Genomic DNA, 72089 nt, shown 5'->3' on the forward strand with positions numbered 1-72089 from the left:
GTTATGTGGATCAGTAGAACAACAATGTACCAGTGGCTACAATTCTAGAGCACCTGTAAAATCAGTGACCCAAGTGAGGTCTACCTGAATGGCGAAGAGAAAGTTAGCCAATTATTGAAAAATTTGGGGCCTCATCCTGGTTTATAGGGATGAAAAAGTTTGCTAATACTGACGGGATTTCACGTCTTCAAGAGTTCCCATATATAGGCAGATATGTCTATAACTTGGAAAAAGGTGCTACAGATGGTTTGCCCGTTACCAGTAATCCACTATAAGTCTTATCCAAGTGGTCACCATCCCTCTTCCTCGAGAGCTACAGTACCTTCCTACAGGTTTCATCTCCAAACAAAATCTAACACACCTGTTTTAGTTGATCAAGAAATTCTTAAGGCAATGATTAGATGGTCAGGTGGGCATGATTATGGTTGGGGCTACAGTCTTCAGGAAGGTAGATCTCCAGGAACAGGGTTGGTGACCTCTGTCTTAGACCATCAAACATGGTTTAAATCTACTGTGTGTACCTATGCGGTAAGTGTTATTTGTTAGTAGTTTCTCAATTCTGACATTGGAAGGAGTCTCCAGTGTCAGTGCTTTGTAACAGTAAGAGGTAAAACTAACTTAAGATTCCTGGCGTGAGAAAATCTTCAGGACGGAGAGCTTTGTGCTTTGAGGTTTCTCAGCAACATGACAAGTTGAAGACAAACAGCGCCATGTGTGTTGAATGTTCAGTATGAGTATATTGTGAATAATAGTATTAGGATAAGTACAGGACAGTCCTTATAATTACAGCAGCTGTTCTTTGGTACAAATTCACTGTATCCAGTGTGAAAATACTCAGTGTGATGCTCCTGTGTCACACTTGGAATGGAATTTTCTCCTTTTCTCACTTTTGGGGGTAAACTGAGATTTAAAATTCTTTACTTTGTGGTTGAGATACATGTAAAAGAGAAATGTATTTCAATTCAGGAAAGTCTGTAGTTTCCACAACTTTATAAATAATAATGTCAAAAACATTCAGCACATGAAATATTTCCCTAGACCACCATTTTGTGATGACTATGTTTGTCCAATCCATGGTCAGGCGAGAAGGGTTACCAAATTCTACTTGCCAATGGAAATAATGACAAAATGCGAGATCACTGATTTACTACATTACCATGGATCACACATCATATTCATCTTCCCTGTTTGTTTCTCCATCTCGGAAGGATGTTTTGTTTTTTTTGTCTGCCTCACCTCTCTGTGTCTGTAGAGTCAGTATTCTGAGGTGATTCATCTCACTGTTGAGTCATTCTGTGTCTGTTGGTCTGGAGCAACCCAGTTATGTACCATTTACTACCCGATGGCATAAAGACATAATGCACTGTGGCTAAAAGCTTCATGTTTTGCTCTTAAATTCGACCGATCTTGATAATATTAGTAGGGATAGTTGCTCAGTGAAAGGAATCATCTTGAGCAAGAGAGAGAGCGTGAGAGAAAGAAAACAGGTTGATTAATCAAACATGGCAGCTCAGACATGTTCCAAGACAGATTTGACACCTCTGGCAAGGCATGCATAAAATACAGGTGAACAAGATGGAAAAAAAAAAAAAAAAGCTACAGTCTGGACAATATCAATAGCACATAGCTATAACACGTAATTAAAGGTGATAGTCTTTAGGTTAACACTGTGCCTGACTAAATCACACTCACGTCAAAGCATGTCATTGTAATCTCAAGTAGAAATGAATGTCTCTTCTGATGCTGCTATCCAGAGAAAGCATTCCATACAGTAAACATGTGCCAGGCATACAGCAGCCCATTAATCAGAGGCCTTTGACCCTTACTTTACTGCCACTAACTTGACTTTAAATTAAAATCCTTTCTGCATCACTGGCATCTGATCTGTCATCATTCTTCATGAAAGGCACCAGTGAAGGATCAGGCTGAAAAGAGTCAAAGGTCAATGTGCATCAACATTCCTAGACAAATGGGATGTCACACAGGTGGGGGATTGCTGTATTCCAACAGCAGTAATACACTCATACACACACACTGGATATAAAAAGTAAACCCACGCCTCTTAAAATGGCAGGTTTTTGTGCATTCTATAAGAATCCAGCAGCTGTTTACCTCCTTTTTGTATATTACATGATGCCAATGGAGATACTTAATGCTCAACAGTGAATGGCTGGTTAGAGCAATCTTTTCCAATTCAATATGAATTTTTTTTTTTAATGGTTTGAAGAAGAGAGAAAGGATGAGAGGTTTGCTCTGGTGGTCTAGTAAAGAAAAATGAACTGGGCCTTCACGAGACAGACTGTAAGGGTCTCGCCGAATTACACTGGAAATGGAGAGTTGTACAGGAGGAAATAGAAATGAGAGAGACCGAGTCATTTGGGGGGAGAGAGAGTGAGAGAAAGAGAGAAGGCAAATAGTGCAGAAAGAAATTCCTCATCCACAAGCAGCAGCTACTGACAGACAAGTTAGTCTGAGTCAAACTCCACTGCATACAATAATATCTAGCAATTACTCATGATGTATTGCATCCATAAAAGTAAACAGCCCAGGGCTTACAGCTGACTGAATTCAAAACTGAATGCCTCCGTGAGTTTGAACCCAGGAACCATTTTATATAAAAATAATAATGGAAATAATAATATTAGCAGATGATATCACACACTGTAACGATCTCACCATAATGATCATTGGACAGTGATTATCACTGGACCACCACTGACCAAATATCACTTATAGTGCATTAACACACAGTTAACATCACATAACCAGAGCCACAGTGGTCGCATGTTGATGGCACCATTTCCTTTGCAATGAGTTCACAGTAAACACAAACACTAACCCTTAATCCCTTAGAAGAACCATGCTGCACTTTATTTTCTTTCACAGCACCATCTGGCTGAATGCAGAGAAAGTGCAGAGAAAATACTTGGTATACTGTACCTTCTTTCTTTGTCTACTGGACTGTTTATCTTGCAAGATCTGCTCCTCTGACCACATACTGATGAGATCCACATCCACTGGACAAACAGAACTTTCTGGAATTTCCATTGGATTTAATTGGGATGTTAGTAGACTATTGTTGAATATTGCTGCTGTGCAATCTTCAGTAGTAGAGAGTGTTTTTTGGTCACAAAATGATAGTTGTCTGATTTTAAATGACGACTTGTCACGACTCTGTACTACTTCTAGCACCACATAGGTCCCTGATTGGTACTCTTAGGATGTTTATAGGAAAGTTGTTTAATTGGCAGTGAAAATAATTAACAAAAAGTGTGATCATGGGTGACTGTATTGTGACGTATTGTACTGCCCAGTGGAAACAATTTATTTATTTATTTATTTTTAATTTTTACAAGTATTTGCACTGCTAAACAAAATATACTTCCTGCCCATGTTATTAAACACATCCATGTTGCTGGTCAATTTGTAGGTGTACAGTTTGGACTTTTTCCCATGCACAATGTGTTAATTATACTGTTGCTCGGGTTCCAATCGGCCCATTTCCATGCAGAGTTTCAAATGTTCCCTGCTCTCAAACACACCTGATCCAACTTAAGTGCTTGATAATTAGCTCAGGAGCTAAAAATGGTGTGTTGCCAGCAGGTAAAACTAGGCAGTCAGCCCAGATTAGGATTTTTCCTTAAACTCGGTAGTACTGGGGTGTACCACATAAACTCAAAAAGGTTACTGTACATAGCTTGTCTTCCATCTTCATTCACATGTTAGTCTAGCAAAAGTTGTACCTAGGAATACGTACAATTATCTACTTGCAACTAATTACAAAAATCTTCCAAAATTCCCCAGTCAGTGATAATCTGCTTTACTTTAGTGGTCACATCACATATACACATATTGACAGACGCACAAGGCATAGACAAGGAGGGTTTTTTTTTTAATACACTTTACGTTTACAAATTTTCCAAAAAGTACAAATCGTTAGCTTAAATACCAAGTGTTACTTCATTACGTACAAGAATATCCAGCAATTACCCATGATGCATTGCATCCATACAAATAAACAGCTTTTTACAAGTCTTACAAAATGTTAACATACAGCTTTGCTATGGTAATAGATATTATTATACAGTACAGTATATATTCTGCCAAGAGTTACAACTAATTTAGAAACAGGAAGGCATTTAGACACAATCTGAACACAATTCTCAAACTGGCTGATTTTATATTCAAATTCAAACGAATGGCCGTTTTTTTTTTTGTTTGTTTGTTTTTTTTTCATCATTGCAGCACTCATCTTAACAAGGCCTTGTCATATCATCAAGCCCTTCTACTTCATTTCAAATCAGAGAACTTCTGCCAATAAAAATGTTCAAATGCTACCAGATTTTCTAGGTTTTGTTAAAGTTGTGCACTCGTTCTCTGCCGATTTGTATTGAGGTCGATTCTTGTACAACACCAGTATGGATTCTGAGACAGTCCTGAGTTGCTAAAGAATGTCCTAGTTAATGTCTAGTCCTTTTGACAAACAGGAAACTCTTGGAAATTGCAGCAAGTCTACAGGGAAATGGTAGGGAAAAAGTCAGAATAAACATTCAAAGAAAACAAAATGAAAAGTCCAATTCTTATGTCAGTTCAATTTGTCTCAAGTGGCATATCATCATGGAAAATGCGAAGCGATATTAAACAACCACGCTTTACCGTCCAGGTTTATTGTCGCTTCCATTCTAGAGCAGTGGTTCTCAAAATGGGGTCACAGTAATATAGCATAATTTTATTAAAGTTGTCGAAGTTGTATTTATTGAGTTCCTATACTGAGTTTTCAGCCTATTTGACTGGTCAATTGAATTCATTGAAATAAATAATGTCGACTTGTTCCTACGGTGAAAAGTTCAGGAATCAAATGCTCAAATAAACAATAAATAGCTATAATATTATTGTATCCATTTAAATAATGAGCCTAATATTTTAATAATTCATAAAACATATGACGGCTTGGATTTTATTGACTTATTTTAAGTGATTCCTGGCTGCAAAAAAAAAACGTTTGAGAACCCATGTTCTTAGAATATTCCTGCAAATAAACATGTTGATTTTAGAGGGAAAAAAAAATCTTTTGCAACAATGCATCATACATAACAAAGCCTTGAATAAGTTTTACATCTAGGAATATCAGAAAGCGTACGGAGGAACACACGGCATCGTTTTCATCATGTTCATGTCACCGTTGCTGTTTCAGAGAAGGAATATCTCGATTTGAAATTTTGTTCCTTCTACCTTCCTTACCTTAGTAACAATAAAGCTTACGAATTACCAAAAAATATATAAATAAAAAAACAGAAATTGTTCGTGTCTTTTTGTGCAGACATTATAGAGCTCACCATTTAGCACAGTATACGAAGAATTTCTGGAAAATACCAGTGTACAGCGCAGTAACTACAAAAGCGCTCAGTCAATTAGACGTCGTTCTCTTTATGACCTTTTAAAGTCTGGTGGAAGTTTGGATCGATACGTAAAAATGGTTTGAAAAGCAACAGCGCAGGTTACACCGGTGACTGAGCGCACAGAGGAAACTCTTCATTTCTCACAACCAAAACACAAGCGAACGATTTCACGTAACATAAAATTCGATTTTGTTTAGGCCCTAGTAAAAATACAGACTAAGCAAAAATAAATCAACTTTGTCACTCTGTAATCAACAAAATTAAACACCTTACATTTCAATATAAGTCTCTTATTCATTATATTTATTTTTATTTTGAAATCTGTGTATATTTTACATATTTGACGTATGGATACATGCAGAGAGGTTCTAGTGGACCCAGTCTGACCCAGAATAAAGAGCCAAGGTCATGGCTCAGATTCAAAATGGAAATGGTTCGAACTGCTTGGACATCTGAACGGCAGACGATTCAAAACTTGCACGATGCGAGACGTTATATTCTACTCAAAAAATAAAGATTGATCGATTTACTCCCTGTTGTTCCTTTGTTCCAGATATAGACCTTGTGGTTTTTATTAGTTTTGCATCTCAGCAGAATTTCACAAAATGTTCGAACAGAATAGGATCTCACGTGGCAGCGAAAGTAAGTGGATATAATCACGTGAAACAGAGCATGGTGAGCTTGGAAGGAAAAAAAAGTGGTCCAGTATACAGTAAGGAGATGAGTGTATCACAGAAAATGGTGTATGGAGACAAATCAAATGGGACGCATGAGGTACGACAACAATTTCTTTAATGCCTTTCTTTTTTTCCTATATATAGGTTCAGTGGTGCAATACCAATGTTAGAAATATTACAACAGACCCCCATGTCATGGGCAAAGATTATTTCCTCTGTCTAAATATACGTGGCAGCCTGGGACAACCTTTCACATGATGACGTTGTCATATTTTCTACTATATATAGTTCTGAAATTGAAATATGTTTCTCTTTTGCATTAGGGATGTTACGGACTTATTCTACGGTATTATAATCTAGTCCAAATCACCATATCATGGTTTCACAGTATTAATAAACACAAAAAGTGATACAAATTAATTGGAATATATATATTATCTATATATTTTTAAGAATGACTTTCCATAAAGTCTCACTGTCAGTATTTATCAGCTGAAAGAGAGAGTGGCTGGGAGGAAAGGTAGCATGCAGCATGGAGCATCTTGTATGATATAAAGTTAGATCGGGGATTTTTGGTTTAAAAAAAAATAATAATTAAATGGCGCAATCATACAATGTGACTAACTGTGAATGTGAAAGTGTGACATTGTAACAACTAGGGGCATTAGCTGGACTGTTAATCATCCAGGGCTGAGCCCAGATTCTTCTCCATCAACATTTTTTACAGTTTCCATGCTTTTTTTCTTGCATGTAAAGGCTAACTGCTTTAAAAAATGTGAAAATTGGACAAAAGATTTATCAATTTCTCATAAAACTTGCCTCTGGTGGACTTTATGCACTGCTTGTCGGACTTCCAGACGGGTAAAATATAAAACCTTCTGGCTATCTAACGCGAGACCAGGCTAGTTTGGTGTCGCTAGCCAAGGAGAGAGACAACTAAGCTGACACTGTATGGGTTTAGCTTCTACAGTGCCATGTAAAGTACATCATCTGTTCCTACGCTCTGCTCATATCATGTTCACGTAAACTGGAACTCGTATAGACATTTACACACCTTGATTTCCTGCTCAGCGTCAGAGGATGTTAGTGCTTCAGTTTCAATCCTTCTACTGGTAAAAAAAATATATATATATATATATATATATATATATATATATATATATATATATATATATATATATATATATATATATATATCCATTTTCCCCCTCACACTAACTGACTGTGTGAGCTAGCACTAGCATTTGGCAGAGATGTCAGCCAATAAGACACGAGTATTCCACGTATTTTCCTGTAAACCCTGTCTGATTGGTCTCGCCTCCGTTCACTGAAGATAAAATACAAGACTCCGTTCAGTGGAGATATAAAATTACAACAATGCTGTCTTCTTTTATCGACGTTATGTTCAGTGAGTAAAGATATAGCAGAGTCTGGTTACCATAAAAAATGTAAAAAGAGAAAATTACGTTTTAAGATCGCATGCTGACTGTGGTGCAGGAGCATCAGACATTTTAACAGCTGATTACAAACCAAACGGATTAGGATTATGACGTGAATTATCCAACAACTTGATCAAAGCGTGACCTTCACTGTGGGAGGAAATGGCACTTATCTGTAGGTAAACTGAATGTTTTATATTGATATTATATTTCTATTATATTTATGGCATTTTTGGCAGACGCCCTTATCCAGAGTGATTTACATTTATCTCATTTATACAACTGAGCAGTTGAGGGTTAAGGACCTTGCCCAAGGGACCAACAGTGGTAGCTTCTCAGTGCTGGGGCTTGAACGCCTGACCTTCTCATCAATAACCCAGAGCCTTTAACCACTGAGCCACCACTGTTTTTTGTTCTCACTTTTTACCCAACACGATCTTTGCAGGATGATAACTTGGTGAAATTCATTTTTAGTTTCGGCCACAGCGACAGGTTTTCCCAGGCCACCACACTAATATATTATATTTATCTGTTAAACGATGAATCCTCTACCATTTACTTAAAACCCCAAATCCTTAACACACCATCATCCCCTGAGTAAAACCTTCAGTAAAAGAAACAGTTTTATATAAAAACGTTTACATGAATGGTTTAGACATTAGATGTATAAAAGCGTGCCCCACACACACAAACACACACACACACACACAGGGAACAGCTGCAGTGTTTGCCTAAATAGTACGGTATATACGTTTAAAGCATCCTGCACCCGGACAGATCAGAACAATGAATAGATGACAATGAAGCATTATTAACCCAAACAACTGCAACCACGAAGGCACTGAAGACTGTGTCTGATGTGTGGAAAAAGAAATCTTCTATGAAACAATGACGCAGACTTGGTGTGTTGCAGCGCAATAATATATGACGTTATTGATTACAGTAAAATATGGACAAAATGTATACAAGTAACAATGATTTGTACAGAATAATAATCAGACAGTGTGTGTGTGTGTGTGTGTGTGTGTGTGTGTGTGTGTGTGTGCAGTACCAGAATAACGTTTCCATGTGTGTTCATTACCTAGTGGGAATTTTAGCTTCACCTTTGGTTCATAAAACCACAAAAAAAATTTTTTATATATATTTGTGGAGGTCAAATGTCCCCAAAAGGACAGAAATGTCTGACCATTTTGATTTTGTGGGGACATCTGGCTGGTTTTTAAAGAAAAAGAACTAAAAGCATGTAAAGGTTACCTTTTAGTTACTGACGCTGAGGTTCAGGTTAGATTTCGGTGCAGCACAGCATTAATTAGCTGCATTAATAATTACGTCAATGGACGTTAAGCACAATGATTAGGAGAAAGTGTTTGTGTGTGTGTGTGTGTATGTGTGTGTATATACGTATGTGCTGATTGCACATGAAACTGTGTTTAGTGTGCAGGCTGAAAAGATCTGAGGCAAAATATATTTGGACCCATTTTACAACTAAAAACACACCTAAAGCCATTTTTTCCAAGACAGAAAGATGAATGTAGTTTTGTAAAACAGAAGATAAAACACTGTCCAATCTCAGTCCATTACCCATAATGCAGCTGCGGCATGCGGCTCTCTTTCTCTCTCTCTCCTTCCTTTGGCAGAGCTCACCTCTCTGTAAACAGAATCCCTTTGTTGGCATAGCGACCCCCTTTCCCACCTGGATTTCTTTACACTGCGGCGCCACCTAGTGGCCAAGCGCTGGAGTTACTCAGTATTCCTGGCCAGACTGGGGGTGTGCCAGGACTCCAGTAGAAACACGGGACAGTCAAGTCATTGGTTGCAGCAGGATGATTGACGGGCTCAGACCCGACTGGTCGGGTGGACGCGGAAGGCGCAGTTCGGGATGCCGTCGTGCCCCGCCCCCTCGCAAGCGTCTTCGGAGCAGCCGTTATTGCCCGTCTGAGAGGCTACAAGGATGTAGACAGAGAAAGTACACCCCATAACTACTTTGACATTTTCACTTTGGTTAACGGTTTGCTTTACACACATTACCCACAATGCAGTGCGACTACCTCCTGACAGTGGTGCAACCCTTGCTTCATCTGTACCTAAAGACAGCGATGCAGCAGCACTTTAGTACTTTTTAGTCTTTAATCTGTCCAGCTCTCAGGAAACAGATCAGCTTCCAAGGCTCCCAATTATATGCAGCTTCGTATAGCTTCATTGCATTCTGGAACTTTGAGGCCAGCGTTTGCACCAATGTCTTCACTTCTACTACTATGTTGGATTTCTCAGTAATGTGACTGCTGGAAAATGGTGAGTGAGAAAAGAAGCTCTTGCTCTTTAGTGTTTAGCACTAACAGCAAAACCTGACCATTCAAACCTCATCTAGTTCTTCAGTAGTGTCATGCAGACTTGCCAACATCATTTAGAAAGAAGTATGCTATTATACACTGCATAGCAAAACAAAAAAGTGTGAAGGTGGAATGATTTTCATATTCAATTTTAAAATATGAGCCACCCATACATACTATTTTTCAGAGATTCCCATGTGTCGTACCATGTTTCTCTACAAAAGTATAGAAATATTTGGGAATAGAGTTTGAGCATGATTACTTGTTAGCTACATTAACTAACAACTAACTAACTAGTTAATCACGCCAGTGTAAAACTAAAGAAGCACATAGACATCATCTTGGCAGATTGACTATATTTCGGTAAGTCAATGTGATTTTTTTTTCAGCGAACGGAATTTGAAGGTGAATTTTTTGGGAACTGACCGCTTTGCTCGTCCTCTTCCTCTTCAGTTCCCTCGGGCAGAAGGAGATGCTCGCTGCAGGGGCTGTGGGGTGACACCTGGCTCTGTCCCTCTTGACTGGTGCCCAGCTGAAGGCGACGCATGTGCCGGACCACCGCTGTGGCATTAAACGCTTGCTGAGAGAGACAGACGAGAGTGAGAGAGAGAGCTTGAAAATATAAGCCTGTGCGCATAGGGGGAAATCTTCAACTCGGCCGTGCTTGTCTTCTTAATCTGACAGGATTACATTAAAACATGCTTCATATGATCCTTCGGTTACGTTAAAAATCTAGCTCTGTTTTGGACAGATCGTGTCATTTAGCTTTCCCACGTACGGTATGTAAGAAAAAAAAAGCACTATACTGGATGATCAGCGGCACTGACCTTCCACTTGCTCTTGGCGAAGTTCTTCTTGATCTGAGCGCTCACAGACTCGTGGATGTTCTTGTCCAGTGCCGTATCACCGGCAATCCTGGAAAAACAAAACAAAAATGACATAATCCTTTCAGTTCTCTCCAGTGGAATCCAAGTTAGTCATCTGGCTGTATTTCTGCCAAGGAAAGCAAAGGCTTTAAAGCCACTTGGACGGAGAGAAAACAAGAACTGGATCGAGCCGGATTAGCGATGCGTTCTGTTGTGAGAAAACATTCAACTCATATTCAGCAGAAGAATTATTTTGTCAAGAGATGCAAGTGTAATGTATAGCGTGTTGCTCTGAAAGTCAATGAAACTAAAAAAAAAAGGGAACGTTTCTTGTTAAAAGGAGGGTTAGGGTCAAAATGCCAAAATTATTCTTTTTGCTGAAAGAGGCAGGTTGTTATTTTTAAAGGTGCATCTAGGATCTAGATCACTCAATTTCACAGACACAGATTTTTCAGTACTGCCCTGCAATTGATCTAGATATTATTTGTCCATTTAAGGCTTTTGTTGAAATTTCTTCTGACCTGGAAATTAGCTCCGCCCCTAGCCAGAACGGAGCTTCTCAGCTCTGCCTATTTGAACACGTACATCTAAACAACGGTTACGGTTTGCACAAGCAGCAGAGGGCACTAAAAATGAAAAACTGCTTCTTTAATATTGTAATATTTAATGCCGACTCTTTATTTGTTACATTTTCTGCTCTTTAGTCGCATTTAGTGCTGGGTTTAAACGTGAACTATGAACACGGTTGGGTTCAAATAGTATTGATGAAATAAATACATGAATAATGGTTAAGCTCCAATATGAACTATCAACAGTTCTACTTAAATACATGCATTTCATACCACGGATGCTGCAGTGCTTGTTCACACGTGTAGCGCAGGTTCGGGTCTCTCTCCATCAGATGTATGATGAAGTCCTTAGCTGAGAATAAAAATCACAATTACAGCTCAGTCCTTGAAGTTTGAAGTTAGCATCTGACACTTTTCCGTAAGGTCATCGAGTAACACAGAACAGGCTCAGGATGAAAAAAAAAACAACAAAAAAAAGCTGGCCTGGTTTCAACATCCGACCAAATTTGATTAGATGTTCTCCCAAAGCCTGATGTTGTAATAAAATCGAAAGTTCAAGAGTGTGTCATTGTTGTTATTGTTATTATTATTATTATTATTATTATTATTATTAACGAGCAGTTTGGCAGGTGTTCAGAGGGACAGAGAAAAGTCTGTCCAGAAGTAATACAGGCCTGATGTAAAGCAGAGGAATTGTGAGAAGATGGAAAACCTGCTACCTGAATCGGAGATGTCGTCCCAGTACGGCGAGTCAAACTCGTAGTCGGCCTTCAGGATCTGCTCAAACAGCTTGGCATCGTTCTCGTCGTAAAATGGTGGATAGCCACACAAACTGAGAGCGAGACAGAGCGAGAAAGACGTGAGGATTTAAGATGCTGGATCTTACCGAATTGCACCAGGGACTGAGAGACAGCATGTAATGCATTTTTCAAAAATGAAAAGGCATGATGTATATTTTGATGTTCCTGTATCATTTACATTATGACTGATTTTGGACGTTCCACAACATTAAATTGAATTATAAACAGTATGACGTCATTTTTTTCAACGTTAGTGTTGGCGAACTGCTGGATGTACTACACTTCAGGATGTACTATTGTTCAAAATATAATCAACTTCAGGATGGTAACAGTAACTCCGCTTTGCGTCAAGCCACATGTACACTATAGTATACACCGATCAGCCATAACATTAAAACCACCTGCTTAATATTGTGTAAGTCCCACTTATGACACCAAAACAGCTCGGAGCCTTCGAGGCATGGACTCCACAAGACCTCTGAAGGTGTGCTGTGGTATCTGGCACCAAGACGTTAGCGGGTACATCCCACAGATGCTTGATCGGATTGAGATCTGGGGAATTTATAGGCCAAGTCAACACCATGAACTCTTTGTCATGTTCCTCATACCATTCCTGAACATTTTTTGCAGTGTAGCAGGGCGCACTATCCTGCTGCAAGAGGCCACTGCCATTGGGGAGTACCGTTGCCATGAAGGGGTGTTGCAATGCCAATGTTTATGTAGGTGGTTCATGTCAAAGTAACATCCACATGAATGCCAGGATCTCAGGTTTCCCAGCAGAACATCGCCCAGAGTATCACACCGCCCATTTTTCCAACACATAAACTCCGAGAACTGACTGTTCATTTGCTGCCTAATATATATATATATATATATATATATATATATATATATATATATATATATATATATATATATATATATATATATAATCCCACTCCTTGACAGGTGCTATTGTAATAAGATAATCAAAGTTATTCACTTCACCTGTCAGAGGTTTTCATGTTATCTCTGATCAGTGTAATGTACAGCTATTATACTTTACAGTACTATCCAGACCCAGCTAATCGGTTGTATACCTATAATACTTACAGTATGTACGCGATGACACCGATGGACCAGCAGTCCACTGCTTTACTGTACGGCTTCTGGGCCAAAACCTCCGGAGCTGCCAAACAACAGAACAACTTATTAACACTTCACACATGTACGAGCTCATCTTGCCGTTTCTGTTTCTATAGTAACAACTCACACAGGGACTTGTATGGTGGATACTCCTCATAATCGAACAGTAATAATACAGACTATAAAAAAAGGCTTTAAAAACTTTCATATGTGCTAGTGCGCATCTTACCTACGTATCCAGGAGTGCCACAGGCCGTGCTCATCACGCTACCCGAGCCCTCGATCTTTGACAAGCCAAAATCACTGATCATGATCTTCGAATCCTCGTCCATGCTGTAATATAGCAGGTTCTCTGGCTGAACAACAACAACAAAAAAAAAATCCACACACACACACACCATAATGAGGCATGCAAATACACAGTCACCCTCTCTCTCTCTTTCTCTCTCTCTTTCTCTTTCTCTCTCTCATTGATCTGGATCATGTTCAGGGAGAGGCTTAATTAGTTCAGCCATGCACAAGAATTAATCTGTACGTCCTTCACGTCACCGCATGTAAACAAATGAGCTTGTTAAGCCCATAGACTAACAAGACTAATAACTGTGACCTCAGAAACCAGAGAGGAAAATAAATGCCATGTTAATTAGTTACGGTACACAGATTCCTCTCAGATTACAGCAGCAAAGGAAAGGGATGGCAAAATAAAATAGGAAAGTTAGAACAGCAGGGAGAAAAACACTTCATTTCATTTTATGCTTTGAGAACTGTTTGCTTATTTTGATTCTCTCTCTCTATCTCTCTCTCTCTCTCTCTCACACACTTCTTTCCGGTCCCACCTTCAGGTCTCGGTGCACTATGCCCATGTCGTGCAGATACTTCACGGCATCCAGGATCTGCTGGATGAGCTTGCTGGCGTCTTTCTCGGTGTAAAAACCCTTTTCTACAATCCTGTCAAATAGCTCGCCGCCAGACACCCTGCAAAGAGAGAAATATGCTGTGGAAGCTGCGCACACACACACACTTACACTTCAGACAGACTGCATCACAGCATGGACCCTTGTGACCAGCTGGTGGTGTTCCAGCCCTCCTTCACCAGCAGGAGACGCTCTTAAGCTCGTTTTTTTTTTTCTTCTTCTCCCACCTCCTACTCTCCACTCACGCAGGTTAAAGTCAACTCAAGTGTGAATCAGAGAAAGATTTTACTTCGCTGTAAATCGAGCGTCATTATGTGTGCAATCTGTTTCCCCCATTTCAATCTGCTCTAGTGAAGTTACTGCGAAATAGAAACACAACCGACTGACAGCGAGAGACGTAAGGACACACACACACACACACACACACACACACACACACACACACACACACGGTTGATCTCTAGCTGAGATGAAAGACCTGGCAGACTCAGCACTTTCCAGCTCGTATGTTAATCCCTCCTCTACTGTGCCACTGAACTCCATCCATCTCTCCGCACCCCTCTCCGTTCCTCTCCATCATGACCACCTTCGCCAATCCTTCCACTGATCACTTTCTTTCTCCATCCATCCCTCTATCTTATCTCCACCCCTGTCTCCATCTCAACTGCTCTCTCTCTCCATCCCTCCCTCTATCCATTCTCAATCCATCTCTTCATCCCCCCCTCCAGCCCCCTAGCCAAATCTCGACTGCTCTGTCCACCCTTCCAATGATCACTTTCTCCATCTCTTGACCATTCTCTCCATTTTCCTACTGATCGCTTTTTCCATCCCTGCATCGCTCTCTCTATCTCTCCATCCATTGCTTTCTCCAAAACTTACAAAAGTAATCACCTCCCGTTCTCGAACTCTTTCTCTTTTTTCTCCATCCATCCATTCCTCCTATTTATTTTCCCCTTCCTTTCCCTATTCATCTTTTTTACTATCCATCTCTTTATCTCTCTCTTTCTCCACCCATCTCCATATATCACATTCTACCTCAATCATCTTCTCAAACCCTCTGTTCATTGCTTTCTCCACCCATCTTCCCCACCAACTCCTTTTCACAATCTCATCCTCCGTCATTTCTTCATCAGTTCGTCTATCCACCTTTCCCTTTATCATCTCTTACTTTCATCATCCCTTTCGTTATCCATCACTATCTCCCCCATATCAGTTTTCCTTCCTTTGCTGCGTCGACCCCTCCCTCCAAGTCTCCTCGCTCCTTTAATCCATGCCACCCTCCCTCTATTCTCTATCCCTCTTTTTAGCTATCCATCTTTGCCTTCTTTCCTCCAGCCACCCTCCCTTTTCACTGACCTCCTTTTCCCAGTTGTTCTAATTATCATCATCCCTGCTCTCTACTGTCATCAAAACCTTTACACACACTGTCCATGTGCAGGTTAGTTCTCTCTTTCTCTTCACTCATTTCTCTCCCCGTTCCTCTTTCGTGACATTTCAGCTGACGGGTGGGAGGACACAGGTGTGGGCACATGCTCCCAGGGCTGCTCAGTGGGCGGGTAGTGTGTGTGTGTGAGTGTGTGTGTGTGTGTGTGTGTGTGTGTGTGTGTGTGTGTGTGTGTGTGTGTGTGTTTTCTCTTGCGTGTGTACTTCAGTGTGTTTGTCAGCCTTTACCTTGATTTCTCAGTGGACGAGACAATAGAGAGTCCACAAGGCACGTCTGTAATTAAAGGGCCTTGACATCACACGTAGGAGAGAGAGCATGGCAAGAAGTGATAGATGCGCATACACCATCATCATCATCTATTAAACAATATTATGTTGCACATAGCAACCACCAATTAGGACGTAATAGCTGTCTTTGTACTCAATGTACAGCAAATTAGAAAAAAAAAAATCTCCCTACAAGACATTCATTCATATTTTTCAGCTTTTTCCTGCTCACAGTGGATCCGGAGCCTATCCTGGGAATACTGGGCAATCTGAATAAACAACACACCGTCTACACTATATTACACTAGGTATGCAATTAATATACAAAATCAATACAATTCTGTAATAAAAATACTTTATAATAAATGTTGTTATTGATTTGTTGGTCTGTGTTATGTAGCATACTCTGGTCTATTCCAAAAAGAGTCAACTCCCTGAGTCAACCCTAAAGCTTTGGAGTCGATTACACGTACGGAAAATGATTCATCTCGCACAATCATGGCAAACAAAAAAGTATTTAGCATCCGAATGTTTCAGTTAGTGAGACAGCTAGTGGATAATCACCAGTGATCCACTTATTTATTATTAATCCATAAATATTTCTGAAATTTCAATAAAATTATTCTGCTAAACTTAAATGGGTTAATCAATAAAACAATAAAGGGGGGGGGGGGGGGTGTAGTATTAATCGTTAGTATCAAAAATAAACATTTGCAGGAACATTCACACAATTTACAGGACAGATCGAACCCCAAACCCTGGAGCTGGGACGCAGCAATGCCTTCGTATAAAATCCATATATAATCGATATTATTCTTTGCAGCAGATTATCTTTATCTTTAGCACACGTTTGGATTTTGTTTCTCTTGGTCGACTTCTCTCTTGGCCGCAGCTTTGACTTTTATCTGGATGAAAAAGATGCAGGAAATAAAACACAGTGCTGGATCAAAAGAGGGCTGGAAAACTGAAAAAGCTCAAGCTCGAAAGGAAGATTCATATCCAGCGAGCCTACTTGCTAGAGAGATCCCAGCTGGAACGAGGCGAACGATGACACATGGCCTTGCGATGTGTTTTCTTTCGAGATGAAAGTGCTGACTTGGAGTCGTTCTCGCTAATGTATAGCTATGAACTAGCAAGCTGCTTAGACACAGACACAATCCAGAATCAGACAGCCATCGCCTTCCTTAATGGTGCTGAGCTATGTGAAGCATATTACAAGGAAGTTTGGATTGTAGACAGGAAGAGTGTGGCTTACAATCGAGCCATGATCAAGAGTATTAGGTCACGGGTTCCTGATCCGGTAATGGTGTTCTGCAAGTGTCAGCTGCCGGCTAAATATCAAAGCTATTCATGCTCATCTGTTCATTACCCCTCTTTCATTAGTGCTGCCTAAGCAATATATTAGGCAATGTAGTAAGGCTGTACAAATTATTGTTTGATAAATTGAACATCGGCCTTGTCTATATTAAAACCCAACCAACAAAGATTAAAAATAAATAAATAATAGTCAGCTTCCATCATGCTCTCTATTAAAGATGCTGTTTACATGCCGTAAAGATGTTTTATCAGGTTAATTGTATTATGTATGACATGTTACTTAGTGTGACAGCGTACACTAGGCTTAGGTCACACAGTATCATGTTGTACCAGAGAATTTTTACTCACAGAGTCTGAGTAAGTAAGTAAGTTATCCTAGGGATACCCGATGCTAGTATTTGTATGGTAATAACATATAAGCTTTTACTATTTTAATGATTAGTGTTGCTTATTATCTCCAGAAGAAAAAAAATGAATTGGATCGTTCAGATGAAAGATTTCTGTTGTTACTAATTTACTTTGCTTAACTGAAGCTAAACTGTTTATAATGTCTATTGAAGCTTGACAAATAAAGCTTCATAAAGGCCAAAAAACAAACACAAACAGCACCCAACTGAAACAAACCAACCAACCAACGATAACAAATCAAACAAACGAACAAATAGACACAACAAATCGACCAAGCATATAAAAAAAAAACAACCAAAAAAAAAAGCCAAAACACAAACCACCAGAAAACACGAGCCAACCAAACAAACACAAAACAAACCCCTAAAAAAAAGTGAAACAATACAACCAAACCAAATAAACCAAACAAACCAAACAAAAATCCCCCAGACATTTGCTGTTGATTTTTTTCATAAAAAAAAAAAAAAAAAAAACGAGAACCAGAATTTGCACTTTAAACAGACTGTTATACATTTTATAACCAAAAAGCATGTATCTAAAGCTTGGGTATTGTATTGTTGATCATGCACTAGTCCATTTGACTGTGGAAACCCTCTACCACACACACACACACACACACACACACACACACACACACACGCACACACACACGCACACACACACACACACGTGCGCACACACACCATTCTGTCTTCTGTGAAAAATGTAGTCAAGATTCAAAACATAAAAGTCATCTGAAATAGTGGGCTAAAAGAGGCAACTGAACTAGATCATGAGTGTCTTCCTTTATAAGTCAGGCATGCGCTCACTCTCTGTTCAGCCTAAACAGAGATTTCACTTACAGCTGCATGATGAGGTAGAGGTGCGATTTGTTCTCATAGATGTCCTCCAGAGAAACAATGTTGGCGTGTTTAATCCTGTAGGAAGAAATGAGAAAGAAGGACAGAGATAAATAACCTTAATATACACACCATACGTTGAAATATTCAAGAAGTCGGTATGCAGAAACAATGGTTTTGAACGGTTAGTTGATGTAGTAAGCTCGGAGCTGACCTAGAAACTGTATTCCTGCATGGTTGTCTTTTATGACTATAAGTAGACGTCCTTATAGTGTGTCAAATTTGAGAGATGCAGACTACAGTTCAGTGTAATATAAACCTGATCCACTTAATTATTAGCTTGACTGTTAGCTGATGAGACCCATAAGTATTACAGAAGCAGGGTAAAACACCAAGTGAGTAATGTAATGCCTGTTCGCAGTGTAAAAACTCTTCATAACACTATGTAAATAATGTTCCGCAAATAAACCAGTTCCTGTTCCTGTTTATTCATGTTTTTGAAGATGAACTAATCCAGGACAAGCACATAAGCTAGCTAAGTTAGTTCGAATGTGACTTTTTTTTGTCATTTACGTGCTTCACTACAACGGACTGAGGTTAAAGTGTAAATTGGCATTTTTACCTTGTAAATACAGGGTATTTACATTAGTACTGGTGGATCCGTATGAAAATCACACACAGCCCACAACATTTTAAGAGACCAAAGGGTATTTAGTCATAGCTCCGTTGGGGTTTTTTTTTTTATTTGGTCACCTGTGAATCAATGATTCATTTGTTTAGAGTCAACAGATGATTCATCCAATGTAGATGCAAATACTCCCAAGCTGAAGATGACGTAACGCTGAAACAGTAGCACGGTCGAAATGAGACAATACCCGTGAGTTTCGAGAACTCGCATGAGTCTTGTCCTAGTTCTGACTGAAAAGAGTGATTGACTGTATACAGCTAAGACAGCTCCAGAGATTTTAGCACTGGATATCTAATCCAACACAAGAAATAAACGTGAAAAATTAGGGCAAAAACTCTTAACAATGGGTGTGTTGAACCAAAATGTCTAAAGGTCAAATCAGCTCTGTCACTAAGAGCGAATTATGAAGAATTGTAGGCTCCAGTGGATAGTGCAATAGTTTTCCATTCTTCATTTTCCATACCACTTATCCAACACAGGCTCACGGTGGAGCCTATCCCAAGGAACAACGCAGGGGACACCCTTAACAGGGTGCCAACCCATCTCAAGGCACAATCGCACACATATTCACACATTACGGACAATTTGGAAATGCCTAACAGCCTACAATGTATGCCTTTGGACCGGGGAGGAAGCCGGAGTACCCGGAGGAAACCCCTGAAGCATGGGAAGTGGTGTTATAGTTATATATCTGAAATATTTAATGATTCTTTAACAGGTTTTGCCTGTTGACATTCATATTCAGTCATCTGTAAAAATAAATAAATAAATAAATAAATAAATAAAGGCAACCTGACCTTTAATCTTTGATTAGGAACTTCTCAGTAAAAGTTCCTCACACTTTTATGAATAGGTCTTAAGGACTTTAAAACTTTCCAGAGATCTCTTAGTGGTAAGATAAGACTCTTTGTGAATATGGCTCCAGATACAGTATGCGATTATCATGCAAGTAGAAAAACAACGAGAGAAGAATATAATTAATAACGAATAATAACTAAAAAACTAATATCTGGTTACTGTGATGGATTGGCGCCCCATCCAATGCATAATAATTTCATTTTCACTCCTATTATTCAGTCTAGGCATTTGGATTATTTAGCATCCTTTGTAAGGTGCTATCTTGCTTGAAGCATTGCTATTTACAAGTGTTTTTATTAATGACCTAGTGTGACATCACTGTCCACCTCTTCATTCCTTTCTCCCCCTCTACAGCTCCAGTCCATAATCATTCTCTTTTTTACTCTCTCTTTATCTGCTGGGTTAAAAGTGTGAGACAGACAGAGAGCTATGTGTGGGTTCTCACTGGGTTGCCTTGTGGATTCCCACACACGCCTGAGGCACATAACATGACCGACACATGCAGGTGACTCACCAGCCCACTTAGCCTTTCATTCCTTTCTCTCTCTCTCTCTCACAATACACACACACACATACACTCTCTAACTTTTCCTCCCCCCTAGGCACCGGTCACGTCCTGTACATGCTGTCAATTCCCTCTGTCTTTCTCTCTCGCTTGCTCGTTGACTCTCCACCCCCTCTGTGCGTGGGGTCCGGGTCGACTCCACAGGTGGTGGGTGGTTTCAGGCATGGCACTAAGGAACTAAAACAATATTCCCTTATAACACATGCAGAGGCTTCTCATCTGAGGTGACAAAAAAGAAAGAAAGACAGACTTGACAGATAAAAAAAAGAGGGACAGGTTGAAAGGCAGGTAGACTGTATGAGGGGGAAAAAAAGAAAGAAAGGCAGACAGACAAAGAAAAAAAAAAGAAAAGTAGACAAACAGAAGCAAGACAAAAAGATAAATAGTAACACTGACAGAGAAAAAAGAAAGGCAGAGGAAAAAAAGAAAAAAAGACGGACACAGATGGAGGCATATAAGAAAGAAAGAAAGCTGGATAATGGATAATGAGTTCTTAACTAAATAAAATGCTTATCATACTTATTCAAATTCTGTGTTCATTTACTTTTCTCTCCCAAACCTTCAAATAAAATGTACGGTGTTAGCGTTAAAGTACATTTAGGACTACAGATAATGTTCTCTGGAAATGCTGCATGCCAGAACAACACAAACCTGTTCTCCTCTCACAAAAGAAACCGACAAATACGCAGTTAATGTTCAGTTTGTTTGGCCAGAAAATAAAACCACACATTATCAAGCCGAATCAGAATTCTGTGGTAATGATGATTCATGTCATCACGGGGCACAGTTCCTCGGAAAGCGCAAGGTGTACACCGACGATCTGAACACGTGATGTAAATGCAAGTAAAGAGAAAATAATGTATATAATACATGACACAAAAGCTCAAATGAAATGCTAAACTAAAATAAGACGACAAGTTGGAGCGATGCATGGTGTAGCACTAATCTCGTCTTTGCTTCACTGATTTATTTGACAGATTAATGTTATTAGAAATGTCAAAGATTTTTTGGGACTAAGTGCGCTAATATTTAGAAATATTACAAAGAGTCGCATTCAGACAAGCCACGTGAATGAATAGGATACGTGTTGCTTTAGTCTTTTCGCTATCCTAACACTCTGCATTAGTGTAGTTCCCTGTCTGCGTACCTACACCGAACAAAGGAGCGTTGCGTCTCAAATCGCATACTTATGTATTATTCTAAACTGTTACTTTTAAGTACTAACACAACTGGGTTTCTGAGTACAGTTTACAAGTAAAAAAAAACAACAACATAAAAACTCTCATGTCGGCTTCAAACCTGCCGAAAAAGGTCTGTTTTGCGTACCAGTCTTAGCTTAGTGAATATTTTTGAACATGAGGTCAGAGTTTTCGATTTGAGACGCAGCCCATGACAATAATGAAGACGGTGACGGAAAGTTTTAAGACAGACAGAGGTCGTCAGCGTGTTTTACGGAAGACTTACAGACGTGCTTTGAAGTCTCTATTAATAAATACCTTCTGAAACTGGATTACTAGGTCACGGACTGAGTACACCATCAATCTTAAAAAAAAAAAAAACCCTCTTTTTAAGGGGAGGTAATATAGTAAGAAAAGCACACAGACAACACTTTTTTAAAATGAAAGTGCTAATTTAAGCCTTCAGACGTCGTTTGAAGTCAGCGAGTGACTCAGCTGTTGGGACATCTAGGGGCAGTTCATTCCACCGCCTTCGTGTCACACCTACAGTACGTGTGTTAATAACATACTAAAGGGTTCAAATATTACAGTAGTCCTGGATTATAAATGTAGGGTGGTGAAGGCTTGGGGTCACAGAGAACTCATAATGACAAGTTGGGGTTGTTTGGGTTTTGGGGAAATAAAATAGAAGCGTACAACAGCATTATTCTGATTTTAGACCAACAAAACCTACTTATAAACTAAATTGCAATCAGTGCTGTGGAATGATTTATTCTTAAGGATGTCCTTACATCCTTTCTTTTTAACGATACATGAGTGCAGTCAAGTGCTCGAAAAATGTATTCCCCCCTCATTTTCCTCTGCAATTAGGTCACCTGGCAATTTCCAGCCAACACCCAGCTCTTCCCTATCATACAACAGCTTCCTCTGAGACACATGGTGCCAGCCTACTGTATCTTTTCGCAATGCTGCTCATGCTGTGTCACATGGCAGCTCAGAGGAAAGCTCTTTCCACCCTCTTCCTCATACAAGAGCTCACAGATGCCCACTGGATAGCGTTGCTATGATTGATAGGGGAGCGAGAGTATGCTATCCCTCCCATGGCCAATTTAGCTCGCAGTCATGGACGGCTGTGGCATTGTCGGGATTCGAACTCTCTCGACGATATGGTTAAGCACGTTGTGCTGGAAACTAGCAAGAGATTGAGATTTCTAACGCCTGTTTTCTAAACTGAACTGACTGTCCTTGAGTGTCTCAATGGTAATATTCTTAAATTCATAAAAAAAATAAAATAAATAAAATTCTGAATTATGTTCTCCAAAAGAATACTGGATCTCTTTATTTCGCCCCCACAAGCGCACGCACATAAGTGTGTATATCAGATGTGCCTGTGAATCACTCCGAGGTTCCAACGGAAGCATCACCTCAAGAGATGCTGCAATCTGGAGAGTCGATGCTATAAACACGAGAGACTAAGGAAATAAAAAATCAAAATAAAGCAATAAAGACTGTGAATTAAGCGAATGCTCCACTAAGCATGTCCTTGTATATTTGTGCAGAAGGAAGGGGGGTGTTCCTCTATCACACATTTGTTCACATCCCTCTCTGATCTCCGGGTCAATGTGGCAGCCGTAACCCAGGCAACGCGTGCATACACGTCCTAAAAATAGCTTTAGCGCCTTCAGAGCCGGTAGTTTTCCGGAGCGCCTGGTGAATCCGATGGTGCAAATGGGAAATCCTTTAACTATGGTGACATCAGTGAGCGTGGGCGTGTGCATGTGCATATGAGAGAAATCTTTTCTCAAATTTACCTACCATTGGCACTTTGTCAACATATATTTTATATGTGCTGAATCATAATATATATATATATATATATATATATATATATATATATATATATATATATATACACGTGTTCATGTGTTATCATTGTTCTCAGCTGTTCTGAGTTTTCCCGTTGATTATGTTTGGTATTTAAACCCCTCGTGTGTCATTGTTCAGACGCTGTTCTCACCGTACCAAGACTTTGTCCTGTGCTCTCGGTTCCGGGTTTTGACCTTGTTTCTAGCTTCTCTTGTTGTGCTTTGCCTGACCTTTGCCTGTCTTTGTTTATGTCTTTTGCCTTGCCCTTTGGATTACCTGCTCTTAATAAAACACTAAACTGCTCTTGCATCCTCCCCACGACTCAATTCGTGACAGTAGTTAACTGGTGCATAATTGTAGCTACTAAACGATTAAAAAATATAACTAGTTTTTTTTTATTAATGAATTTTGTCATGTATCTTTTTTTTTTGGCATTTTCAAATTTCATATAAAGTCGTTATCAATGTTTGTTTTGGCTTATGGTGGTGTTCTGCAGAGGATCCGGTAACTGAGCCAAATGTTCCAGGGTTCAGCTGGTTGGACCGAAAGCAAATTTGGTCATGCATTACAATATTGGCAGACATGATCTCTTTTTGACAGCGGCTTTCCTCCCTGACCTCCCACGGTGCAATGCAACTAACTGAACTGTAACTGTACTGTAAATAATGGAGCAGTCATTTCAGTGGTTGAATATTGGCATCTGTAACAGCATAAATAGGTTTTTTTTGTTTAATCTAAATCCATCCATCCATTCATTTTCTGTACCGCTTATCCTTACTGGGTCACGGGGAACCTGGAGCCTATCCCAGTGGGCATGGGGCACAAGGCAGCGGACATCCTGGACAGGCTGCTAATTCATTGCAGGGCACAATCACACACACACACATTCACACTACCATTCATACACTACGGATACGTTTGGACATGACAAATCAGTCTACAGTACACTTCTTTGGACTGGGGGAGGTAACCGGAGTGCCCGAAGGAAGCACTCGAAGCATGGGGAGAACATGCACACACAGGGCCGCGGTGGGACTCGAACCCTCAACCCTGGAGGTGTGAGCCACCGTGCCTCCTGTTTAATCTACATAATAATTTTAAATAATCAAATACACAGCAAGCTCAGAGACATAACATGTGAGGACATGAGAAAGGGTGCGAGTGTGAGACTGCAGGCAAATGCAAGTGTGAGTGCGAGTGTGAGTTTGTATGCGTAAATGTGTATGGGGTCCATGTGTGTGTGGGATGGAATAAATCTGTGTGTGTGTATGTGTAAGAGCAGTATGATTTAAAATAGTTACTCACTTGTGAAGAACGGCAATTTCATTCTCAATGCTGTTCTCTTTCCCTTCCAGTGCTTTCTTCGGAATACACTTTATCGCCACCAGCCTCCTCGTCCGCTTTTCCTCGGCTAGGACGACCTCAGAGAACGCACCCCTGCAACACACATACACAAAGAGAGAGACAAAGAGAGAGAGAGAGAGAGAGAGAGAGAGAGAGAGAGAGAGAGAGAGAGAGAGAGAGAGAGAGAGAGAGAGAGAGAGAGAGAGACACATACACAGACACACACCAAGTTAATATATATGTCCTCAAACTAAGAATAAACAAGACACATTTGAAATACTGCAGGTTTATTGAAACTCTTTTATGCTGAATGTTAATCATTAGGCTGAACTGCAGTAGCTCCTGGTTCTATTAGCAATTCAACCATATTAACGCAGATTCAGCAGCGACTACGGGAGGATACAACCCCTGACCTGAAAGCTCAAACCACTTCCAAGAATTTGCTGCTTTTGTTTACACACGTCTGAGGAGTTCCAGAGAAATATCGGCTCTTAGATAATGTTTTTCCTCTCTCTCTATGTGTTCCCCCAAGGGTTTGTCTCAACATAATGGCTCACTTAAAGACAGGCGTGTGGGTGAGACTCGTACACTAATGCAGATGTGCGAACAGACGAGCAGGCTGAAGAAAACAGGAAGTGCAACTTTTAATTAGAATTCCAGTGGCATTTTTGAATGGAGTGGTGGATTACAACACAACATAAAATATAGACGAAGTGACTTATTTAAGTCCTTTTCATATCATAACACCTATGCAAAAACAGAAAATAAGATAAGACTGATGGATTATTGAAATATTTTTTATTTACAGATATTAAATTCAACTACATACAATAAGGAAAACGTCATCAAGAAAAGATCTGGATGAAGTGGCAGACTATTTTTACGCATATAGTTTTTATTAAAAAAAAATTTTCACGATTTCTTCTGTTTAATATATATTTTTTAACCTCTGTTTTATTATTTCTTCTTTTAGTCACGTTTCTTCTTCTTCTTCTTCTTCTTCTAGAATACGCCTTCTATCCATCCTAAACAGTATCTGAGTGTCACGTCACGGCAAACTAGCGACTCCATTTCCCAGAATGCACTACAAGCTACAAACATGGCAGACGAATACAACTCCCAAACTAACACACAGACACGACACCCTCTCCTGAAGACTAATCAGACACGCCTGCTCCCAATCACACCACACTATATAATAGACTGCTGATTGGTGAAGTAATACGCTCAGTTGCCATAGTCGCTGATGGTTACCAAGGCTTTCTTATCGTGTTGTTATTCTGGTTATGATTCTGTTTTTGCCTTGACCTTGATGTCTACCTTACCTGCTCAAGCCTGTGTATATGCTCTCCAATAAAGCTCTTAACTGCGACTGCATGCATCCTGAACCCTCGATACATGACACCGAGATTACTATTAACGTGTCCCAAATCGTAGTATGTTGAACTCAGCATCCAAAGATACCTGGATGGTCTACTATTTCTGGTAGATTTTTGAAGTGTGGATCTGTGGACACTTTTTCAGTTAATATTCCCCATGACTCCTTGCGCTCCTCCTTGGGAGGAGGACCTTCGTGATGGTTTGCTTCGCTGACTTTTAGACAGGTCTAAATGAAATGTGGAAAAATAAATCAAGGGAACGGTCGATTAAATTCTATAAGGAATAATGAATGAAGAAAAGGTGAAATGCAATGAGGTGTTTGTTTTACGGTGACAATGTGTGTAACTAGGCAACAACCTTGTCTTCCGTTACATGACGTGTTAGTATGTTCCGTTACTTGCATACTCTATTTTTAAACCCTCAAAAGTATGTACTTTTTCTTTACAAAAAGAGTACGGACTTTTAGTGCATAGTATATGTAGGTGAATTGAGAATATATTACACCATAATGATCATAATGAAACCATGGTACTTTTACCAAAATACATTGAATAGAACTTCCTATATATGACCAGATTTTTTCCCTGGAGTATAACACTCCTGCTAAATTCAGTTTTTCTAAGAGAAATGTGCCAGGAATCTTTATTTCCCCATTTCCCTTAGCTTAAGTCTTTGCTACAGTCTGCATTCCTGATCCTGATCCCTTTTTTTTTCATACCTGGAAAATCTCTTTTTTTTGTTGTTATTTTTGTTCTGTTTTGAAAGATAAAGGAACGTCGTAGCTCAATTTTGTGCCTAAACCTTATAATTCCTTCTAATTTCCATTTCTGCTAGCAGCCCTACAGAAAGCGGATGTTAGTGCAGCTTCTTAAAATGTTTTTTTGATATACAAGTTAGTTCTAGATTAAGGTAAAGTCTTGGGATATAATACAAGAAACGTCACATTATTCGTAGCTTAAAATGTGACAGTCAGTTTCTAACGAGTGTTGTTTTTTTTTCTAATTGAAGTTCAAGGAAGGCAGCTTATCACACATCTGAACACCAAACATTCCGCAATACTTAATTTGAACACTGATACCATGAGCAAACGATCCATCCTGCTCTCTATTTGAACAGGGAACAGACAAAGATCAGGCTGTGTGTGTGTGTGTGTGTGTGTGTGTGTGTGAGAGAGAGAGAGAGAGAGAGAGAGAGAGAGAGAGAGAGAGAGAGAGAGAGAGAGAGAACTATCCTAATTGCTTAACAGGATGTGATTATGGCACTCAGACCCACATCCGGCTGGACACACTGCACTTTGCACGCACACACGCACACACACACACACACAAAAGCAGTGTCATACTGATCAGACTAAACATTAGATTAAGCTGTGTGTGTGAGCTAGTTAAACAAACCGGTTCAGTCACGAGGATCGGAGTGTATGTGAGGTAAACAAAACAGGAGAGGAAGACCTTCAACCGTGTGAAAGGTTCATTTCAGGTGAAATCCTATTAGCTTGAAGAGCAGAGCACCATAAAGGGGTTTGAATCTCTACGCACCTCAGTTCGATTCGAATTTGATTCAGTGTACATCTGATTCAGGGGCTTAGCGGTTTGCCTCGCACCTCCAGGATTGGGGGTTGGATTCCCGTCTCAACATTGTGTGCACAGAGCTTGCATGTTCTCCACATGCTTCGGTTTCCTCTGGGTACTCCAGTTTCCTCCCCCAGTCCAAAGGTTGATTTGGCATCTCTAAATTGTCCATAGTGTGAATGTGTGTGCGATTGTGCCCTGCAATGTGTTGGCACCCTGTCCAGGGTGTCCCCCATTTTTCATTTCTAAATAAAGTTTGTTGTTAAGCATACTTGTTTTTGTGTGTAATATATGTTTTTAGGTTTAGTAATAATGGTTCATTTGGTTAATATGGTAATACACTAGTTGAGTTCTGGGAACAGGTTGAAGGTTGTGGAGTTATTTTTGGTGTCTGCTCTTTGGAGAGAGGAATGCATGAACACACAGTTACTGTGTACAGTCCTTGAAAAGGCCACATACTCTCTTCCTGCCAGTCACTAGTTTCAGCAAATACTTTATTCACGTAAATTTTGCATTGGGAAAATAAATCTACATTTAATTCTATTCAAGAAGATTTTTTTAGTTTGCGTTTTGTCCTAGTCGTTCGTCCGTTCGTGTATCAACATGCTACTGGGGTTTCACATGACTTGCCAGCAGAAAAGAATTTCACAAGCTGTTTCAAATGTCAGTTTCGGCTCATTATTGGATATCGGCCAGTTCACAGCTCTCCGTTACTGATAAATGGAGAAAGTGGGGTCAGTTTTAATTTTCTATTTTGTTACCTATATAAACACACCAACTAGTTATAAACAGTTACAGAGTAAGTGTGAAAGCACGCTGTGTATGTATGAGTGAATAATACATGCCGTATACATGTATTCAGTGAAACATAATGAAAGTGTGTGGTCTCTCGAGTGTCATGGTGGAATCTCTAGAAAAGCCCATTTTAGCCAAACATAGCCAGATGTGTTGGATGGAGAGCGTCCTGAAGCACAAACAGGGAAGGAAAATGTGTATAGAGGAGCTGAAGAAAAAAAAAAACACTTTCATTTTAAAAAGGTTAATGCCTATTTTTGTGCAGAGTTGGTGTCCAGACCCTGTTGCTAACGGCAACCTCCGGCAAACACGATGCACTCTTATTGCCTCTTAAATGAGCTGCACTCCATCACGAAGCATGTCATAGACACACATACACACACACACATGCATGTTGAAGGGATGTTGAATGGCACTCGTACACGATAAATCCTGCAGATAATAATTACTTTCATTTCTATGACTAGTTGATACTGTACTGCTCCTCCGTCAGCAGGAATGCCTGGAGCCTCTCAAGCCATGTGAACACCTGGGATTAGTCATCTCGTATACCACTTAACACGTACAACCAATCTGCGATTGGTCAGATCTTTCCAACCCTGCCATTCCTGAGAATGTGTCAAGGGGATCATCTGCTTCTTAGCATTATTCATTATATTCCAGAAGTTACACTTAAGCGTCAGCCACACTAACACGTAGTAACACGTAGTACTGAAACGGTATTTCTAATCTATGAAAAAAATCTCTGTTCCGTCGTTGAGACTGATGGATGCAGCTCCTGGGACTGAAAAGAGTCAAGCTAGGAATTCCACAGAGGTTACAAGCGGAAAGAAAGATTCATTTAGCAGAAGCAGAGCAGCTGGACATACAGTAAGACCGTCCTACAGGGCTGTCGGAGGTGACGACATTTCCTACATTTACCAGATGTAGCTCTCATTGCTCACACAGAAGCATCCTCCCTTCAGCAAAAGCTGTTATTTTCCCTACCACAGTGCTGTTGAATTTGATTGGTCAGAAGATTAATTGATTAATTCTCTCACAGTAGTGCAAGACAGGTTTATATGAATGCTCTTGTTCTAATATATTATTATTGTTTCTATAGCAACGTCTTACATAGGGACACCAGATAATCTTTGTCTAGTAATAAACATTTTTACATATGTGTTGTTTGTATTAAAAACTTTCTGTAAGGAGATGTTTATTCAGCATTTTTGGAAGGAGTCTCCAGTTTCAGGACTTTGCAACAAGGGTGTTTATATATATATATATATATAAAACCCTGCATCACACCACACATTAGCACACAGTTATATTCCTTACATGCAGTATCAGTTAAAAGTTTGGACACACCTTCTGTAGAAGGATTCTAAACACTGTTACTCTATATAACGCTTTATAACATCTGAACGATAATCCAGAATTGTGATAAATCATATATGGAGTCTCTCACATTTTCCACATTGGTTAGAATTGTACGAATCTTGCATTGTAGCCTAGGCATAAGCCAAGATGTCATATAAATAAACTGAAACGAAAAGATATAGTGGATGTATTTGTTGTTAAAGAAAACTGAATGTTTCTACTTCTTCGGATCACCACTTGTGGGAGAAATGGGAGAAGGTTTCATCAGCAAATCAACTTGTAGACTAAACTAAAAGAAGTGAATGGAATAAATTCTGCACATTATGTCCACAGCCAGCAATGATGTGCAGAAGTGGAGATTATAGTGCAGCCAGCCAAAAACGACTGATGCATAAGCAGGATAAATTTAGTCAGTTAGCACAAACTCTGATAAGCTTCTTTCCATCAGGATAGTAGAGCTGAGCCGGCCATTTGTTTCTCAGCTCGCTGGCTTGAGCATTTTTTTTTTTAAACATGAGGAGAGGGAAAGTCAACATCAGGTCAGTTTTTCCACCAGAAATCTTCTGGTCTAAATAGTGGAATATATTTAAAGATCCCTGTATTACTAAATACCTTCTCCAAATCCAAATCTTCTCCAAACCTCTCCTCCTCTCCTACCTTTCCAATCTCTCTGGCTACTCTCCTCTAAACTGAACAGGATTAGCATTCTTATTCAATCTCTCATCTTCTATTCATTATTCTTTTAGCAGCTGGAACACCAGCGAGGCCTGGAAGCGTGCATGTAGAAGCTCAAACAGCATTTGGGTGCCAGACAGGAATTTATGAAACTCAAATGAAATAAAAAATGACACATAGAAATGCATTCTGTTTTTGAAGTAGATGTTGTGAATTTAATGTGATCTGGTCGCTAAGGCATTTATTCAAGCAAAGGCAAGCTATTCAGTAATACAATACACAGAAAGCACCTCCCACATGTGTATACACTCAGTAACCTCTCTGAATGAAGTGTGCCAGAGATTTCAGTCCAGGTTATTCACCTAACGCCTTCAGAAACATAACATCCTTTCTTCAAATTGGACAGCTGTATTCCTACTGACTTGGGACCAGTTCTGAAACTGTGCAAAGCCTCATTTAACAGGACTCACTGTTATACAGGCATACCAGATTCCACCCACTCAAAACTCTTTGAGTCTGCTCTTAAACCGATCTGAGATCTAAATTGTTTCTTAATGGCTTTGCAGTAGTAATTGCAGTTGTATAGATGGCCGCATATCCAAAACGAAGACACAAAGGTGCATTTTCTTTAGCCAGATGAAGAAATGAAGGGAATGGTTGTATCCACATCCCACCACAGCAATGTGCATTTCCAATGTCCCCCCAGACAAGAGCCATCAACTTCAAAGCAAAGCAACGGAGGAACACAATTCACAGAGGCAGTTCTGGAGCCAAAAAATACTGCACTATGCAACAAAGGAAACATTCAGAGATGGTGCTGTGAGATTTGAGCATTCTTGCTCACTGCTTAGTACTATCTCACCCCACTTTTCAAGAACGAGAGAACCAATCGAGCTTTATGGTAAATGGTTGGCTAATGGACAAACAAACAAATGCAGGAAACACTTGTAAAAAGTGCATACCACTAATTATCCATTAGAAATCTCTGCAATACAATCTCAGGCCTTGCATTCCAATTCGTCAAGGTCCTCTCATGGCTGGGAGTTATGCATCATCCATGTGAAACAAGTGTCCTTGTTCGGTGAGAAAGAAGGTGTAACAAGTAAACAAGGAGTAAACAAGGTTGAGTCAGCCAACGTGTATATATGGATTATTCGGTACATAAAACCCAATTCCACACTTTTGGCAGTTTTGGAAAGGAAATTGCATCAGCTTGCAACACCGTCTGCACAAGTTCTCTTGAAGTCTACAGCTAATCCCTCCGCTAACCAAGGGCTAGTAAATCTAACAAACTTCACTTCAAGTGATAGTGAATCCCTGTCACAATTTGAAGGGCTGCTCGAACACTAAGTGGTAAAAACAGGAGGCATTAAATGAAATGCAGACAATAAAAACAAGTCAAGAAAGCTGATTACAAAACAAGCTGGTTCTGAGCCGTTGATCTTTACTCTTTAACAAACACTTAAGCTTAAACACTGAGCTACCACTGTTAAAAAAAAACGACCAAAGTGATTAATGATTAAAATTAGCCATAAGCATCCAAATACTACAATTATTACTACTAACATCAAACACCAACCAGCAATCTCCAACAACCAATAAACATGACTACCAACAAACAAACCAAAAACTAACAACCAATAAACAACAAACATCAACCAAATTAACAAACACTATCACCAATAACAACCAACCAACAAACAGCACAACGAACACTACCAACCAACAACCAACACAACAACATAAAAAAAAAAAAACTGATCTCTCTTCTGTACAGCTTTGTATCTTTCTTGTCCTTTAAATTCTTTTTCTACTTTAAACTGTGAGTAATGTTGGTGGTCTTCACTCACAATACTGACATGAACCATGTGTTTCCACCTACCACCCAAGCCATAATTTCAATATTACTGTGCTTGACTTTGAAACCCCAGCGCATCATACTTTGTTTATGACTTGGACATTTCTATGTCATTAGGAAAATTTGGCAGTGGGAAATTCACTGCAGACTTTTTCAGTAAAACCCCACCAGTGGTAAGTGAAAAACCTCTACGCCACATCCGTCAGTACGCAGCAGCTACAGTATGTATAAGGCCTATTGATAATATATTTACCATCAAATAAAGATTGGCTACATGTTCAGGACAAAATGTAAACAAGCTTATTGAAATTACCTGTCCAAAAAATTTGCATGGTTTAAAATAATGTTATACCTCCAAGGAGATGTGTTGCATTGCGACAGGCAAATGATAGTAACACCAGATACTAATGTGGGAATTCTGTTTTACAACCCATGCTGTTGGGTGGCACGGTGGTGCAACAATGCATCACAGCTCCAGGTTTCATCATATGATCCTAACCTCAGGTTATTGTGTAGTACTCTGCATGTGTTTACGTGGGTTTCCTTTGTGTTCAAAGGTTTCCTGCCACCTCTCAAAGACATGCCAATAGGTGGATTGTCATTTATATTTTTGTTATTAGATTTCATTCAAAAGCAAGAAAGTACACAGAATTGCAACGCTTAGTTTAAAATTTTTAGTCCAGTGTTCTTTCAATTTCAGTTTACAGTTAGTTACTGCCCATTTATTTTTCTCATTTTCCTCGGGGACCATTCAGCTCCTAGGACTTCACCTGGCAGTACAACATCAACCTCTATGCCAAAAAATGCTCAGCAGAGAATTTATTTTCTGGAGCAATTGTGAATACACAATCTACCCCAGCTAATATTACGCCAGTGTTACGTTTTTATTAATGAGTCCATTATTCCCTCGTCCATAACAGTCTGGCCCAGATTATCCATTGTACAGTACAAACTCTGGCTACAACCCAACATCCAATCAGCAGAGAGGATAATCGAAGACAAGGTCATGCTTTTCAAACAATTAAAAGCAATTAATTATACAACATCCATCCATCCATCTTCTATACCGATTATCCTACTGGGTCGTGGGGAACCTGGAGCCTATCCCATGGAGCGTCGGGCACAAGGCGGGGTACACCCTGGACGGGGTGCCAATCCATCACAGGGCACAATCATATACACATTCACACAACAATTCATACACTACAGACACTTTGGACATGCCAATCAGCCTAGCATGCATGTCTTTGGACTGGGTGGAGGAAACCGGAGTATACAGTAACATTATCTTTCAAAATGGAGTAAACTCTGAACGGAACTCTTTGTGAGAGGGCAAATTTCAAATATTTGAAAATGTACTTGTAATGTAAATGTAAATCTGCTTCTGGTCACTAGTTGTTGTGTCTATGGCTGATCACACACGGGCCAAAACCGACTGATCCCCAAGAAACATCCTGTAGCAAAACATGAAGTGATCCTGTAAACAAACACAGCTGATCAAACATTCGTCAAGATTTGGCACGGAGCATGCCTAACTACATTATAACGTATCAGAGCTATCCAAAACGATAAGCTATAAGTGTAACAACAAATACATTACACTGTAATAGTGCACTACATCTTCAGTCAAGGGCCATTTTAAATTCACCCCTTCTCTTGTCTAGCTGGGGTCAAGTAATCTCATGTGGTACCAATCACACTATACAGAATGTATGTGTGTGTGTGTGTGTGTGTGTGTGTGTGTGTGTGTGTGTAACACTTTCACTTTCTAAACTACTTTTTCCACCGTGTTTCCACCCACAAAATCTGTATCCCCAAAAGGATTGTAGGCGTTTCTACAGAAACTCAGGCAAAAAAAAAGTTTCAGACTTTAAGTCACAATTAAGAGTCTAATTCTGAAGTTAATATAGATGATATAATTCCTGTGAACTCAAATCAACGTTTGATCTAAAACCAGCCAATATTAAGGTTCCACAATCTTCTCGACACTGGTGGAAATCATGCCTATAAAGCACACGTAACGTTGCTTTAAATGTTATACAGAAAAATCGTATTCATCCTAAGGTTCTAGACTGAAGAAGCACGCCGGCATGGTTCGACTGGCTTGCATATGCACCATGCATAAGGTTGTAGGTTTAAATCCCAGGATAAAAAAGCAAGTAACAATTGTAACTAAGAGCGTATATAGGCACTGAGGTGTTTTTGTGTGTGAGAAGTGTTTCATTTGTTTTAATTTGTCGTTCTAGTGGAGGTGTGAGCAGGAGGTAGGTGTATGCATGGTAGGTGCGGGCGTGAGTGAGGAGGGAGCAGGTGTCTCTAGCAGCCTGGTAAACACAGGGAGGTGTCTCTATGTATAATTTAACCATCCATCCATACAACCACACAGTCAAACACACTCTAGTACCTTGTATCTTCTGCTGTATCTCATGCACTTGTGCATGATAAGCTAATAGCATATTATATACAGGCTGCAGCTAAACGCCACGTTATTTCCACCTCTAAACATAATTTAATAAACCATTATGTTCTTTTAATATTCATGAGCAGGGTCTTTATGCACATCCGTGATCCTGTCCAGCCCACAGAGCTCTGTGAAATAAGACCTTCAGAACCACTGAAGTAACATAATACTCTTCTGTGCTCCCCTTTTCCACAGTACAGACACTAACAGGATCAGAAACGTTAACCATGAGAGACAGACTTTCACAGCCAAGCACACCAGTACTGTTTAACCACAACACTGTGGCCTGCCTGGTTAAGCTTCCGCTTAGAACTGAGTCTTTATGAGACTCTAAAAGGGAAGTGTCATTTCTGGAAAGACAACAAAATATTACACACTTGAGTATGGCATAAAACACGACGGGACATGTTCTAGGAAAATAATCAATGTCGTGTAGTTGTGGTGGAGTGGTGTCATGTGGCTGACATGACATGGCATGACATACTTTTACCACAGCGGAGTTAATTATTTTCTAGAACATTTTGTTGTTACATTTTATATTGTGGAGCATCTGAAACAAATTAGTTCCTGTTATCACTTATATGTTAACAGCTATAAATAGTCTTCCAGCACTTCTTTTTTTTCTCTCTCTCTCCTGAAGTAAACAAGATGAAAAAAAAAAAACAGAAAAGTGCTGACACTGAAGACTCCCTCAGATAATAATTTTCATATATCCCAATAGGAAAATATATCGTATTTTGTATAACATACAAAAAATATTTTTTTTTTGTGTGTGTGTACATCTAATTGCAATGTTACTGTTACAAACTGCTCTGGATGTTAAGATTATGAAAAGCTTTCTTAAATTTTGTAGTTCTAGGTTTAAATGGGTTATTTAGAATTTGTATATGAAGTAACATGAAGAGGTTGTAGTTGAATCGATTTGAGTCTGTAATCCGTAGCTTAAATTTGTACGTAATGCTTTAAAACTCAACAAATATTCACACGTACGAAATTCAAATGAATAACAATGCATTTTTAATTCAATTCATTAATTAATTCCGTTTCAAATGCACAAATATGCTGGTTTGCTTTTCCAAAGTGCTCGGAACTAAATTCAAATCTGAACTTGACACAAATAATTTTTTTTTTCTTTTTTTTTTTTTGGTACACGTGTTCATTTTAAAACTGTTTCTAACAGCATACGAATTCAAATTTTGGAATTCAAGCTCAATTTCATATTTAATTCAACTGCAAAACGTGATTCACAATTTTCGAGGAAAGCACAAAAGATTCATAAATATTGTTTTACAGAAAACTAGCGTGACTTCAGAGATGATTGCCACCCAGTCCCGTTGCTTGTATAATTACATATAGCTAATTCAATAGCTGTTTAAATAAACAAAGACCTAGATTAGCTCAGATATCTAATCATTAAGAGATCGCACCTTCAGTCAGTTCTTTATATTCTTAGTGTTTGCTAGCCTGACTGTGGTATTTATGTTCCGATGAACAAGCCAGTCCAGGAAATGAGGTCAATAAGACCATGAAAAAAAAACAGTACACCTTTCAGTCTTGAAACCAAACTGACCACAACATTACACCTCCACCCACTGATTCACACATGATGGTAAGATAAGATCACATAACTTCTTAAAATGAAGTACTATGATTAGTATGATTATAATAAGGAAAACACTTCCCTATACTTCACTCACGGTTTATCATCTCAAGCTATAAATTTATATTTAAGGCAATAAAAGCTGAGTACTTGGCAGGAAGTAAGGAAACCCAGCCAGAGCAGACAGAAGAGTTTATAGCCTTTGACACTTCAGTGGGTGTTATAGCTATGGAGATAACGTTGTAGATAGAAAATCCACCAAGGTGAGATGTTTTTGAACTGGGCTTTCAGGACATGATACGATTCTTGAACATTTGTATTAGCCTATATTTACAGCTAGATAATTTGCTACATTTTATGTGAATTTCCGATAAAGTTTATGAGCTACTGCAATCAGCAACAGGATTATCAGCCAGAGACTCAAAGCCACAAAGGGAACGGAAAGCAGAACTTGTTATTTATTTGGGGTGGGGGGGTGAGAAGGGTTATATCTACAACATTTATTGGTCCAGGGATAAATTTGCATAATAACTTATAGGGTCAAATTCTTTCACAGTAAATCAACAAACAATTCTAGCAGTACTATTACTCTACATTCGGTCTTTGGAAAATCCTAGAAAATTCCATTACTTACATTACAAAGATAAAATGTTCAATCTTTTTTTCTTTTATGTATGAATGTTTAGGAGTCGATATGCATGACAGATAACAAAAAAGGGGGGCTGGATGGTGTATCTAGAAAATATAAGTGACACTGTCAAGGCAACACAGATCAGACAGAAATGGGTGGACCTCCACCACAATTACTCAAAATGAAAAGAACTACCTAACCTAGCTTTGTGAAATGGAAAACAGGTCACGCCATTATCACCAGCACAGCATACAACAAAAGCCACGCAGAAAGGAGCAGATCCATACTCCATATTGATTTTCAAATCATTCCAGTCCTGACCCCTGCCAACCATCATCTGCAAAGCATGCTGGGAACTGCCATGGATCACGCCGTGTCACTGTGTTACTCTAGGGGGTTCATTAACCGATCCAGACCGGCGTGGCACAGTGAAGAAAAGCAATCTGCTGGTCACACTAGCTAAATAAACAGTAGAGATCATAGACAATCGGTAGCGGATCAAACTGGTTCCTGAACAACAGTCTCATTGCATTTCGGTTTGTGGAGACTGTCTTTGAGGAGAGAAATCTCAGATATTCTGAGGTTGAATAAGAGGTCTTGCGGCAGCATCTCAATGCAGGTCTTACACAATCTTACATCATGATTACAGTTTGTCAGAACCTTGTCATCCCTTGACCACAGACAGCCAACAGAAGCAATAATTAATTGTCGATTAAGCCTCTTAAAGAAATATTTCAAATAAAAGGAATGATCTGCAAATACATTTTTAGACTCAGTGCTGTGGGTTAGTGATTCTAATGCCATCTGTCTAACGAATTATACATAAAAATGCATATGCAGTGGAATATAGGATCAGTGAGAGTTAGATTGAGTGGGTTTGTTTCTCTAATGATGCTGATGAAGACCAGATCAGTCTGCATTAATGACCGAGAGAGAAAACAGAGAGATTTTGCTACTCTCCAAGGCAGTGCTGGCACTCATTAATTATTTTCTGTTTTAATTACAGGAGCTGGGAGTCAAGAAACCCAGAAACAGAGCCACACATCCCACTGCCTTTGGACAATGCAGTCCCTAAAGGACAAAAGCACATTTGTTAAGTCATCTCTAAACAACTCTGGGGGCGAGAAAAAAAAAGAAAGAAAGAAAGAAAGTCTGGTTGACACAAGATCGTCCACAATAGTTTACTTTCCCAAACATTTACTCAAGAGAGTCATTATGATCCTGATAAGCTGAGTTTGTTTAATAGTGGTGTCATAACTCTATCCAGGAGCTGGAGTTAGGAGGATCTTGTAGAAACTTATCAAATAAGTTTACAAGAGTTTACATTTTATAGTTGAGTGAAGTTTATCTAAGTGTGCTTTAATAGAATGGTACACAGGAGCCACCCACAAACTAAACATATCATGAGAACAGCCATGTCACCTTAAGCAAGACTTTTCTTGCCATCCTTGCCACACACACACACATCCTTCCATTTAAGCAATTTGCAAACTGCAATGACATACCACTTTGGCTTCCTCCAAGCAAAGTGTTCTTTTGGAGAAATGGAAAGTCATATGCAGCCAGTCATAACATGTCACAAAAAAAAAACAATCCTTGTTTCTGTAATGAAAGCAGTGTGGGATGAACAAGAGACTCCATTTGAAATTTAATGAATGTGTAAAGGGATGACGCGCCACATTAATATGAATTAGAATACAGCGGAGGAAACCTGGAGCCTCGCAACACTATTAAGGAGTATTGAGTTATCTATTGCTTTGGAGGTGAGTAGACATGAGAGGACATGAGAGGACAGACTTCGGTTTAAGTCTGCTTAATGCACAGTCAGAAAAAAGGTACTGGCCATGAAGATTTTTGTTCCCGAAGTTCAATGTCCATGTGAAGGCCCCAATATGTACCTTAATAAAGCTCTGCTTTTATAGTCTAACTTAATGTACAAAAGTCACCCCTGTGGGACCACCCCAGTGGCATGCATTTGTTACTTGAAACCCCAGTTTGGTAGCTTTTTTGAGAGCGAACTTGGGACGAAAGAAAGAGGTCAATTTTCTCTAAGGTCACCATTTCATTTACATTTATTTATTTGGTCGATGTTTTATCCGAACAAAACAACTTGTGATTTGAACTCAACCTTCTGTAAGGTCAGACCACTGAGTTCCAACTCTTATAATTTGCTCCATTCCATATAAATGATCAAGGACATAAAAATGAAGAAGTGTGAGTAAATGAGGAACCTGGAACTATAAAGGTTCCTGTGAATGTGAAGCTACATGTGTGTGTAAAATGTCAGAGGGGTTTCCTGGAAACTGCCCCTATCTATCTGACAGTACAGAACAAAAATCATTACAAAATAAAAAAACAAAATCCTTTCGGCGAGATTAAACGGAGCCTCACAAATGCTCACACATTCATCGACGAGATTATTAATAGAAAATAAAACTTTGTTTCCATAGCAACTGTTTTAGTCCATATGGAAAGTGTCTGCTCCAGTTGCCAAGACAACCAGCCCACGGTGAACTCGGAGCTAAGCGAGGCGGGGAGAGCTGGCGATGCTTTCCTCACTGTGCCTGGACAGGAGGAGGGCCGGAAAACCCTTAAACATGGTCCGAGGTGAGCTTGCGAGGTTGCAAGGCTGCACGCATGCCTAGGCTTGCAATGTAACCAGGAACTGATGTCTTGGACTGAAAATCAGACCTTTTCAGAGAAATGGTACAAAGTTCAATGGAAATCTTTCACCAACAATCATATAGTCTTGGTTAGAGAGGTTACTGGTGATTAAAAGTGTAAAGGTATCACGGAGCATAACTGAAAGCTCTGGGCCAATGGTACGACAGTGGATAGGATTCAGAAGGTGACGAGTTCAATCCAAGGACCGCAAGAGAACCACTGCTGTTGTTGTTTTTTTCTTAGCAATTCCCTTACCTCCTCAGCTTTATGACTAAATTGGTCTCACATTCTGCTCTAGTCATTTTGAGTTAAAATGTCGGCCAAATGAATAAAATGAAATATGATACACTGGAATGAAATATCGTGACAGGGCCATGGTGCAAGCTGTTATTTTAGACAACCCTTTAGCTTGCACTCTCCCAGGACCTTCCAGCCGAGCATGCCTCAACATTACTGCCTGATAACTGCTCTAGAGTGGCTGCTCTGCTCTGGGAATGCTGGTTTGAGAAAACTAGACCTAGAAATTCCTCACTGATCTGTACAGCAGAGGAAATACCATAGATTGGCCACATATGACTGTAATTAAAATGAAAGCAATTTAAAAAATCCTTAGAGACAGGGTCTGGTAGTTCCTTTAACAATGCTTAGTTTGTAGGTCTGTCTTTAAAAATATGTAGTTTCTATTTCTCTTCTCCTCATTTCTGTGTCTACTGCGGAAAATAAACAGGGGAACAGCATTAAAATTACAATACAGTTTTAACTTCAACAAGGACAATACAAATGAAGCAAACATCTTTACCCAAGACCAGCAAGGTTTGGCAACATTTTAATACAATGGACACCAACTATGTTGAGCAAAACGGATGAGGAATCAGTGAAGACTAAATAATAAGAGAAAAAAAATCAATAGAATCCTCAATACTTGTCACTAAAACTCACTGAATTCAATAATTCATCCATGCTGCCTCAAAAGAGCTGAGGAAAAGGATTATAGCCAAAATATTATGGGTATGCTAATATACTATAACGATGAATCTGAAGCACCATGTGCCTTCAGGTTACTAACAAGCACTACAGTGTTACTACGCTACTTTATGATAACTATGACTTTACTTTGGGGCTATAAATTAACTATATATTTTGTGCTTTTGACCTGAGAAGGAAACACACAATATGCTCACAGCTGATGTGGTTAAAGTGGTGAGAACACGGTTGCTAAGCAACTGGCCAAGCATATGCTAGCTAATGACTGAGGCTCAATTTTACTAACTAGCTCTTCTTTATACAAACAAAGGAAAGGCTGAATAACACTGGAAAAGGGACAAAAATATCGGGAATGTCAACATTTTCCTCAGATGTGTTGGTAAATTACAAAAAAAAAATAGCCTGTATGGCTAAAATTACACTCGTCATTCTTAGCATGGGTGCTGCTGTATTGATAACATCAATGTTATGTCATATCTCATAAACTCCGAAGCTACGAATACCACAAAAGATGAGTCAATTAGGTAAAATCGCCTCATAAACAACATGCAGTGTACTGTATGTTTATAACATATTTAACTATTACACCGCCACAGGTTTACTACTGTACTTTGCTATGGTGGTTGTACTTTTTACTAGTAGTTGTACTGTGATTTTTATGTAGACTTTTATTTCAAAAATAGTAAAACGATGACAGAAATATTATAATAGCTATGGTGTAATCGTGGATTGAAAACAATGTATATCTTTAGCACCGAAAGTCCATGGTTAATTTAATAACAGGTGTGTTCACCATGCTCTAAGCATAGTAGTGTACTCCAGCAAATCCTAAAAGACAGTTATATCACAAATATGAATTTATGTACACAAATTAAGGAAATTAAATGAATGATGTCCTACAGTAGTGATTTTAAAGTGCTTATAACATGTCACTCTCATCACCACCCCTGCCACAAACTGCAAGTTCACACTGTGAGTGTGAAATTAAGCATGGTAGAAATCAAACGGAAAGCCCCAGTAAAGTCCATTTACATTGCAATGTCCATAACTTAATAAGAGCGCTATAACAGTGACTTACGTCCCCAACACCTCCTTGAAGTCGTAGTTCTCCTTGATGTCAGACATCTTTTTCTTCCATGAGTGTCCATCTTCACCCAGGGGCATCTTGTTATGATCAAATATTGTGTATCTGCGAGATAGAAAGCACAGTTCAGTCATACATGCTAGGTTTCTTGATAATATGATAAGCTGCATTGTTTTTGCCTTATTAACGTCACTGCTGAGGGAATGATTGTTTATAGATATTATAATGTAAGTTTTTGGGGGATTGGGGGTTGTGGTGGTTGGGCTTGGGGTAATATGTGAGGTTAAGTCACATTATTGTACCATGTGCACGAAGGACTGCAGATCAAGGGTAAGATTGCAGAGGTCAAAGTTTAAAGCTAAAGTGCATTTTGACAAGTCTCAAGTGACACAACTTATCGTGCAAAAAGATACTTTGGGCCAGTCGTGGGGCAGAATCTGGGAAATGCCCATTTTTGTTTATCCAGCACATGGGATAAACTGGAGAGGGGTTGATATTAGGAATATGTTTCTTTTTTGACTTAGTCCAATGGTTAAGGTTGCGAAAGTGAATTCAAATCACAGAACAGCCAGAGAGGCCCTGTTTGGCTCTTAAGCATGGATAAACACATTTACCAAATGTACATTGGTATAAGAGAAAAAAAGGTTTTATAATTCCTCTCAAAAACCTAACATAAGCATTCATTTTTAGAAATAGAGTTCAGGAAATCCTATGAAAATGTTACCTTTATGAGCATTGACCATTGTGACCATTGAGAAAATAAATCGCTTCAATTGCATTGTTATATTTGCCTGAATTGAATTTTTAAGGAAGTCATAATATTTATCAATGTTCCAAACAAAATATTAGGGATGTCAATCGATTCCATTCACAAACTGCCTTTTTTTTTAATCAATTCCATGATTAATTTTATAAAAATTATTTTTTAAATATTTGATTTGGTCAAGTCAATATGCAAAGCAATGATATCTTTAACTATTTTAATGCATTGAATATATTTCTAAAATATTTCTCAGGTTGCTAATGTCAGTCTCTACATCTGTGGTTTGCTTGTGAATGCTTCCTGTGCTGTATACTCACTGAAGCATGTAAAAGGAATTTGAATATTTCTGTTTATAAACTTGGATTTTTTTCACATTTACAATCCATTTTTAAAAGCCAGGATGTTGCATTTGGACGAATTCTAAAGGGCACATGAGAAAAGCAATTTTTACACCCCTCGGCCTATAAACACAAGCCCAAGGCTTATTTCATTCTTAGTTTACTCTTAATTTGCACTTTAGTCTTTTATTAATTCAAGACTTGTGCTGTGATGTACAACATTTTCAGACAAAAAAAAAAGTGTTGTATCTAAATCTTCCCAAACAATGTCACAATCATACTGCTGATAAATTGCTTTAATGCATACAAGAAGATCTTGCTTTTGAATATTGGTCTGTGTTTTCCCTAAAAGGTAATGTTACAAGACATGCACACTGGTTCGTTCAGGCTAATCATTTTCAGGCAATCGAATGCTACGCAGTTCAGCAGTCACACTGGAATTGCCAAGCTACATTTACTTTGAGTGTTTGACAGCCATAAACTGTTCAGCAGTTCTTGAGAACAGTTAGGATCAATGAGCAGACGATCAATGAGCTGAATGACTGAGCTCTTCGTTGCGATAGTCTCGCCTCCACACACTTTCCCCGCAAGAGCTTCTCTATGAGTTCATCATCCATTTAAAAAATGCATTAACTCCAGGATCAGAGAGACTCTACAGATATAAAATGATATTGCATGATACTGACTGCATCTTTCTGAGATGCCCATTCCTTTCAGGAATGTACATTTCATAGTATTGGTGTTAAAATGAAATTGTGAAATTTATCACTTCATGCTTGGTGGACTTCACTGACTGACCTCATATACAGTACACACTAAACCCAGTGAAATAACTAATACCATATATGAGTCTTGTACAAGTTATTATATTTTCTAGCTAACCCCCAATACACTGGGTGGAGTTGTGTTGTGTGGAATATGCACATTGTGCCTATTTTTAGGGCATTGCGATGGCACAAATAGTGGGCACATCAGTCACCATGCGCACACATAGCCTTTCAAAGGCAGTAATGGGAGGGCTTCTCGGACAAAAATAACCCGCTTAATAACAGTTCGCTTTCCAGGACTCTAGAGATAGATGCTGTGGGAGATGTGCCAAATTCTGCTTCTTTAGGCCTGCACTGGCAGGTTGGCCCAGTATACAGTTAATGATGATCTACGTCTTGTTCAGCTTTGATTGCTTTAAAAAAAAAAAAAAAAAAAAAAAAAAACACAACATTATTGTGGAGATCCAAAGGAATTTGTAATGGTTTTATGTTCCTAACTTGGAGACAACAGCACAATATCACGTCTTTTATCAACATGCCAAGGTGTTTTAAAAAAGTCATCTTATCTATTTGCATTAGTGAACTGAAAATGGAAGCAAAGGTCATGCTAAAGATGATAAGATTTCATATCCACAACATGTCAACAACAATTGTGGCTTACAATATTAAACAATCATTTTATTGTTTCAAGACATTGACTGCATATTTACGTTTTGCTGTGCATTTTAGCTACAAGTAAATGTTTGCAGCAGCTCTTTAGTGTGTGTAATGGCCTTTATATTTGTCTAATTTAGGAAATCTTAGATGAAATCTGTCCCTGTGCTGTCTTTCCATTGGGAACGAATTTCTCTCAAGGGTCCAAAGGGTCCAAGCACTGCTCCAAAACAATTCAGGGATGCACCAATTCCATTTTCTTTCTGTTCTCAATGACACAAAACTCAGAGTTCTGAACGCTGGCTCATACCAGATACATTCAAGAGTTTTCCTCTTGAATGTCTGCAGAAGCTGCTGAAAAGATGTGCAAGGACATAATGATTGAAGTTATTCCTTTTCTGTTCATGATGTCCTTAAAATAAATGTAAGGGCCTTCTTAGAGTTCATTCAAGAGAAATAAAGAAAAGAAAATCACACGTTTATGGCATGGACTCGAGCCGATGATGTCATGTCAGACACACATCAATAGACTTCCATGTCTCAAATGTTTCCTTCCTAGGGCAGTTCCTCCTACATCCAATGCGATCATACACATTTAATATGACAATATATGACATGTGATTACCACCACATGGTTAAGATCCTGTTAAACCTGTTATTCTACATGCCACTACAAAAACTTTAAGTGGCAAAGAGAAAAACCAATACACAACTGGAAGGCCATTGCGTTCATTTTAGATAGTGGTGTCTCAGTTCTCTGTCGGCAATAGTTGACTTTGCTGCTTCAAAAGAGACATCTAGGGTCTCGCAGCAGATAAAAACAGTAAGCCAGGAAGTCACAAACTGAAGAGGCTGAAGTTAACAAGTAAGCCTCGCTGCTTCTGAAGCTTGGCTGACCGCAGGATGTGAAGTTTCACTTCCCTAATAGAGCAGAGTGGTGCAACATAAAGGCTTGATATGTTGGGTAATGTCTTTCTAGACTTTAAAAGCTAGACGTAGTAAATGATGATAAAGAATGTAGATAAAGAATATTTAGTAAGAGGGTTGACATCCATCATGCAGGCTCAATAACTTGACTGAAAGTATGTAGCTCATCTTGCTAAACTGGTTATGCAGTGAACATTAATGTTTGTGGCCTGATCTGGGAAGTTTATAATCCTTCAATCTTTATTGGGGCAATATAAAACACTCAATAAAGTGCTACTTCAGTAATAACAATAATAAGTTAACCTGAGTTGCTATCTACGGAATGGGATCTCTGGAGTATCATTATCATTATACAGATATTGTATACAGTTATACAGATATAAAACAGAAAAAGCAAAAATGCCATGCTCTCTATTCCAGAAAGTTCATTTCCATTGAATCGTGAAATGATTTTTGTTTTTCCACACCACAAACCCCAAACTCAGCAAACCTGATTAGAGAAAATAAACTTTCTTCTTTCTGGAAATTTGGCAAGCCGAAGACGCTCGTCTTAACAGCCAAAGACATCGGAGAATGTAACACATGGTGAAATTTAGCTTACATCTAAACATGCAAAATGATGCCAAAGATATACACTGTCTTCTGCAGTAGCTCTGCAGTCATTTTGTTCCAAAATTACAAATGCCCCACAGATGATTTCAAGCTAAACTGAGATTAATGCATCAACCAGATTCTTTAACAGGCACGTAGACATTTCTCAAGGCACTCAAAGACAAGTAGACAGGTAAAAATGCTTTGGCATGGCTCACATCAATTCAAGAGAAAGGAGCTTGAGTGCTTGGTGTGCATGCAGGGTGAAAGGTCATAGGGGTTCAGATGTTCACCGGTCAGTGTGGACCGAGGATACAGAAGGAGAGATTGAGCGCTATTGAGCAGTAACTAACTACCCTAGAATTCGGACAAACGGGGAAAGTCGTACCCAGCATGCAGCATTCAGAAGAGTTGGAGCTATTTCATTAGAAAGAGAAGATACTCACTGGTGTCCCATGGCTGCTCAGAAGACACAAGAGACACAAAAATCACACCTCAAACCTGGGTGGATACATCTTTAAATCTCTCTCTTTTTTTTAAATAATAATTTTCCTGGTCTTGTTTTACTAAAAGTGGAACGATATTGAAATCGCATTTTGTCCAAGTTGTGGCAGTTTTTCTAACAAAAAAAATACAAAATAAAAGCCAAGATGTATATAAAGCCGCAAGTATTTTATAGACATTACGCCTAGATCATTATGCAGAGATGCCAACATGCAGAGGTGCTAACAAGAAAATACTACCAGGCAGAAAGGAATTTACCACGAAACCTCAAAAGGTTAATTGTCTTTATTGGCTGTGCGCCAAGAAACTGTAAGAAAACAGCAAGACAAAAGTCTAGCATGACTACAACTTAAGAATAAGAATCTACTCTGTTTTTTACTAACCAAAGAGTCTACGGTCTCACCTACATATTTCTTAGGTCTTCCCAGGTCAATGTTCACCTAGATAAGGTTAGCGTGAAGCGAAAGTAACTGCTACCAGATGCAAATGCGAGTCTTTCATGTCCCGTGCCCGTTCTCCTTCAGTGAATTTCCTTTTCTGCTGAGCGAATTTTATTCACATTTGGTCAGACTGTTGTTTCTGATTGTCAAACCGTAGATGTTGACACCTCTGCCATTGTGATCTGAGCGCAACAGTGAAAAGAAACGTCAATTTTAGCCCCTGTATCATTTTCATAAGTGAAGGGCCTTTCTGTGTCTTTTTGTACAGATAAAAAAAGGGATAAAACTTTTGCATGTTGGGTAAAGTCTATTCAAGCATGGAGGATACTCTTTTAAAACAGATTGGCATTTCCATAAACGACCCAGTAGTGAGAACTGCCAAGCTTCTCCACATTCATATAGAAAGCGCTTGCACCTTTTACGACGCCACCTGTGTGAAATACGCGCCTACTTCCCTTGGGTTATGTAAATTGAGTTTGTTATTTTGTCGACGCTTTATTTTGTCCATGCTTCACCATTTCCTTGATCTGTAACCAGACTATTGTTCATTAACATCCTCATAAACACAGCAACCAAACATACCACACATTCATTAACACTGGATCATTTCCTCCATATTATATACAGCATGGGAAAGTGGTGCACATGTGTGTGGGTGGGTGTGTATTCCCCCCACCCCCCAGCATTGTCCCCAACTTCCCCTTCCAGGTCCGAAGGGCACCAAACAAGGCACTTCTGTGGCGCAAATGACACGGAGATAACCCAGTAGTCAAATTGCTTCCACAATTGTCCAACTTTTATGACTTTTGTATTTGATAACAATCTCTTCCTGCTCATGCGACATTTGCAATACGCTTTGCATTAAACCATAAAGCAAGACTGAAAGTTTGCAGGGATGAGAGACGGTTTCAATATCAACTGGTCAGAAAAGGAAGTCCAGCTTCTGTTGTGTCAATTATGTCACTGGGAAAGAAAAAAGTTCACTGCACTTCCTTGAATGTGGTGTATAAATCTAGAGTGAGACGTGTTTTTAATGTGTCCTTTCACAAGCCGTTGTCACATGACTTGCACATTATGCATGCCAGAGCAGTCTATACGGCAAATGATAATAGTTTAAACTGTAGACACTCATCGCAAGCATTTGTGACAGACTTTTGAGTGACAGCTCAAGACAAAATGCAGAATTTAAAAGCAAGATGGTGTCTATAAAAGAACAGGACACATTGATGCAGCAAAAAATAAAGTGTGTAGAGAGAGACAGAGACAGAGACAGACAGACAGACAGACAGGAACGTAGATAGTGTCCCTTCCACAAATCTTGAATGGCGAACGCGAATATTTACCATTCTTTGTTTCAGAAGCATTGGCTTTCGTTCGTTTGACACTTTATGGAGCTGGAAAGTTTGAGGAAACTCCTAGATGCTTCCAGTTGTATTTCATAAGGTTCCACCAGCTTGCCTACTGTCAAACGTAACATGTGGCATCATACTGTTTTTTTTTTTTCATCCATGCCTTTTGTTTTCTAATCCGAGTATGTTATGATTAACCACTTCCCTTAATTCATTCATAAGTTTTCCTTCTTGATTGCGTTTAGCTGTATTTCTTGGCTTGAATGGCAGTTTAGAAGAGGATCACCTTGCATCCTTTATCCCTGGTACTCATCTGCATCTCTGTGCATTTCATATGAGAGCACAAATGTGAGATATAAGAAGGATAAAAGCGTGCACAGGTTCTAAAAGCGATAAAACGGGGTTAGAAAGCAAGATCATTTCTATAAAGCATTGCGAACATGATCTGACTTTATGCATAGTCTATCATTTAAATAATGACTTAAAGATCCGCTGAAGATTAATTTATACACAGCGCGCGCTTCTCTCTTTCTGCATGTAAATAACTTGCAATTAATCCCAAGTAACCTAACCAAGATTCTCTCATAAATTTGCGTTAGATTTCACCCGTGTGGAAGTGTGTGTGTGTGTGTGTGTGTGTGTGTGTGTGTGTGTGTGGGGAAGCGTTGGGTCCTACCTGAACAGCGGAGATGAGATGAGTTGCTCTTTGGTGCGCGCGCCCGGCCCGTTATATGTGCAGTGTAGCTCAGCTTCCTCTCACGAGCCCTCCAAAAGCAGCGCACCACTGACGTCACAGCACTCACCATAAAAGAGGAAAGGGGGCGCGTACGAGGGCGTGGCTTATTAACTGTTAACCAATCACAAAATAGACCCTCAGGTAACTCAAGGAGCGATTGTGATTGGCTGACATGCTCTGCTTGTTTGTTTGTTTTTTTTTAAACAGGTTACTTGAGTTTTTATTTATTTATTTTTGACAGAATGAACATTCTGTTTATCCAGTTTTTCACAGGAAAGTGAAAAATGAGAAAGTACATAAATAAAAGAATTCTAATACAACTGAAAACATAAATAAAAATACCCTTGCCCACCCACTGAGCCTTGCCCACCCGTGGAGCCTACCCACAGCCAGTAAAGCAGGGGAAAGTGATAATAATAATAATAATAATAATAATAATAATAATAATAATAATAATAATAATAATAAAGGACTGCAGGATAAAGCCAGATAATAAATTGAAATTGGGCTTGTTTTAATTGCTTTGAATGACATAATTCATTTTTGAAATCCAGTTTGTTTGGGGTTTTTTTGTTTGTTTGTTTTTTTTACATTAATCATATAAATGCTGAAGTTTTATTTAATGATGTATGTGGGCTGTGGTTATGATTAAATGTCATGTAAATGGTGCATCAGTAAGGCAGGTTATTATCATAGATATGCTTAGTTTATTACACATTTATTAACACAAGACTATTTTAGGACATTATTGGGGAAAAAATATGTTTAGGCAACGTGAATATTTCATCATTAGTAATGTGTACTATTGCAATATATTTGGCAACAACTTTCATAGATAACTGTTTACAAAAAAATAAATAAAATAAAAATAAAAATACAAAAAAGAAAGAAAGAAAAAAAAAGGGGTTTGGGTTGGATATTCCAAGCTTTTAAATTGCCCTGGTGTTCTCACACTGACCTGCTAGCAATTAAATTATCCACCAATAATGTACACAGATCATAATGTACACCGTTTATATTTAATGTACAAAATAGCTGACTTCATTATGTTCATGTTGTGTATTCTATTCCTATCTGGTTAGCTTGGCTAGCTTACTAGGCTTTATAGTTGACATATCTCACCTCAAACAAACAAAATGGGGTTATGTCTATTAATCAATCTCCATTTAGTTCTATCTGACATTTCTATGGACGTTGTTTGTAACAGTTGTGTAAACCGTATATTTATTTAGGAATTGCGTCACCTGGTGGTGAAAATGAGCTTTAACGCCTTTACCAAATTAACTGGGAAAACAGTGCTAATGTTTGCTGACGAGTCGATTTGACCCTGATTAGAAATTGACCTACAGAATCAGTTATTATTATTTTTTTGACCAGGTGTGTACACATTTACAAACAGATAATATACAGATAAATGAACTATTTACAGGTTTATGAAACAGAACGTTACAAAATAGAAAAACCAACCTAAAATAAATGAGGATAAATCATATTGAGATGTATATACAGTATGTGGATGATTTGAGGAGAACTCTACAGTATTATATAGTATAGTATAATACAGTGTGAGTAGATTGACCATTTTTACAAGTTGAATTTATGATTTACAAAGCCATCCAAAACCACAAACCTCGCTTTATAGTAGGCCTATAGTATAGGGAAATATTAAATCACATATAACTTCACTATATGGCCAAAAGTTTGTGGACACCTGACCTTCACATCCATATGTGGTTCTTCCCTAAACTGTTGCCACAAAGTCTGAAGCACACAATTGTATAGGATGTCGTTATTTGCCGTAGCATTACAATTTCCCTTAACTGGAACTAACAGGCCAAAGTCTGTTCCAACATGACAATAGTCCTGTGCACAAAGCTCCCTCCATAAAGACATGGTTTGTCAATGTTGGTGTGGAAGAACTCTATTGTCCTGCACAAAACCCTTACATCAACCCTCCCTCACTGAACACCTTTGGGATGAACTGAACATCCCAGGCCAACTTGCTCAACATCAGTGTCCTCACTAATGCTCTTCTGGTTGAATGGAGAAATCGCCACAATGATGCTCCAAAATCTAGTGGAAAGCCATTCCCAGAAGAGTGGTTATTACAACAGCGAAGAGGGACTAAATCTAGAATGGGATGCTCAAAAAGCACATATGGGTGTGATTCTCAGGTGTGCACAAACTTTTGGCCATAGTGTTTTGAAGTGCATTTGGATTAAGATGAAGTTATGTGGGTGCACGTAAGAACGGGTGAAGAATGTTTAGCACGTTCGTCTCACACCTCCAGGCTTGAGGGTTCAATTCCTGCCACGGCCCTGTGTGTGCGGAGTTTGCGTGTTCTCCCCGTGCTCCTCACTCGGTTTTGTGACTGTAAGTCATTCCCTTCAAATGCTATTGAGGTTTAAATTATGGTATATTTTGTGTATGAGCCCATTCTGTAGTGAAATACATTGCAATATTTAAATATGATTTAATAGCTTACTTTAATAAATATAAAAAAATCTAAAAGGTGTGCATTATAGCTGACACCTAATTGAACACTATCAAGTTGGATGTGTGACTGTACATCATTCCCTTCAAATGTTATTGAGCTTTAAATAATGGCATATTTTGTGTATGAGCCCATTCTATATATGATTTAATAGTTTGTTTTATTAAAAATCAGAAATCTAAAAGGTGTGCGTCATACCTGACACCTAGATGAACACTTTACAGTTGTTTGTTTGACTGGACATAATTCCCTTCAAATGCTATTGATGTTAGAAACGTGTTCAACAATGCCGTACGTAACTTTAGAGACGGTCCCTTAATTTAAGCATTTCTGCGAATATCGAACGTCCAACGTTAAACCAACTTTATTCCAATGCTCCCTGGGACATTCTCCAGGCTCCAAGCTCCCCGTGACCCAGTAGGATAACTGGTATAGAAAATGGATGGATGGATGGATGGATGAAATCCTTTAAACATCCTCCTAACCTCAAGAGGGCGCTGTGGAAAAATCCCATCCACGGGATTGATCCCATAAACTCTTATGCTCACGTGGCCACGTTGCTTGGTGACGAAAAAGCCTGGCTTGACAATTTCCTGTAGCATCGCTGCCACTAAAAAGAAAAAAAAATCAAATCAAAAGCTTGAATTTGGATACTGTCAGCAAAAATACTTGCTCGTGCATCAAGTGAAGATTAGTTGATTGATCCGCGATGTAAAACTACGATTAGAGAATTTACCGAGAATTATGGAGAGCTATGTTTTCATCCGAGTAGTGGGGAAGGGGAGTTATGGTGAGGTGAACCTGGTGCAACACAAATCTGAGCGTAAACAGGTAAGACGAGATCGGATAGCTCAAGTCTGATCAACCCTATTGTGTGTGGTAGAAATGATTTCTGTTGTCATGGCTGTTTCACTTTCCTGATGCAGCTCAGATGTAAACATGTTGACAAGTGGTCCAGCTCATAGTGTGTAGAAGCTATTAGTTTATCATTTCTTTAATCAATGCATTTTATATAGAGAGTAGGGATCATGTCTATATAATCTAAATTCAAAACGTAAATCACAAATGCTTTAGTTGCTCTCTAATCTCCAGAACAGTCTGGATGCTTTCTTTTGCTGTTCAGGATGACAGAAGAACACTATTGCAAAAAGAGTGAACAATCCCTTTTTAACTATGTAATGAAAATAATGAAAGCTTCTTTTGAAACATTACCATCTTAAATGTAGATGTGCAAAATCTGTGTTTTGACTCAACTTTACGCACTTTCACAACATAAAATCATCTGATCACTGGATCAGATCTTTTTTTTTAAAAAAAAAAAACATTACGGCAAATCTGATTCAACAATGATTCATCATATAGCAGTAAATTAATGGCCAGGTACATCCCTGTTAATCCAAACCAAAAGTCTCTTTTTGCTGCTTTCCCCCACCTCTAACCTCTAAACCCACTCACATTTTAGTAATTAACTGATGTATTAGCTGACTACAAACCAAGGGATAGAAATAGTGGAATAAACCAATATGTATAGAGTCCTCAAACACCCATGAGTAGAATATGTGCTGTAGTATCAAGGGGCTCGTTGCATGTTTTTCTACCCCTCGAAAAGACACTAATGATTCAGTCCGGATAATTTAAACGTGGTTAAATGTGGTTGATGCTGCTTGGTTGGAATGAAAACCTGCACCCACACCAGCCCTTTCTGGATAAGATTGGACTAAATTGGATTGGATTAAGTTTTAGACTTAATAATGTAAATTATTACTATATATGCCTTGTTTTAAGCATTATATATGAGCTCTTCTGTTGTGATTACTAGGCTATATATGCACCACAAGATACAATTCCAGTAGATGTCCTCAGCCTGTTGTTCATGTATTACTGTCTCAAATACTACTTCATGTGTGTGTGCATGTGTGGGTGCTTTTGTACTGTTACTGATATTGCAAAAAGCTTGTTTCTTTCATAGCCCTGTCTTTTACAGTATTTTGCGAATGGGGATTCCTGTTACATACGAACAGGACCCACCATCTTGTGCTCCATTGATATTTACAGCTCCTGACTTAGTATCGATAGTAATTATCATGTTCTATTATTTTTAGTAGTGCATCTATACCGTTTTTCCTCACCCAGTATGTCATCAAGAAGCTGAACCTGAGAACATCGTCGAAGCGAGAGCGCCGGGCGGCTGAACAGGAAGCGCAGCTCCTGTCACAGCTCAAACATCCCAACATTGTCACTTACCGGGAATCATGGGAAGGAGAAGACTATCAGCTTTATATAGTTATGGGCTTCTGTGAGGGAGGAGACCTGTATCACAGGCTGAAGCAGCAGAAGGGTGAGCTGCTGCCTGAGAGACAGGTGGTGGAGTGGTTTGTCCAGATCGCCATGGCACTGCAGGTAAGCCAGCGTTCTTTATGATTTTACGCTGTTTAAATGTGCCTAAACACTTCCGTCTTGAAGACTTTCCCGTGTTGGAAAACCTGACGTTTTACAGCTTTACCGCTGAATGTTTGTTCTAAATCCGCTGAGGTCTCTTTAGTATTTACACGAGAAACACATCTTGCACCGAGATCTGAAAACGCAGAACATCTTCCTGACCAAAACCAACATAATCAAAGTGGGTGATCTGGGCATCGCACGTGTTCTGGAGAATCAGAACGACATGGCCAGCACCCTGATCGGAACGCCGTACTACATGAGTCCTGAGCTTTTCTCCAACAAGCCGTACAACTACAAGGTATCACGCACAATACACCGAGTTACCTGTTTATCAGGTAAACCTCCCATATATGTGCGCAATTACTGACTGTAGCCTATTTATTGCTCTGTGTGATATATCAGCCTACCTCTTTAATGTCAGTCAACAAAAATGGACCACTGATGAACAGGTATTATATGAGTAGTGGTCCATTTTCAAGACAGATAAATCAACTAAAAATATCCAACCGAGAGACTTTGACACTGATGAAGAGTAGATGATGATTAAAACACACTGTGTAAAGAAGAACTAACCTGTAGTCTCTAACCTACAAGGTAGCGCATTAAAACCCTTCAGTAATAGTCTCATAGAGCTTCCTAATAAACATGGCTATGCGAAGAAAAAATTTCACTGTGCTGTAATGTATATGTCACAAATAAAGGATTCTTTTTCTTCTTCAACTATACAAGTTGTTCCAAACCTAATTTATTCAGGAAGCCATTTGCTTTTCTATTAAATCTAAATTCGGTTCTCTTTCTGCAGTCGGACATTTGGGCTCTGGGCTGCTGCGTGTACGAGATGGCGACTCTGAAACACGCCTTCAATGCAAAAGACATGAACTCGCTCGTGTACCGTATCGTAGAGGGAAAGGTAACTTCTGTAACGTTCTATAACATTTTATGTTTCTGCTGACGAGACGTGTTTCCATGGCTGCACTATTTCTATTTTACTGTACTCCAAAACAATGACAAAATTCGCGTTTAGAATATATATATATAAAACGTACAGTCCCTCTCTACCACCGATACGGATCAGCAGTTTTGATGAGATCACTCTGCACTTCAGCTTCTCATCAGATTTTCTATCCAATCAAATGCTCTCTAGAATCTGAAGTGTCCTGGCCCGACATTATAAACATCCATAGTACTAACTCTCAAGTACGGCTTAGCCCGGGCTGTGAGGTAAGCTAAACGCTACTGGCTATTTAAGAAGGGGGAGGAGTCATGCCATAAGTCCCGCCCTGACTTCCTGTTTCACTGGAAATTATGTCAACACGAATAACGCTACATGTTTCAAAGCACTTCCAGGGGACTTTAATATAAACCAGTGATTTGCCTTGCCGCCTCCACTTTTGTTAAAGCTGCTGATATAGAAAATTACTCAACATCTTTTGACAAATCAGGATTGAGAATTCAGCAGCGCTGAGATATAACAGCAAACTATGTAGGTGATGTATAACCCTATGCTAGTAATGTACCTTTATACTCCATGGGAGTTTCAGCTTAATTAATCCTGATACTAATACGTATGTTTTCAAGGTTTTTTTTGTACCTTCAGTACCAGAATCTCTGCTTCCTATTCCCCAGTTGCCTCAGATGCCATCTAAGTACGATCCTCTGTTAGGAGAGCTGATCAAGCGAATGCTGTGTAAGAGGCCAGACGACAGACCTGATGTCAAACACATTCTGCGGCAGCCCTACATCAAACAGCAGATCGCCGCCTTTTTGGAAGCCACTAAAGAGTAAATATGTTAATTACGGTTAACAAGCTTCACTCAGAAACCTTTATAGAGTGTGTCAATTTCTTATAAATCGCTGTTTAACAGGAAAACTGCCAGATCCCGAAAGAGAGTGAACAGCAGGCCTAACAGAGACACGCCAAGAGAAGTGCCTGTTCTTCAAAAGCAGGAGCCGCAGTGTGTCAACTCTGAGCAGAAAAGCAGAGGAAAAAGGGTAAAACACACTCCAGAGATTCGTATTTGGGGTTCAGTTATTGATTTTGCTACAAATTATAGCTAGCTGATACGAATTACAGCTAGCCGTACAAGGCAGACTTGGGTATTAGTCTACTGTTTCAAAGTTAAGTAAGGAATAATACTCTCAGAGGGGTGTTGTTATAGGAAAATAATCAATGACGTGCTGGTGTGATGTGGCCTGATGTGAAGAGGAGTTATTGTTAACACCCTGAGTTGCTTATTTTCCAAAAACTGTTTTAGTCTTCTTATATGACAGAAATTTGCCAATAATGTTTATTTATTTATTGATTGATTGATTGATTAAAGAATGTACATATTGTACCACATTTATAGTTATTGTTAAAGTTGTGGACCATTACATAAAAGCAGTTTTAAATGTTCATTTTATCACTGTTTCTTGAAGTTAGTAAGACAAAAATATACAAATTGCTACCAAGAAACCATAATGTCCTGTGTCCTAAAGACATTCCCATGATGGAAAACCTAAAGGAACATTTTTAACTCTGACTGTTACAAAAGCACTGTAACAAAAGCAAAAGTACAAAAAACACTGGAGACTCCTTCCTTAAGAACGATTCTACGTTTTCTTTGTTAAATGACGATACTGTGAATTAGCTGCTACTGTAATTACTATTGTATAATAATCGACACCTTCTGACCAATCAGTATTGAGAATTCAACAGCGCTAGGGTATAAGGGGCAATACATATGATGTGCGGTAGGTATTGATATATCGTTATATGATCATGTTTAACAAGACATTAGTGGAAATTACGCTGATAAAGCACTAATAATGCCGCATTAAAACCACATTTTTCAAACCACCAGCAAACACAAATGTATTGATGTGAAATTTTATTTTTCAGTCAGAGGAAAATCAATCCAAACATCACAACGGCATAAAGGACAATATTCTCCCAAACCCACCCCTGTTAATAAACTCCCCAAGTCAGGACATTCAGGAAGTCCTGAATTCGACAGATCAGAACGTAGCAACCATCAGCAACATTGACATCGACATCCAACCTCAGGAACACAGAGACAAGCTCCAGAAAGTGAAACCCCATCGAAAAGGAAACCTTGTCGGAAAGGAAGAACGCTCGCTCGTTTCACAGAGTTCGAGCGGGACAGAACCGCCAAAACCCACGGAAAGAATCGAACCTGTAAAAGACAGCAGAGTTCCGTTTGGGGAGGAGGACACCATGAAACTGCTGCAGCAGGCAGCGATGGAGGACATAAAAACCAGCAAGCGGGACACTACGGAGGCCGAGGAGGACCAAAAAACTGAGGCAGAGCATCCTTTAGGAGAAAGACGGGTATGTTATACTCTGTAATGAAATGAAGGTTTCACATTTGCAATGAAAGAAAAATACACTTTTCTTCACTATGTTTCAGACTAGTCTGGAATCCACCGATAAGCTGCTTGAGCCATTTAATCCAGTGGCGCTCATGGTAAGAGGACATTTTGTAGTATTTTCTGAAAACTCAAAGTTTTATTCTGCTTACATCACATCAATCAGCTAACGAGTTTTTTTTATTTTTTTTTACGTTTTTATTCATTTATAGCTGTTGTGGATGTTGATGTCCCAGCAGTCACTTATGTTACATCTCTCTTTTTTGTTTTTTTTAAAATATATTTTGTTTGAACATAGCAACTTGTCAACGATTATACATTATCCTTTAAGATCAGCATGTTTTTTTTTATCCATTTATCGTTACATTAGTTGATGCAGAGCATCCGTCAAGCGAGTCCCTGTACTGAAACGATATCAGAATGAGCACATTAATCAACACCTTCTGACCAATCAGAATCCAGAATTAAGCAGCACTGTGGTATAAGCGTGATCGTTTTGTTATTGATTTGTTAGTACTGAATATGAAGGACTGAATTTTCATCCAACATAAATTTCAGTAGCGGCGGAAAAAGTACGTATATTTTACGCTGCCTTTTCGAAATGTTTTCATTTGACACCAAAATAAATGGCCCCCCATGCCATTCCAGATATTTTTTCCCCTTAATTTCTCACTGGTCTGTACTTGTCGTCGCTCGTTTGTTTATTTTTATATTAATACAAATCTAATTTTCTTTATTTAAAGTTACACATACGTGAAAGAAAAGGCTATTACTATGTAATGTACAATATGCTGATTTATATATATGTAGGCCAGTTCCTTGCTCCTCATCACTTCCTGTATTTTTACATGTATTCCACTGCATTATTTATAGCACTATGACATTAGAGTTAATGCTTGCTGATTCAGGCTTTACCGGTAAGTTATACCTGTGTATTTATGCCTGCATGTTGATTATTTTCTAGTATTGTCTATTTATAGTTTAATTCATCTGTCAAATGAGGAAATTCTGATTCTGTAACAGGAGTCTCACAACCCAGAGCAAACTCCAGCTCCTTCAGAAACCAGCAAGTATCATATTCGTCCTCCTTTCTCTTCCGCGGAGCCATCCGTGTCCCGTCAGCGCAGACAGAATAAGAGAGATGTGGCCCACGATGAGAGCAAAGTAAGTGATGTAGATGGCAAAATCATTTCCCTTCATTCTTGGCTCATGAATTATTATTTTTTTTTACCTATTTTTTTCCCCAATTCTTTAGATTAAAGCAGCCAACTCCAGGCCTCTGCCTCCACTTCTTGAAAATTCCCCAACCGTAGGCATAAAAAGGAGAGAAGGAAGTGAAGTTGAGATGGCTAAACACTCTACACACTCTCAACCTGATCACCAACATGACCCTACACCCCAGGTGTGACTCGCTTCAAGACGAAAAAGATCTGGAAGGCTACGATAAGACACATACTTAAAATAATATTTAAGGCAGCACTACTTTAATCGTGTTTTTTGTTTTGTTTTTTTTTACAATGGTGTATATGGTGCCTTGCATAAGTATTCACCCCCTTGATCTTTTCTACTCTTAGAACCTAGAACTGAAATGGACTCAACTGGGATTATTTGTCATGAATCGAGATTAAAATAGCCCATAACAGTGAAGAGGGTGAAAAGAAACAATATAGTTTTGCAAAATTATTTACAAAAAATTTTTTAAAAAGTTTTTCAATAGTGATTGCATAAGTATTCACCCCCATTGCTCCCCTATAGTTATAGACCAGCCTTCAGAAGTCATATAATTATTTGAATGTAACCACTACCTTTTTATATCTTATCTAAAATATATGATATTATAATATCTTTAAATATTTCTTTATAGGTAAACAGCAGAGCAGGAAACATTAGCATTTGTCCATCATTTAAAATGACAGGATATAACTCCAAATTATTGTCTGGTCAAATTTGAATGATTTCAATACGATCTGAATTTCCATACTTTTATTCCCGAGGCTGTGAAAGCGCATGCTTCCTAAACTTTTTGATCAAATCTGAAAATCGGGTCTCTCATTAATGAACGTTTCCATCATGGCTGATGCTACATTTGCCAAAAAATGATTGGATTAACCGTAAAGCGTGTCAACCCTTTTCTAATTTCATTCACAGTTTTTTTTTTTTTTTTTTTTTTGGGGGGGGGTGCTGTTTTGTTTTGTTTTTACATTCAATGTGGTGCCGTTTAACCGATTTTTTTTTTCATGGATTATCTAAGAAATGTTAATCCCATGCTAAGAAATGTCAAAGCTGGCAAAATATCAAGAAAAACAAATCTCTTTTCTGAGTAAATAAAATTAAACGAAATATAAATTATTTATGTATTGAAATATTAAATTCCTTATGGAGATGAACTGCAAATAAGGGGGAATTGGGATTGGACATTTTTTCTCAATCTGTTCTGTTTCACTTGCAGAATCGGCTTCTATCAGCCCGAGAGAGGAGGCGGCTGAAGAAGTCACGAGAAAACCAGAGCGAGTCAGGTATGCATTTACGTGTTGGGACACTGTACACTGTCTTTGCCAAGAGAAGTGACACTGTATTTAAACTGATCAGTCTCATGGCTTTAGCTAAAAGTTATACCACGGAACTGCCGAATTCTCGATTCTGATTGGTCAGAAGGTGTCGATTAATTTGCTATAACAGCAGCTCGGACAGAAGTTTTAAGGCAAATCACAGGTTTATATTAATGTACTCGTTCTAATATATTATCGCTTCTAAAGTATGGTGGGGCTTTCTGAGAGACGTTCCACAACATTAACGTAACTGTAAACAGAAAAAAGCTTGACGTGCTGTTCGTTAATAAATGAAAATTGTTCGTGTTCGCAAACCACTGTGGTATAAGAGGAATCTGGGACACAGTATTACTGGAAAATAAATCGCTTCACTTCACATTGGGCCACATCACACCACCCCATCGTGGATTATTTTCCTATAACAGCATGCTCTGTAGTGTCTTTTTCCTCAGTTTTAATCACTGTAGTATCCAAAACCTAAATAAACGAGTTCTATTTTCCTTTTCTCTGCTCATCCTGTTGAAATGGAGACGAAAGGTTTTCTTTAGAAACGGACTATTTGAATTCATGAATTTAGAGACGGGTTTTCGAAGGTGCTTTAGGATGAAAGACGTGTCGTGCAGGTGTTCCGTGTAGGAGTGCGGACGAAAGCGAATAATGGTTTGGCTATATTTCGCACTGAATGGTCTCTCGTTAAAGCTTCCTGTCTCATTTAAAGTAGCTCCTGCTGTCAGAAGGGCATCGTGCGATGTTGCCTCGTTAAATGCCAAGCACACGGACCAGCCTGATTGCCCGAGACCTGCCAGTGTACCAGCTGTAACGCACAAGGTGGGATGACTAACCGTTAGAAGTGGGTTACCAGTATGTCTAAACAATGCTGACTTCCTGTACATCCTGCAAATTTCAGTATTTTACTTAATTTTCAGTTTGTTTCTTATGGGCTTCCAGGTTTCATGATCACAAATAAAATGATAGTAACCAAATATACATAATAAGCCGTATTTGTTAAATTGTCATTATTGTTTTTTTCATGTGTTGGAAACGCCTTTTCTAACATAGTTTTTTTTCCCGAATGTACTCTTCGATCATTTTGCTTCTTTCTAGGAATAAATTCCTACTGTAAGCAAAGCTATCTACCAGTATATAACCATTTCAAGCAATGTACAGAAATTGGGGTGATGAGCTATATTGCATTCTCATAATAAAAACTATTGCCCTTTTCCCCTGCTAAGATATCATTTGCTCCAGCCATTGTAATTACATATGGCTGCTTTCTATGGTTAGATATTGGAAGTTTCTAGAAATCTTTAAGAAGGCTTGGGTTTCACAAGCTATTGGATTAATAGTGAAATTGTCTTCAGAGTCGTTACCAGAATTCTTTCTCTGATCTCTGTCCTGGAACAGGTGCCGTTTAACAGATTTTTTTTTTTTTTTTCATGGATTATCTAAGAAATGTTAATCCCATGCTAAGAAATGTCAAAGCTGGCAAAATATCAAGAAAAACAAATCTCTTTTCTGAGTAAATAAAATTAAACGAAATATAATTTTTTTATGTATTGAAATATTAAATTCCTTATGGAGATTAAGGACATTTTTTGCTCAGTCTGTTGTGTTTCACTTGCAGAATCGGCTTCTATCAGCCCGAGAGAGGAGGCGGCTGAGGCTGTCACGAGAAAACCAGAGCGAGTCAGGTATGCATTTACGTGTTGGGACACTGTATAGGCTTCCGGGATATTACTGTAACATGAATCTATAGTTGTGTTAAATCTTTTGTTAAATCCGACCGTGCCGTCGCTGCTAACGCATGCGCTGAGTCTTTTTAAGCATGAAAGACGTGTCGTGCAGGTGTTCCGTGTAGGAGTGCGGACGAAAGCGAATAATGGTTTGGCTATATTTCGCACTGAATGGTCTCTTGTTAAAGCTTCTTGTCTCATTTAAAGCAGCTCCTGCTGTCAGAAGGGCGTCGTGCAATGTTTCCTCGTTAAATGCCAAGCACACGGACCAGCCTGAGAGGAAATCATCAAGGCGTCACTCGGATGAGGAGGAGTGCAGCTCATCCACCAGCACCACAGAGCGCTCTGAGGGAGACTACAGAGAGAGGTGAGGGGGGGTCTTTACTATGAACATTATTTATACAGATCTAGCGAATCAATCCGGCGCTAAATCCACCGTCGTTCCACAGCAAAAGCGAGACCAACGAGATGCAAGACCTGGTCCAGATGATGACGCAGACATTACGAATGGACGCCAGAGACGTCCTGTGTGAGCAGGAAAGCTCGCGGTCTAACTCGGCCATGCTGCCCGAGTTCAAACTGAACAGGACGTACCGAGACACGCTGATGATTCATGGGAAAAGCAGAGAGGGAGAGCGCGACTTCCATCTCAGTGACTTCCGATCAGGTTAGGTGTAAAGTGGAAATTCATACGTTGATCTACAATGAAGATAGAATTTATCCTAGAAACAAATATTTTCTGATCAGCGAATCAGAGCATTGCTTTGTAATCAAGTTAATTGGCTTTCCAAAATCTGGCCCGAGCCCTAAAAACGTTTGTTTAGCAGGAGGGAAACAGAACCTCAAATTCACTTTTACTTCTGGATCATTCAGTTCGGCGATTCATTTACAATTCTTAGGATGTTTCGTTCTCGACTCTGTGTGCAGCGTTTAGTTTACTGATCTCACCCCTCTGTCCTTAGATGACTCTTCAGGACCGGCTAAGATCAGGAGAGCCGTGGAGCACTTGCGCACAGACGTGGTTAAAGGACTCGGAGTGAAACTGCTGGACAAAGTCCTGGACATCCTGCAGGAGGAGGACGAGGACAAGCGAGAGGCAAGTCAGCCACTGTTATTAGACAAGACCGTTTAAAAAATTAAAGCTACAGGATGGAAGATTTTGGGAATTTTGACACATTTCAAGTCTGTGTCATAAACAGCATAACGCTCAACGATAAGTATACTTAGTGTAGAGAAAAACACTTTAGCGCTCGGTTGCTTTACACATTTGGGTTTTTTTTTTGTGTTTAAAAAGATACAGATTAAGTGAGAAATAGGGCTCAAATCACTCACACACACACACCTGATATATCCAAGTTTGAAATACAAAAATATGGATTAAGTCACCAACACTTCCATTAGTCAATAATGTAAGTTCCCTAGATCACAACTAACTTCATAACCGTGTAACTATACAAATTCCACGAACAGCATAAATTATTCGTTCAAGAAGAAGAAGAAAAAAAGAAGCTAAATCTTTGAGTCCTAAATCCTTTTCCCTCAGACTGTGACTCCTGCCAGTCACTGTGTAGTCGCACTTCTTTCATGCTTAAACATGATGACGTTCGATGTATCCGAGTTGACTTATGTCATAACCTAAAAATTTTTTTAAAAATCAACTAACTTTGAATTAGAGGTTCACTTGGATTTAAATGCTTTGATCAAAACAATTGTTTTCCATCTGCTAACATTATTAATAAACAGATTTCCTTAATGCAGCTACAGTATACTTCTATATTGGCGCTTAATTTATACGTCTTATTTCTGCATGTAAAGTATAAAACACGAGGGAAGGTAGCGTGTTTTTCTTGATTGCGATTTCTCTTTCAGGTCTTGCTACGGCAGCAGATGGGGGAAGAGAAGTACAGAGCGTACGCCGTTATGGTGCGGCAACTAAAATTCTTCGAGGACGTCGCGTTCAAATGCTGAGCGAATCCGCTGACACGCAAACCCTGATCTTGTCTCCACTGATGATTAGTGGACTTTGGCGGTTATACTTTGATTTCCTTTGTAATTATGAACTGATACAATGCACTGAATGAATCGCATGTATTTATGCAACTGATCTCAATGACCAGCGTTTCATTTCTCCTGTATGATTGTAAACTTCTGATCCGGTTGAATATTGAAAGTCAACATTTTTCTATTGTCTACACAGTATATATGTTTCGAGATTTAGGATGATTTTATAATAAACACTTTTGGTTGCTGTATAATACAAATAATCCTCTTTATTAAGCACATGTGGAATTGTACATGAAAACAATGAAGCGACGTCCATCGAGTCCACTGCACAGGCGTGTCGCCCGGCATCCGATATAGCAGAGCACGGTTCTACTTGTGTTTTTTCTTCTTCAAGTTCTCCTGAGGCTTTTCACGGGTCTCTGGCATCTCCGGTACGATAGGCTGCCACGTGAGAGGGTTTCGTCTGTACATGGGCCACGGAGGCAGTGTGAGCTGCAACATAAACAAGGAATAAGGGGTGTGAGAGAGAATATAATAATATCAAATATAATATAAATATTAGATCATTATGGTGACCCGGTTATATTTCTATATGACAAATAGAAAAAAAAACACATTAAATATGTGAACCTTTTGTTGTTGTTTTTTTGTTTTTTAATGGGAATGTGATCATGATTCAACAAAAACAGACAAAGAAATACTGCTAACTTCTTGAATTTGTTAGAACACATTACACCTGTCATTTTACAGTGCATTGCAAAAGTTTGCATTCCCCTATAGTTTTTGAATGAAAAGGAAAATTAGCCTTTTTTTTCCCTTCCAAATTCCAAGTTTAAAAAAAAAAAAAAAAAGAAGTTTTACCATGAATCCAAACACACCATATTTTTGTTGAGACTTTTGTCTTCGTCTTCATTTTGTGCAAAGGAGATGGAAACATTTGCACTTCACAGTATCATGCCGTTAAATTTTTGTCATATCTCTAATACACAAATATTTACCGTTATATTTGATCCATGTACTAAATCAAGAAAAAAAGAAAGAATTGAAGCTGCTTACCAAACAGGAGATGGTAAATCCGGCTAACATTATGTACACGGTCCATCCAAACTGCTCAATGATCAGACCGTAAATGAACCCAATGACCTGGAACGTGGACAAAACGTCTAAGAGATATACTGATGCTGAAACACCGAAGTCATTTACGGATAAATTATAGGCATTTCTATATTATATATATGCATGTATAATAAATAGAGGAAAGGATCGTGGTGTTAATGTTACTTACAGCTGAGACCAGGATGACTCCTTGGAAAATCTGTTCGGCAAGTTTCTGACCTTTATAGTCCTGAATAATCCAAAAAACGACAGGACAATTTACACATCTGACATCTGGATTCATTTAGAAACCAATTAAAGCAATACACTACAGGTAGAAATGACTGTTTTTGGTTCAGGACAAACATTTTTAAGTAATAGTATGAAATCCAAACATCTGAATTTTACTTTTTTTTGTTTTTGTTTCTTTGTTGTTTTTTTGTTGATTCTCACCCACCATATTGTCTGTAAATTAGCAATGTTGAATAAGGCTTTAAGCTGCACTCACTTGGCACAATCAAATCTCGTCATATATCCCTGAAAAGCATTTTTCACTCCTACATGTATCAATAACTGTCATTATGATATACATCAGATTCCTTTATAAACCATAAATCGCACTATAAACGACTAACTAAAGTGGAAATATGTGAAACCACATCAAATATGCCCCCACACACAATATTCAGGAACCAAAAGAATACATCACAGTTTCTAGATGACCTGTGTTCCTAAAATTGCAAAAAAATTTTATTTTAATTTACCTAGCACCTTCCTAATACTTTGTAAGTTTGTGACCACGCTAACATGCCTTAAAAACGAGAAATATATACAAAATAAATGGGTACATTTTTTGGAAAGAGTTCCAATCCAAAATACATTTTCCAACAAACTTATAACATTTAACAAATGACTAGCTTGCTTTTGTTTTGTGTTACTGTATACGCAAATGTATGCGTAATTAATTTGCCGATGCCTCATTTGCATAAATATGAATATGCAAAACGCTGAGAACGTTCCACATAGAAAATTAAATTTAAAAAATTGATTAAATATAAGCTATATAAAACTATTGTCCAGGAAACTATTCTGTAAAAAAAAAAAATAATTCGAACAACATCAAATGAACAGATTGATTTATTACGTAAGTAAATGTATGCGTATTTAATTAGCTGAACCCTCACTTTCGTAACTAAATATGTAAATTCATAAAAGGCTGCGATACAAAAATTACTTATAAGAATATCTGTAACACTGGCAAATATTCATTGTGATTTTTTAAAATGTGCTGCTTTATAAAGACAGATTTGGCAACATGTACATTAGCAATGTATGTAGCAATGTATCGTAAAATAAATGTCTTTATATCGCATTGATAGCATACGGTACAAGTCTGTAAGTGTTATCACTGTGTAGAAAACTAAAGATATCATTTTACGGTAATAAAACGATACAGTACATTCTGCGTCTCTTCACAAAGCTGCTAACGGGTGCTAAGTAACGGCTGCTAAATAGCGATGAAACAAAATAGGCACGATAAGCTAGTTAAGTAACTAGTTAAGATATTTATAAACAGAGCAACACTTACCATGTGAGTTGGAAAGGAATTAAACCTGGAAAACATTTCGAAACAAATAAAAGAAGAAGAAGACGTCTATAATAAACAGATTGACCTATGAATGCAGAATTTCCGGTTACAAAAAAATGCATACGTAGATTTGAGAAGGACCCGAGTAACAGTGTTGAAGGGGGCTCAAACTGCGCTAAACTTGCGCATCACTTGCGCAGCACCGCGCCGTTTTACACATAAGCTTTAATACAGCCATTCGTTGTTGATGTTGTTGTTGAAAATTCTATTTGTTTGCGTTGTAAATATTTTCTACATGTTAAAACAGAAAATAGCACCCTGTGTTTACCATACTGTGTTTTTTTTTCTAAGTGAACAAATCAAGTTTAGAAAAAATTATAATCCGGCAGTAAAATGGACACCTAACATGTACTAGGGAATGGGTGAGGACTTGGCGAGAGGATTTGTAGATGATATGGATGCTAAGGAAGGCATTTCGTTCATTGCTCGCGTGTCGTGAGATGATGTAATGATCTGGGGAAATTGTGTGCGGGATTTGCGTGTTTTCCAGAAGAAAAGCGTCGCGTGCTGCATCGGCTCAGATTTGCTGGTGTTGAGTTGGCATTTTGGGTGAAAATCTGAGTAGGACCCCAAACACAGGTAAATCAAGCGAACAGTGGGTTAATTGGAGGGTGTAGGGTTTCTCGATGCTTGCAGCTTTATTTAGAGAATGTTTAAAGGCGGTGTTTTCTATAGTAAGCGTGCATTTTGCATGGTGCACGCGCCGAAATGTACATAAAATCTCGCCCTTTTGACTAAATCCAGTTCATTTGCTGTCCCTGATTAACAAGCTGATCAATAAAAGGTTCAAAAGTTTTCATAAGAGAGGAACCAGACATATTTCTTTGCACAATAATGTTTTGCACTAGTGCTTTTCTTTGTATTCTTGTTTACATCATTGCTCTTCAGTAGATTATTTCATGCAGCTGTCGCTCATTTGCATTTTCTGCACTTGGGAAATGCTCTGATGTACAGCACCAGTGCCTCTGTATTTTAATTTAGCAAATTCAATTCAATTCAATTTTATTTGTATAGCGCTTTTTACAATAGACATTGTCTCAAAGCAGCTTTACAGAAATATCAACACGGTATACAGATATTAAAGGTGTGAAATGTTTGCACTGATCCTCCTATTTACTGCACTACATACACTACATCCCAACAACCACACTCCAAAATCTAGTGGAAAGCCTTCCCAGAAGAGTGGAGGTTATTGCGACAACAAAAGGGGGATTAAATGTGGAATGGGATGTTTAAGAAGCACATACCGTCAGGTGTGCACAAACTTTTGGCTGTACAGTATATAACGCTTGTGTTCTCACTTTCGTGCCGAAATGAATAAAAGTTGGTCTTATCTTAATGCTGTGTTCTTGAGTCTTGTCTGTATGGGTCACTGAGGGTATGGGTCTGATTTCCTTTATTCTAGTTAATATGTTGTTCGTTTCATTTTCAGAGCAGAAGTACAGCTGTAGATGTAATGCAGTGACCTGCTTAATCTACAGGGTAAAAATAAAGCAACATGACGCTCAGGAGAGGTAATCAAGAATTCATCTTTACGCTTTCTTTTCTATTCGGTGAACCCTCAGGTTTTGTTTATTTCCTTCTGGTTTGGAGTTCATGTCAGAATCGGCCTATTTTCACCCTCAGGAGAAAAAAAAAAGAAAAAAAAAGGCAGTAGAGAGAAATCTTTTGAAGCGCAACCTCCCAAAGTAGGTGTGTGGGGGTTCGAATCCCGTTCTCCCTGCGCCTCGGGGGTTTCCTCCCCCAGTCTAAAGTCATACGAAAGGTAATTAAGTATAAAGTTTTTTTTCTTTTTTTTTCGTGTGTGTGTGTTTGTTTCCTTTCAGTGAACGTGGTGATCCTCGTCCTGCTCTCGATCGCCTTTTTAATCATTGTGCATCGAAATCTGCTGAATCTCAGTGACTTCCTAAAGCAAGATGGTTCAGGTATTAAATCTGAACAGCCGTAAGTCGTCTTGTTCTGTTCACGCGCTATACGCTTTTCTGCACCATGCTGTGAAAAGTCATTTCCCTCTGTTAGACACATCCCCGGGTGCGATCCTGCCCTTTGAAAATGGATTCTTTGCGGAGCGTAAAGTCAGCACCAGGGAGGAGATCCCGGTGATGATCACAGCGTCTGAGGAGAGACTGGGCGCCGCTGTGGCTGCTATGAACAGCATCAACCGAAATAGCAAAGCCAACGTGGTTTTCAGCGTCGTGACGCTCAACGAGTCTGTAGAACATCTCCGGTGAGAGCCAACTTTTATCCATATGCCCGTAACCGTGTTTTGAGGTTTGTGAGTGTGTGTCTAACGTGTAGCCGTCTTGCGTCAGGACTTGGTTGAGCGAAACGGACATCAAGCACCAAATCATCACGTTTGACCCGAAAATCCTGGAGGGAAAGATTTCCTCCAATCCTCAGCAGTCGGATTTGGAAAAACCGGTACTTACACATATCTCTTCTAACATGTTCTATACACATCGTGGAAATTCTTCATCTTAAACATGTCCCGTCCCACCTCCCCACCCCAGCTCAATTTTGCCAGGTTCTACATGCCGAACTTCTTACCTGACATGGAGAAAGCAATTTACCTGGATGATGATGTTATTGTGCAAGGTACCTGTTCACGACCACTTCATATACGTCATATTGCTAGGGCGAAAAGGGTCAAATGAAACATGTTTGATCACAGGAGACATCCAGGAACTTTTTGACACGATTCTGAAGCCTGGCCATGCTGCTGCTTTTGCAGAAGACTGCGACTCTGCGTCTTCTAAAGGCATCATTAGAGGAGCAGGAAACCAGGTAAATAACAGTGAGCTCATAATTTTAAAAAAGGAAAAAAAAATGAAAGCATGAAGTTGATTAATATTCTCAAGAAAACTGACATAAGTGGACAAATCATAAATTCATTAGCTTAGGCACCAAGTAAAAAACAAGTCCCATGTTTTGGTTGCTAGGAAACCTAATTGGGCTTAGTAGTAAGCATGTTTGCCTCGCACCTCCGGGGTTGGGGGTTCGATTCCCGCCTCTGCGTTGTCTGGGCGGAGTTTACATGTTCTCTGCATACTTAGGGGGTTTCCTCTAGGTACTTCGGTGTCCTCCCCCAGTCCAGAGTCATGTGTTGTAGGCTGATTGGCATGTCTAAATTGTCCGTAGTGTGTGAACGCGTGTATGATTGTGCCCTGAGATGGGTTGGCACGCCGTCCAGGATGTCCCTCCGACTTGTGCACCGAGTCCCGTGGGATAAGCTCCAGGCTCCCTGCAACCCTGTGTATGATAAGCAGTGTGGAAGATGGATGGATGGAGACCTAATTGACGTCTTTATTTTCTCTTGTTTAACCCACAAGGCAATGTAATGTCCTAACAGAAGAGTTATATGACTGCTTTGCACTGGAATTTTGATGTTTCTATATACCTGTGTGCTTCCAATTTCCCCAAAAATATTAATAATAATAATAATAATAATGTGTCATGTTAATTAATCTAATGAGTGAAAACTCTTCAGCCAATGAGGTAATAGGATTTGGAAGAAGTAGCGTGTGCTGTAATTGCAGCATGGAGGTATGTTGCACCACCATGAGTTGCGTTGTTTTAAATGTAAACAGTTGTTTTGCATAAGAAAATAAGTAGTAGGGTTTATTTCTTTTCCTGGTTGCTAAATAATTAAAAACCCAGCTGTTTGTACTGGGCTACTGATTGGTCCATCTTAATAGTAACACTTCGCAGGATGCTCAGCCGTAACAGCTCTGACAATTCCTAGGATTGAAACTCTCAATTATTATTCTATATATTTATTTTTTAAACAGAAGAGTTATATTGGCTTTCTGGACTTCAAAAAGGAAGCCGTCAGGAAATTGGGAATGCGAGCAAACACATGTTCTTTCAATCCTGGAGTCATTGTGGCGAACTTGACCGAATGGAAACACCAAAACATCACCCAGCAGCTGGAAATGTGGATGGAGCGCAATGCCAAGTGAGTGGCTTGTAACTGGTTGAAAATGATACTTTGTCTCTAAATTAAGGAATGAGTGTATTAATGCATGTGTCGTGTGTAATTACCTAACATGATCATTCAAATGTGCAGTTTGAGCATTGTGAAGAAAAGGCCCGGTTATGATTATGGACTAGTAATGCTTAAAGTGCCTCGAAACAAGTAGCGATATTCGACGTGTTGACGTAATTTCCACTGAAACAGGAAGTCAGGCCCGGGACATGTTGAGTAGCACCGCCCCCTTTTTTAAATAGCCAATCGTTCAACAACGGATATTTATAATGTCTGAGGCGGGACATTTCAGATTCTAGAGAGCATTCAATTGGACAGAAAATCTGATGAGAAGCTGAAGTGCAGCGTGATGTCATCAAAATTGCTGATCCGTATCGGCGGTAGAGAGAGCGTGTACGTTTTGAACGCGTATATCTTCTAAACGTGAATTTGTGAATTCCATTGTGTGGCAGAAAATAGTCACCATTTTGTACATTTCTTCTTTTCATCCAATCCGTCAGGGAAGGTCTTTACAGCAACATGCTGGCAGACAGCTTCACTACACCACCGCTACTTCTAGTGTTCTACAAGCGTCACTCCAGCATTGAGCCCATGTGGCATGTCAGACATCTCGGTAAGTCTTTCTAATGCTTGATCTTAAATACTTGAAATTGAGGAGCCTGAAACTGAGGAATATTCCATGTTTAGACGTTTTTTTTTGTTGTTTTTTTGACCCCAGTGTTGTTGAGTTGGTTGGCAGGTGTTGATTAATTTTCTGTAATGGCAGTAGTTTGGCAGAAACATAACTATTGACAGATAGTTGAACAAAAGATGTCGTTTTGTTTAATATATATTTAAAAAATTGTTAGTGTTGGCAAATTGCTGTGGGAGAACAGGAATAAAGAGGCACTTCAGGACATGCTGTTATTTTTGGTAGTAACCACAACCTTATTTCCTTATAAGGGCACACCCTTAAGTGTTATTTCTTCTTTCATTAGCAAGTGGTTTATTGACCGTGATCTGATGTTTTCAGGAGCCTCGGGAGCTGCAAATCGTTACTCATCGCAGTTCATCAGTGCAGCTAAACTCCTCCACTGGAACGGACATTATAAGCCGTGGGGCAGATCCTCATCGTACGTCGATGTTTGGGACAAGTGGTACATTCCAGATCCCACCGGTAAATTCCATCCAATCAGAAGACACTCGGGGGACAAGTAAAGACTTGAAGTTAAATTATCCTAACACTTTGCACAAATTCTATATCTGGTGGTTTTAAAGCTCAAAAGGGTGTATGAACTATGCCGTTTCTTTCAATTGGCAGCATGCACAATATAGTTGAAGCGATTTCATTGGCAATTCGGCTTGAAAACTAGTTCACACTAAGAATTAGGAATTAAAGTGGCGTTCGGGGTGATGTATAGATAGAAGTTCAAAATAGCTCAGTGTGTCTTTCAAATATATTATTTCATTTTTCCCGCTTCCTCTTTGGCTTCGGGGCGCAGTTATAGTGACGTAACAATTCATCTGGGCTAACCAACTATTTAAAGAGCCCTCGAGATAGCAATATCAACGACAGCATCTCAAATCAGTATTAAAGGCTTATGTTTAATGTTTAACATTTCATTCCACCAAGACCAGCTCAAAGCTAGTCAAAACTAACTTCATACACAAGATCATACATACGCCAAAAACACTAAAAACGCTACCTCAATCCTTATTGCTTACATTCAAAAACTCCAGCATTTTTCAGATTTTTTTTTTCTTT

The 72089-nt window shown here is 39.0% G+C and overlaps 4 protein-coding genes across 9 annotated transcripts in view; 2 read left to right on the forward strand and 2 right to left on the reverse strand.

Moving 5' to 3' along the window:
* Positions 1 to 6174: 6174 nt before the first annotated feature.
* On the reverse strand, positions 6175 to 49098 carry camk1b (calcium/calmodulin-dependent protein kinase Ib). Its single transcript, XM_017450340.3, has 12 exons — positions 48967 to 49098; positions 41952 to 42062; positions 24854 to 24985; positions 18397 to 18471; positions 14042 to 14180; positions 13435 to 13561; positions 13173 to 13248; positions 12000 to 12112; positions 11554 to 11632; positions 10673 to 10760; positions 10272 to 10425; positions 6175 to 9458 (listed from the first exon to the last, which is right to left on the reverse strand). Exons 2-12 carry the CDS (start codon positions 42035 to 42037, stop codon positions 9352 to 9354), a joined length of 1176 nt encoding a protein of 391 aa, XP_017305829.1. The 5' UTR covers positions 42038 to 42062; positions 48967 to 49098; the 3' UTR covers positions 6175 to 9351.
* Positions 49099 to 52067: 2969 nt separating this feature from the next.
* Positions 52068 to 64033, forward strand: nek4 (NIMA-related kinase 4). 4 transcript variants are annotated; one of them, XM_053674171.1, is made up of 17 exons: positions 52068 to 52351; positions 53623 to 53920; positions 54063 to 54260; positions 54765 to 54872; positions 55589 to 55743; positions 55828 to 55954; positions 56844 to 57293; positions 57373 to 57429; positions 58355 to 58495; positions 58587 to 58733; positions 59781 to 59847; positions 60599 to 60708; positions 61505 to 61571; positions 61821 to 61980; positions 62063 to 62280; positions 62576 to 62709; positions 63483 to 64033. In XM_053674171.1, exons 2-17 carry the CDS (start codon positions 53807 to 53809, stop codon positions 63579 to 63581), a joined length of 2352 nt encoding a protein of 783 aa, XP_053530146.1. In that variant the 5' UTR covers positions 52068 to 52351; positions 53623 to 53806; the 3' UTR covers positions 63582 to 64033. The 4 variants fall into 4 exon arrangements, with proteins under 4 accessions (XP_053530146.1, XP_053530143.1, XP_053530145.1 ...); XM_053674168.1 differs by having other exon boundaries at positions 53654 to 53920; XM_053674170.1 differs by having other exon boundaries at positions 53654 to 53920; positions 60602 to 60708.
* Positions 63866 to 66404, reverse strand: spcs1 (signal peptidase complex subunit 1). The gene is given in 4 exon segments (NM_001200862.1): positions 63866 to 64109; positions 64674 to 64760; positions 64903 to 64962; positions 66301 to 66404. Coding segments are annotated over 4 exon segments (306 nt in total). The 5' UTR covers positions 66337 to 66404; the 3' UTR covers positions 63866 to 63986.
* Positions 66405 to 66713: 309 nt separating this feature from the next.
* Positions 66714 to 72089, forward strand: part of glt8d1 (glycosyltransferase 8 domain containing 1) — a 5605-nt gene continuing 229 nt past the window's right edge. The window contains exons 1-10 of one of the 3 annotated variants that reach the window (XM_017450820.2): positions 66714 to 66939; positions 67793 to 67874; positions 68187 to 68285; positions 68380 to 68587; positions 68673 to 68781; positions 68871 to 68955; positions 69032 to 69144; positions 70149 to 70315; positions 70846 to 70958; positions 71358 to 72089. The exon at positions 71358 to 72089 is cut by the window's right edge and continues 229 nt beyond it. In XM_017450820.2, the coding sequence (XP_017306309.1) occupies positions 67859 to 67874; positions 68187 to 68285; positions 68380 to 68587; positions 68673 to 68781; positions 68871 to 68955; positions 69032 to 69144; positions 70149 to 70315; positions 70846 to 70958; positions 71358 to 71542 (1095 nt within the window). In that variant the 5' untranslated portion in view covers positions 66714 to 66939; positions 67793 to 67858 and the 3' untranslated portion in view covers positions 71543 to 72089. Of the gene's footprint in view, positions 66940 to 67792; positions 67875 to 67986; positions 68126 to 68186; positions 68286 to 68379; positions 68588 to 68672; positions 68782 to 68870; positions 68956 to 69031; positions 69145 to 70148; positions 70316 to 70845; positions 70959 to 71357 lie in introns of those variants that run through there. The other 2 variants (XM_017450821.2, XM_047149407.1) reach the window with 2 other exon arrangements.

This window comes from Ictalurus punctatus, chromosome 21 (assembly GCF_001660625.3).
Source record: "Ictalurus punctatus breed USDA103 chromosome 21, Coco_2.0, whole genome shotgun sequence".
Classification (NCBI taxonomy): Eukaryota; Metazoa; Chordata; class Actinopteri; order Siluriformes; family Ictaluridae; genus Ictalurus; species Ictalurus punctatus.

What these genes read in the sequence shown, in the direction of transcription:
- camk1b (XM_017450340.3), bottom strand. Translation starts at nt 42,037, where the DNA reads ATGCCCCTGGGTGAAGATGGACACTCATGGAAGAAAAAGATGTCTGAC. An exon ending in TTCAAGGAGGTGTTGGGGAC is followed by an intron (nt 24,986 to 41,951) that starts GTAAGTCACTGT and finishes TGTGTGTTGCAG; the next exon opens with GGGTGCGTTCTCTGAGGTCG. An exon ending in GGAAGAGGACGAGCAAAGCG is followed by an intron (nt 9,459 to 10,271) that starts GTCAGTTCCCAA and finishes ACATCCTTGTAG; the next exon opens with CCTCTCAGACGGGCAATAAC.
- nek4 (XM_053674168.1), top strand. Translation starts at nt 52,265, where the DNA reads ATGGAGAGCTATGTTTTCATCCGAGTAGTGGGGAAGGGGAGTTATGGT. An exon ending in ACAAATCTGAGCGTAAACAG is followed by an intron (nt 52,352 to 53,653) that starts GTAAGACGAGAT and finishes TTCCTCACCCAG; the next exon opens with TATGTCATCAAGAAGCTGAA. An exon ending in TTAATCCAGTGGCGCTCATG is followed by an intron (nt 57,430 to 58,354) that starts GTAAGAGGACAT and finishes ATTCTGTAACAG; the next exon opens with GAGTCTCACAACCCAGAGCA.